Consider the following 58,386-nt stretch of genomic DNA (forward strand, 5'->3'; position numbering starts at 1 on the left):
AAAATTAAAACACAAAATATTTGTTTTATTCATTGAAATTACTTTCAGTTTTATTTATTTCTTTTCAGAATTAGGGTTATTTTGTATACACGTATAAGACTTAGTCTAAGCCAATAAACTCAAGGTCTCAAATCTAAAACTCGACTGAATCGAATAGTTCGAACTTTACGAATGAATCGTAATATAAGTGCATTACATTCTCATAATCTGTCAAGCTTTAGATGCTACCTTATTGTATCGCAATATCTAGATTTCATTTATATTCAATTTTTTGGGGAATTAAATATAAATACTAATGTTTGTTTTATTATTTTCATTTACACTTAAACACAAATGATTACAAATACATACAGAAACATATATTTTTTTTGTGGGGAGTCAAATTTATATGGTTTTATTGTACAAGTATTTATGTATTAGTGGTGCGGACAAAAGTACTTGCAGCATTAATGACCGTCGTATGTTGTTTATTATTTTTAGTTTTTTTTCATTATTATTATTTTACATATTTATATTGTATTTAGTTAGATATACTAACGAGTATGTATTATGAATAATTCATTATTCTATGGAATAGAGTACAATATTATTTTAGTATTATCTAATATGTTATAACACATGTATGTGGTATTATATAATTGTACATATTATTAATTAAATTCTTTAATATTTTTTTTTTTCGCTTGTCATATAAGAAATTACATATTCTATATATTTAGAATAATTATTTATTTTATAAGCATAAAGCGTCATGGAAATAATAAACGTACTTATTGACATATTTAAATGTAATTGTGTTTGCTATTACAAATTACAATTGCAAGCGAATTCAATTCAATAAAAATCAATATTTTATATTGAACACTTGTAATTGTTGCAAAGCAGCAAAATATTGTGGAATAACATCACTAATCTAAAAATTCTAAACATATTGAACATTTCAATACGATGAAATTCGAAAATTTCATTCATTAATAATTGAAAATTATCGGATATTGAATAAATAAAATACGATGAAGTTAGTTTTGAAAATTGGAATTCCATTCGTCATCGTAGTGTGAAGGATAATGATAAATAATCATTTAAGTTCGTCCGGGCAGAAATCGTGTTAACCCTCCAGCATGTGGTGAATATTCATACCTGATGTATCGCCCAAAAGTCATCGATACTCGATACAAACTTTTAATGTTCATTCAAATTAATATAAAATCTGAGGTTCCAAAATATAGTTTAAAAGCCCAGTAAGGACAGTTCAAACAGGGCCGACTATATGATACCCTTCACCACTTTGGGTACATACAAAAGATGCTCATATGTACAATATCCTTTAGATAGAATAGACACAGTATATTTTATGGAATCGGACGAAATTAACTGCGTAAATACCTAGATATTTGAACTAAATTAACGCAACCCATACATCTAAATCTGTAGAAGATCTATATATACAAATGGATGTATTTGAGCAACCGTGGCATCCACCATTTGGTATGCTGGAACACAGTGCGCTATACAAAATTTGTCTCGATACAAAATCCAATACACGTCGTTCTAGGTTTAATTTGGTACGTTGTACAGTTATTTGTCCTAAGCGGACGAACTTTAGATATTTGGTACATCATTTTGATGAAATAAGATAAAAATATATATGGAAGCTATATCCATAAAATATATATGGAAGCTATCCATAAAATATATATGGAAGCTATATCCATATATATTAAACGTGAAACGTCTTCAATCCAATATGCTATGCAATATTTCATAACCACGAACAGGCATAGGCTCCTCCATTTGTGTAGGTCAAATATTGGCAGTACGGCGCTCGATTTACATAAAATCGAACGATAAGATATATGGAAGCTATATCTAAATCTGAACCGATTTCAACAAAACTTCAACATGTAGAAACTTCAATACGCTATGCTAAATTTTGTCTCAATCGGACAAAAGTTGACAGTATGGTGCACCATTTACATAAAATCAGAGGAATCTATATATGTGGGAGCTGTATCATAATCTGAACCGATTCCAACAAAACATCACATACATAAATTTGGACTTAATTCAGTACGCTGTGCCAATCAGCCTAAATTTGACTATTTGGTGTTCTATTGCTCAATGGGAGCGATATTTAAATATGGACCGATTTCTATAAAACTTGACATATATCAATCTAGACCTAATTCAATACTCTGTGCCAAATTGTCATACAATAATCTAATCTGCAATTACGGCGTTGAGAAGCCCCAATGTCAACGGTCTACACTAAAATTTATTACTGCCATGAAAATGTAATAAGCGGACATCGGGTTAACAGCCAGCCACCAGTTGTTGTTGTGGAGTCAAGTGGGATTGAAAAACGAGCCCTTGGCTGGGGAATAAGGAAATAGTTGTAGTCGTTGTCTAGTCGAATGGGGTTGGAAAACGAGCCCTCGGCTATAAGTGAAGTATTTACTGAATAGGGCTGTCGCTGTGCCTAGCTGCCGCAAACCTCCGTCAGCGCTCATTGGACTGCTGCCATGCCAAACTGACGGGACGTCACCGCTCATCGGATTGTTGCTGTGCCAAGCTGCCGCTACACCAACAACTTTCTGTGTGCCGTCACCGTTCATCGGGGTGGCGCTGTGCCAATATGCTGCCAACCGGTTGCCGTCAACGTTCTTTCAACTGAATCTAGCTAAAAATTAAGCGCAATATATGTTGCTGAATCTATCTCAGCTTCAATGTCACACTCACTTAAAGTTTAAATCGATTTTTGGCTATTGGTAAAATATTATTGTAATTTTTTTAATAGGAAAATTCGACAACCAATGACAACTCAAATTGGAACCAATGCGGTTGAAAAAGGATTACAAAAGCTGTACCAAATAATGAGGCTACCATTATATAGGACTTACCATGAAACATGATTCAATATAAATTTTGGTATGGAGTTTTTCTACCCTTTGAGCAGTGGTGGGCATAGCAAATCATTAAAAATGACTGACGCAAAGACAATGCGTATTTAATCATCGACGCTCAGTTGCGATAGCATATATGGCTACGGATACCTGCCTTTAAGAGGACCCTCCCCATTCACGGGGTCAAATTTTTCTTCTCTTTTAAATTTTCAAATAAATATGTGCAACGTTACAAACCTTAACAAGCATTGGTATAGATTTACCAGCCCATTGAAAATCTTGAAAAATTAAAATCGAGAATGGGTGGGGTTCCTTTAAGGATACAAAATACAAAAAAAAAGTTTGTTCGCGAACTTTTATTAGTTCCAATATTCAAGCGTGCATTCGAAATGTCCAAAATCGGTCGAACTCCTTTTATGGAGGCTCTGTAAAAAAATAAATCGACATTTAAAGTTTTTTAAGACATATTATTTTATAAATACGGCTATGATCTTCAAAATGCCAAAAAATTGTTATAATTTTACTTGGGTGCTATGTCAAAACTTCAACATTTATTGAAAAATGACTTTAAATTAATTTTTACCCACCAAGCTATGTTACAGCCATTTCGATTTAAAAAATGCGCCTACGGCAATAAAGGTACCTAAAATGGCCTGTAAATAAATATGGGGAAATGAGACGGTACCATTATATGAGGCGCAGGGTAAAACCATTAACTTATATTAAACATTTACTGTATAGATTTTGTTTACCCTCTAAGAATCCGAAATTAAAGCCATTTTGATTTAAAAAGATTTCCAAAACAACTAAAAGGGGAGGCGCGACAAATAAAAAAAATTCAGCTTAGTACTTCAATTGACGTGATTTCGCTCCTATATAAAAATATGAACTTATATTGAAAATCCTTTTCAGGTGAACATCTTTGAGAAATCGCAATACGATATAGCAGAAACGTGAACTCGTTTGAATGCGTGGAAATCGCAATTGTCGGCTGATAAGGTCATTACACAAACATTTTTTCTCAAAAACGAGTTTCTATGACTAGAGCTTTACTCATAATCGGATTCAGATTTTGATACGTTATTCATCAAATCACGACTACCGAAATCGTTCTATATATGCGTGGGCCTGTCCATTATAAGTTGTTGACAAGTTGAGGCGACAGTTTTGGAAAAATCATTTTGGATTAGAGTCCGTTTATAGCTAATGATGACCATTATCGAACAAGAAGGCGCAAATGTAGCAAAATTTTAACCAGATTAGATCTGCAGAAATTTAAAACAAAATTGTAGTTGTATAGCATTTCAAATGATCGGTAGTTGTATGGGGTATCACAGCTACAGATTTTTAAATTAATTTGCGGAATATTAAAAAAACAAATCGTCAAAAATTTAATCATTCTAATTCCGTTGGTATTCTTGTTTTGAAGATTTTCCAGTTAGCGGAATGTAATGTAAGGAAGCAAAATAATTTATTTTTTAATTTACCGACACACTGAATTCCTAGAATTCCGTTTATCCATCTCTACAAAATGTTCAAAATAAACCATTTATTTAACAAATTAAAAAAAACAACAAATCAATTTGTTGTGAAAATTAACGTACAATTGTGTATCGTGTAATTAGTCTGTGTACACACTTAATTATTTATTTATTCATGTATTGTTATTGTTTCTTTTATTTTAACTATTTTATTTTTATTTGCAGTTGTTGTTGTTGTAATTGTATATATGTTAATTATTAGTGTAAATTTTACTTATGGTAGAACAACAAAACAAATATTATTATGCATTACGCCTCCTTATGTATGTATATGTAAATAACGGCAACCTAATTTACAACAATATGCAACATAGTAGTACAGTCAAAGCCGGAAGCCATAACGAACGGGAAATCATGTCGGAAACGAAAGCATAAAATGAAATGTTCAAAATTTCAAACTACACTCACAGCATCATTGCGCCCGCTTTGCAATCAGGCTGGCTCATGGATTAGCAAAATTTAATTAGAAATGCTCAAAGCACGAGAGCAGGTGGTTTCCGTCCGATTCCCTACACGAGCTCGGTTGGGCGTTCATTTGCCACTTGACCCACATACGATGACTTAACAATATATGACCATATCTTATGTGGGATATATGCAGATTCTTCTGGCTGCCGGCGAATGCAGTGATTCTGAAGATATTGTCAAGACTAGATGCGTTTGTGTTGGGACACAGTATAATAAATCTACTTGTATCCTCCTCTGTGGTGGTGAGCAGTGACTGAAATGTATTCTTATGCAGCTTGACAGTGCTCCTCTTGGCTTTATTAAAAATCAATAGATGTTTCTCGTGTATGTCCTTGCTTTTGTAGAGTTGGAGTGACCTGTCACTGTTGCATAAACAATTGGTGTCACGTCTGTAATTACAGTTTTGAACTTTGCCAAAATGGTGATGTGTTTCAAATGCCCTCATCGGCTTCTGTTGCATGCAAGAATTTCCACAGCTATGTTCGCTACCAGCCATCGACCCAACGGACACATTTCCCCTGTGTTCATTGTGATTGTGGTTATTCGTATTGTTGTAGTGATTGACATGGGTGATGGGCTTTGTTCTCAGTAAATTTGATTTCTCTGTGTTTATAAATTGGTTAAAATATAAATGTTTCTGACATTGTTGTTGACATGCAATTATTAGGCCAGTCATTGTCTGTAAAATATTTAATATCAGCTGCAAATTTATCACAGCAAATATAGAGAGCAACGTCAAGGGGATAATTCCGCTGAGTTGTTTTAAATTATCGGCACCCGAACGTAGAGCACTCTGTTCCTTTTCCAGACATTGGCGAAATTCTTTGTAATCGACACGGGTGATAGCACAATAATGGTTAAGCATACACACACTGTCGCATGGATCGGTTTGGTAGCGTACCGAATTGGCACGATAATATCTGAAAAGAAAGGGAGAAACACAGAAAAGTTTTAAATATTTTCGAATATATGTTGGAATAATAAGTGTGAATGAAATTACAATAAACAATAAGGTAACAAACTTGAATTTCATATATTTCAGGACTTATGAAGGACTTCCCCTTACGCTTTTATGTATAAAGATCAATAGGTATGCAGAGTGACAACAGGTTTATATAAATTACAATTGTTCTGTATTGAGACCGATTGAAAGTGTCTGCAGAGAGACCATAGATTTGTATAGAAACCACAGGTGTGTATAAAGATTAATTGATCAGTGTATACAATACATGGGTATATATAGTCGAATTGGTGTGTAGAAAGACCACAGGCCACTAGGTATGTAAACTGGCCGATTGTAAGTGTATATATATCACAGATAGCCTCAGAGTCCATAGGCGTGTAAAAAAAATATTAGTCTATATTTAGAAAAATATTTTTTATAATTACCCATGTGTCTTTCTAGCTTCATTTACATGAAATAGGATAATCAGTACTATATATGTAAATCATGGTCTATTAAGGCCAAAGCTCACACTATGCGAAATTTCAATGTGCCAATTGACTCAAAATGTCTTAATTAGTGAAACATTTAATTGAAATCGGCCTAAAGACCCTCTGGGTGTTCAAAGACCAAGCTAATTTAACGAAAATTATTTGGAGAGAGATCTATCATCAGTCTACCGGAGCTGCAGCAACTGGTGAGGAAATAATAGAGTAGAGGTAACTACACACCACATTAAGTAGGGTGCGACTAATACCCCAAAAAGCGGTCAGATCCTCATAGATTTCATCAATACTTACGGCCTAATAATATCCCTTAATATCACTACGTTATTAGAATTAGAGAGGTGGTTTTAGACATAACTAAATGTTCAATTAACTTAAGGGACGCCCCCCCCAAATTCACGATTTTAATTTTTCAAGATTTTCAATGGTCTGGTAAATCAATACCAATGCTTGTTATGGTTTGTAACTTTGCACAAATATATTTGAAGATTTAAGAGAGAAGAAAAATAATTTACAACAAATTTTGTTATTGTTTGGTTGTTGTTTTTTGTAATTAAAGAAAAGTACTTATTTTTGATGGCGGGCATGATAACTCCTCACTGGAACATCGGAATCCGAAAATTTCAACGGTGTTAGAAAGAGCATATGTCTGGCTCTCGTATGAACTAGGATTATTGACTTCGCTCTAAAATTAACAAGATAATGGACCTTTGAAAAAATATTTTTGGAAAATCGCCGATTTTTGACCAAAAACCAAGTTAAAAAATAAGGAAGATCTTCACCGATTGACTTTATCCCAGTTCATACGATAGCTATACACTCACTGAGAAACGTGTAAAAATTTGGAATCGATTGGGTTATTAGTTTTTTAGTTATCGTGCCCGCCATTCGCAAAAAAGAAAAACGCGTTTAAAGTTTGAGAAGCCCTCCGGCCGTCACTCGATGCTAACACAATAAATCGTCTATATCTTCAAGAGTTCTTGAGATATTCACTTGAAATTTTGTAGGGACATTCTGGAATTAGTGTAGATTCTAATAAAATCGAAATAATTTGATCCCGAGAATGGGGGGTCCCCTTAATAGACGTGGTACAAGAATGGAGAGTCCCACAAGAATACTCATTCTCTTACCATAAATATATTAGGTTTAAACACTTCGAGAAAGGAAATCTGCCTTCGACAGACCCTGGATGACTGGAGACATTTGAAACAAAGGAAAATAGTTCCGAAGAGCTCGCCGCAAGAAATCTGCAGTATACCGAGAAAGAATACAACAAAATGACAAGAGCCTCTGGAAAATGTTCTGTGAACAGGAATATAGAATAAACGACGTCTCAAAAATAGAGAAGTTTCCAATAAAAACCAACACTCATATCGAAAACAATGATATATAGATAGATAGAGGGAAAACCAGAATAGAGACAATAGATGAAGCAAAAAGGCTCCTCACGAAAGCTTACTTCCCGCCGAACACATCGACATCTGATGAAGTAACGCTGCACCTATGATTAATGGGCAAATGGTGAACGATTCATTGAAGACTTCTGGCCATTCGAAGCAGTTGGACAGACTCCCGCATTTCGTAACACATGTTTACGAAATGCGTACACTCCGAACGCCTGATATGAGCCAAAGCCCGGCAAGACACACTACGCAACACCAAAATCTTGTGATGCCAAATGTCCAAACCTTGACACGGTTGAATTTAATTCGTAGATTCATTTTCGCAACAATGGTCGACATAAATACCACTTATCAAGTAAAGACATCTGTAAGCAGCATTGCCCAATATGCCTGACGAGCCGCTTAACCAACGGCGAAACGCATCGCATAATGGTGGGAATGTAGTATCTATCTGGCGATCATGTAGCTCATCTCGAAAGAGAAATTAATAAAAAAATACACTTTATTTATTCATTTCGGATTCTACTCATGAATCTGACTCTTCGGAAAATAAGTTTAAAGTCAGAGTCAACGCAAAATTATGGCGACAGCGTTGTTTGCATTATATTGGATTCGGAGTCTATTCAAAATCATCTCGACGACATTGTTTGCATTACATTATTTCCATATACAAACTGTCGGTTTCGATTTAGATGTAGCTAGATGTTATCCGCCATGTTTTTGTGGTTTGCTTGCTATTTATTTTCCACCTTTTTCTACTGATATTTTCTTCTAAGACATAAATATGGGGGATGTTTATCTTAATTTTATGATTATGTGGCGACAATAATTTGCATATTGTTTATTTTCTTTTTAAACCTAAATGCATGTAAATTAGAATATATTAAATATTCTCTAATTAATCCTGAGGTATAAATAGTACATGTGATAATGTTTCGAAGTCAGTACCTAAAAGTATATTGAACGCCTAACAGTTACCTGAACCTGAAGCAGAATTATTCCCTTAAAAATGAAAGCCCTAAGTGTTGTTTTGATGATTGTTTTTGTTTGTGATATAAATGCCCTCTATACACGAGTCTGTGGTCCTCATTTAACGCAGTTGTTAGAAGCCGTATGTGTTAACGGCTACAATGGAATGCAGATGGCCAAGAAATCTACATATAAGCCATGTAAGTTGTTTACTATTTATAATGAAGATAAGTTATGTTTTAGCTTTCGTATTTTCTTTTATCAGTGACTTCAAACATTGACGCTTTAGATATATACAATGAGATCGATGATGATATATCTCCCTTTAAATCGGATTCCTTGTTGAAGGATATGTTGTACGGGGAACGTCTTAACACCTTGGCCAAAACCCGTAGGCAACGACATTTGTCTGGTGTTTATGATGAATGCTGTCGTAAACCCTGCAACATGGATGAATTACTAAGTTATTGTTTGTAATGTGTTGTTAATGGAAATTGTTGCAAGAATGAAATGATTATATTGTAAATATACACACATATATTAAATGTCCTTACACTTAACGATTTTATATGTGACAATTTGACATACGATAAATTCGAAAGTGTTTGTGTTGTCTTTTAAGTCCTGATTTATATTAGGCGAGTATACTTGCGGCAATTATTATCGTTCCCTTTTGAACTTGCTCCATGCGTCTATACAAGGCAATTCGGTTTTGAAAATATTTCTTTTTCATTTGATGTCAATAGTTTTTTCACATTTAGATAAATATAAAATGTCAACAAATACGAAATACACAAAACGAATTACCAGAAAATTGTCGGTACGAGCAATTTTTTTCCATTTCTATTCCCCTTGCCCTTCTCTCCTACAGTCAAAGACTTGCCGCAAGTAAACTCGCCTAATATAAATTGGGACTAAGTAAATTACAACAAGAAAACATGGTGGTTATTGTCGTTTTTTTATTATTATCGATATCTGTGAATCGATTTTTATACCCTTCACCACACTGTGCCACAGGGTATTATGTCTTTGTGCATATGTTTGTAACAGGAAAAAGAAAAAGAGATAGACATAGTCCCTGTATAGCATAACGTACTAAATTAAGTCAATAATGATGTGGTGTCCCAAAAATATTCTAATCTTAATGAATTTGGACAAGTTTTTCGTTGGAATTGTCTTTAATTGGGAATGTTGGGTTGTAATTGCGTGCAAAATAGGCCTGCTAATAAGTATCAATAGATTTTTGGGTCGGTTTTTAAACGAATTCGCTGTAATTTGGTATTTTGGTTTCGTATTTGTGTAACAACTCTCCCTACTAAATTTTATTATTATTATTATTATTATGTATATCTTCTACCTATACCTATAAAACTTCCGCCCGTTTTTCCTTACATACCAGGTTTTAGGCACACTTGCCAACCTGTATTACAGTTCCACGTGTTGATGGATCCTTAATTACACGAAACAACCAGTATACCCATTGCCCGGCCGAACTTATTGCCTTTTTCACTTTCTATTTTATAGAATAAGAATTTTATTGTAGAAGAACCGCAAAGGAAGTTGGTAAATAAAGTTTGACACCATTAAAGTTGTTCCGTCATACACCATAAGAAACAGATATTGAATATATAATATAAGAAAAGGACTGTTTCTAGAATGAAGACAAATATTGAACCTTGATAAATTTGAATTTATTTCGCATATGCTATTTCGCATCAGGGCGAAATAAATACATGTTATCAACATATGACTTTTGTAATGCCACATAGCCCAATATGCTTGATGAGCCGCTTAACCAACGGCGAAACGCTTCGCATAATAGTGGGTACGTAGGTTCTTCGCCTGGGTTACCTTTCCATTGCAAAACTTAGATCATTAAACTCGACTCGAAAAAGTATAAATAACTCACTTAAAATTTAATTCAAATAACAAATAAGTGAAAAAGCGTTAATGAAAATATAGGGAATATACCAAAAAGTGGACCTATACCGACATTTGTTAAAAGGAATTATGTAAACCATAATACAAATTTCAGAAATTTTTAGTGGATAATTATACCCTCAGCCTTTTGGCTAATGCGGATGTATACAAATTAACACGGTGAAAATGTGCCTCATCGAAATATTGGTTCTAGACCCCATGTTTCTTTGAACCAAATCCGTTTCAGAAAACTAAAATTTCATCCAAACTTTGCCCATCTTATTATTTTTTCCAAACTTAGTTCAAATTCAAAGATGGGGAATATCGGTCCACTCCTTCTGGAACCTCCCCACAGGGGCTAGGTCTAAATGCGGCTATAGTTCATTATCGAACCTTACGTTATAATTTTGTATCTCGCTATCCTCCGCTGGAAAAATGATTACAACAGAGTCTTAGAACCAAACTCAAAACGCGGAACAAATCAGATAACTATTTTAATATAGAAAAGAGGGTTATATGGGGACTACCGCAAAAAGGGGGCGAATATTAATAATTGTTGGTAGGGAGATTTGTTACCATATACGACTACAAAATACCAAATTGCAACAACTTCGGTTAAAAACGCGCTCAAGAACCCCAAAATACCGAAAATTGGGGATACTCTAATATGGGGGCTATCCGAAAAAATGAACCTATATTCATAATTTTCTGTGGGGAGATTTGGTACCTATTAAGAACTCAAAATACTAAATTACAGCTAATTCGGCGGAAAAATACGCTAAAACCCCCCAAAATACTGAAAATTAGAAGGTACCGTTATATGGGGACTACCTTAAAAAGTTTTTTGTGGAGACATTTAGTACCCAATAAGAACCCAATGTAGCAAATTTTTAGCGAATTCGGTTGAAAAACGCCCTCAAGAACCCCAAAACACCAAAAATTGAGGGGTACCATTATATGGGGGGTACCAGAAAAATTTACCTATATTTATAATTTTTAGTAGGGACATTTGCTATCCAATAAGAACTCAAAGTACAAAATTTCAGCGAATTCGGTTGAAAAACACGCTCAATAACTTCAAAATACCGAAAATTGGGGGTACTCTTATATGGGAGCTATGCCTAAACTTGGCTAGATCGTCTTAGAATTTTACCTTAATTTTACTTTATAGGGTCGGAAATGAATATTTCGATTTGTTACAAACGGAATGGCAAAATTAATATACCCTCCATACTATGGTGGAGGGTACAAAAAAACTGTTTATTTTCTATAAAATGACTATAGATGACTTTTAAAACATTTAACTCATTGTAACAAGTTTATGACACTCGAACCATCCTTGGTAAAGAACAAACATCAAATAATCGAAAACTTCAGTTTTGTACAATACTGTATTTTTTTTCGAAACAATTAGTGTCAATATTATTATGTGAACATCCAGTTCAACAAGTGTAACGTTCATAAAAATTTACACATTGTTAATAATGTTGACAGCGATAAAGGTGGTGTTAGTTAATGAATGGCAAAAGTTCAGTAGATAACGTTAACACACACACACACTCAAACATGTCGGGTACTATATTATTAAAATATCATATGTCACGTGATACAGAAACACTACTATACAATTGATATATGTACGTGCAATGGTCTTTCACTGATATACACATATACACGATAGACATCTATATATAATTACGGAGCTAACAGCTTGTTTTAACAAAGCGCGATCTGTTTTTATGTACTAATTACATATAGTAAATTTGTAATTTGAAATGTTTTGTTTTGTGTAATTTGAAATTCCGAGTTTTTTGAAGACCATAGCAAAAAAGGGTCTATGTCAAAACAATGAACTAGTTTTGATATAGACCCTCCTTCAAAGCTCAGCCACATTATCTATATATTGAAACAAAATTTTACTGCATTTGTTTTTATAGTCCCCATATATGATGTGTGCCAAAATTGCCTTCAATCGGCTCAGATTTATTTATTTCCCATTTGTATACCCTCCACCATAGTATGGAGGGTATATTAATTTTGTTTTTCCGTTTATAACTCATCGAAATAATCATTTCCGACCCTATAAAGTATACATATTCTTGATCAGCGTAAAATTCTATGACGATATAGTCATGTCCGTCTGTCTGTTGTAATCACTCTAGCCTCTAAACGAATTGAGATAGATCGCCGAAAAATTAAGCATAGAGTTTTTTGTCTGCAAGCAGCTCAGGTTCGAAAATGGGCTATATCGGTCAACGTTTAGGCATAGCTGTCATATAAGCGTACACACCAATTTTCGGGTTCGGGTTATTTTGGGGTTCTTTAGCGCGTTTTCAACTGAATTCGCTGAAATTTGGCACGTTGTGTTCTTATTGGGTTCCAAATTTCTCCACTAAAAATTATAAATATAGGTCCACTTTTTATGGCAGCCCCCATATAACGGTACCCCCAATTTTTGGTATTTTGAGCGTGTTCTTCAAGCGAATTCGCTGTCATTTGGTAGTTTGTAGTCGTATATGGTATATGGTATCTCCCTACCATGAATTATTAATATTCGCCCCTTTTAGGGTTAGTGCCATACAACCCTCTTTTTAGATTAAAATAGTTAACTGATTTATTCCACGTTTTGGGATTGTATCCGTATAGCCGCATTCCATAGTATGGGGGATATTCTGCACTCGAACTTGAGCTATATCGGTGCTCATTTAGGCATAGCCCCTCGTATAATGATAACTCCAAATGTTCGGTAATTCCAACACGATGTAATCAATATTGATCACCGTTAGGGATAGCCCATAACTTTGCCCTGTAAATTGCCTCATTTTGAGGATTTTATATACATTATCTACCTCATGTTTTATCTACCATGTTTTTGGGTTTTGAGATTTTATGAAAAATCATCATTAGAAATTGGTGAAATTTGTATTTGGTGGTTTACAAAAATCGATAGGTAGAATTGTCGTTAATGTCCACAATTTGATATATTCCCTGTATTTTCATTTCACGTAACTACCAGTAGTGGAGGGTATCTAAAGTTCACTTGTTATTTTTCGTCCGATTTCATGGCAACATGTATAACAGTATAAAAATTTCGCTTTACAACAAACATAAAAAACGCATTACAAACACCCGGACTTAGCACTACACCCCAAAATCTAGCTTCAAAATTATGGGTTGGAACTACAAAAACGCGTCTGGTGACACCCCTTCATTCCACCGAAATTCTATTCATAATTTTTTTTTATTTTTAGTTTTTTTTTGCTTTCGTTAATGTAATTGGCAAATTGCCTCCGTACAAATAGTTACAGTGCAATATCTATTTTAAATTCGATTGTAAGAAAATTAGCATAAACAAACATTTGGCAGCGGATGGCAAACCTGATGCAGCAACAAAAAACTAAAAACTGAAATTGTTACAAATATTATTCGGTTTCTTTTTCGTTACTCCAAACTCTTGCCATTCAGCCCGCCCATTCATACCATTCACCTTTGTTGGGACTGTTTTGGTTTTTTTTCCAACAGTCTGTTCTCATTATAGCCCAGAGGGACGATGTGAAATGGCTTTTGTATGTGGGGCATGAACGCAGGGACGCATGGGGCGAAATATGTTTGCAATTCAAATTGTATAAAAAAGAAATGGATGAAAGTGTATATACACAGAGAGATAAACAAAAGGATACAACCCAAACGAATGCACTTACTTGGCAAACCAGGATCCATCGTTGCTGGTAAAACGATCCACAAAATTGTGCAAGGAAATCGCTGATATATCACTTAGGGCATAGTAATGTGTAAGGTTGTATTCTGGCACCCAATTCGGTTCTCCCAGCAGATTGGCACTCTGCAAATCCATATAGTACTGGGTGTAGTCCAAAACCTATAATTATGCATAGAAGAAAAAAGAAAATAAGTTTGGAACGATGAAGAAGAAGAAGTAGCTCCACATAAAAACTGTAACATTTCATTATGCTTCAAATGTTTTTTCCTGATTGTAAGGAGGTTTGTGTTTAAGTTTCGATTTTTTGTTTGTAGTTGTAATTTTCGTCCCAATGGATGGCCTGCTGTTAACGTCATTTGTTATGGTCAAGTGTTGAGTTTTTATTTGTTTTCTTTTCTTTTCATTTCGTTTTTTTGTTTCTTCTTGTTCTATAAATATGGCTTTGTTGGTTTAAGCTTTTTGTGAATGAATTGAAAGAAATATGCAAACAATAGCAAAAATTATCGAAAGTAGAAAAACCCGTGTTGTTCTCCTTTGTAAAAATAAATGCAATGGTAAAAAAATACAACACAATGTGTATTTTCACAATACACTCCATACATACATACATACATTTTCATGTGACACATTTACATTTTTATCTTTTTGTTTTTGTATGACCTAAAAAACAATTGCGAGAGGAGAGGAATTATGTCATGCATAGCCGAATATGCACAAAGTCCTACATTACTTACAGTATATGGAAAATATTCCATGTGGTGTACATTAGAGACTACTGCCTTAATTGGGAGTGTGTATCAAGATATATACATAAAGGGTTGTGCATTTCGTGGTTCCAACAGTAAATGTAAATAAAACGCATGTAAAATATTTGTTCATGATATATCTAGTTGTGTAGGGTATACCTTACACAACTATGTTGTCAGGGTATTATAGCTTTGTGACCCACCTTTTAGTATACCGATCGTCATGTCTCAACCAGTTGAGTTGATTTAGACAAATCGCTCATTTGCTGCAGGAGAGGCATGACTCAAAAAAACGTGTTTTTCGAGTTAATGATGTACGATTGTTCGCTATAATAGAACTCATGTTGTGTAAAAAATGCATATGAATGAGAAGCTGTAGAAGTTCTTCAGTCCCATATAAAGTGCGAGTAAATTGAAAACTTAAAACGCATTTTCTGCAAAAGCGGGTCTTTTGAGTTATGCCTGTCTTGCAGCAAATGAACGATATGTGTCTGTCCATATGTCCATTATAATTTGTAAACACAATACATGCCACAGTTATAGGCCAATCATTATGCAGTTTTGCATGTAGGGCGGGTTCGGGTCAAGGAAGACTCCTATAGCTTTTTGGTAATGATCGGTTATATATAGGGGATGAAATGGGCCAAAAACTTTATACAATTTTTGGAATGTTCCCTATATTTACACTTCAAGTAACTATCTGTAAACTTATGGTGGGGGTAACCAAAGTTCGGCACGGCCGAATTTAATGCCTTTTTGTCAAGGGGCTGAAGGGAGGAATTTACCAACATTGGTACCTTTTTGCTCACCACTATACGTTTTTATACCCTCCACCACACTGTGGTACAGGGTATTATGTCTTTGTGCATATGTTTGTAACAGGCAAAAGGAAACGAGATAGACACAGGGTTCGCTTTGAGAATATGCATAGAATCACTTTCTGAGTCAATTTATGCATGTCCGTCTATCCGTCCGTCCGGTCGTCCGTCCGTCTATCCGTCCATGTATTTTTGTGAGCAAAGTACAGGTCGCATTTATGATCCGAATTGAATGAAATTTGGCACAGCCTATTTGTTTGGTCCAAGGACGAACCCTATTGAAATTGGAGAAAATCGGTTCAGATTTAGATATAGCTCCCATATATACTTTCGTCCGATGTCATCTAAATGGTGGGCCAAACTTCCAATATTTATCCGATTGAAATAAATTAGCACTGCGTACTGAATTACGTCCAGTTTGATGTCTGCGAAGTTTTGTAAAATTCGGTTCAGATTTAGATATAGCTCCCATATATACTATCGTCCGATGTCACCTAAATGGTGGGCCAAACTTCCAATATTTATCCGATTGAAATAAAATTTTGCACTGCGTACTGAATTAAGTCCAGTTTGATGTCTGCGAAGTTCAGATTTAGATATAGCTCTTACATATAGGTTCGTCCGATTTTATGTGAATGGTGCACCCAACTCCCATTTAGGATAGAGTGTGTTAAGTTTCATTCAAATCGGATCAGATATAGATGTAGTTTCGTCCAATTGTATGTAAATGGAGCACCAACCTCGAAATTTTTGTCCGATTGAAACAAAATTTCAGTAGGATAGAGTGTGCTGAGTTTCATTGAAATCGCGTCAGATTCAGATATAGATATATATAGTTTCTTCCGATTTTAAGTAAATAGTGAACCAAACTCCCAAGATTTGTTCGATTGAAACACAATATTTTCGTCCATTTTCATGCAAATGATGCACCGAGGAGCTTACGTTTGGTGGCGTTACATGAAATATTGCAAAGAGACCAAATAACTAAAGTTTTTTTTTTTTCGATTGGAAAGAATTTCTGCACAACGTATAATATTGGAGCTACGATAACGCGTATTGGAGTTTGTAAAATATATTCATATCTAAATATAACCCCTATATATTTTCTTCTGAGTTCATGCAATTTGTGTACCAAATAATAAACATTTCTTGGTTGTCCAATGATTCTAAGTCTGTCAGGCTTTTGTATACATTAGCATCTCTTGTATGTACCCAAAGTGGTGAAGGTTATCATATAGTCGACCCCGTCCGACTTTTGAACATTCCTTACTGGTTATTGTATGAAAAACTTCCTGGCAATAAAGAGATTCTTGTATATATATATATATATATATATCATTTGCCGCAAGGCCGGTAAAAATCAATCAGAAAAATCGTTTTAATTTCCAATTGAATCACATCTTATACGGAACAGAGGAACTTCTATTGAAGAGTGTGTAAGATATATTCACCTGAATTTATTACACAAAATCAGGTCAGAGGTAGCGATTAATTGTGCATCAATAATAAAAAATCACGATTTTTTTTTGTGCCGGTTTCGCAGTTGCGATATAGTATTATTTTCGATTGCAACACCTTTCAAATTTTTTACATCACTTTTTTGTATTGAATAACTCATATTCATGCATGATGTATGCATATTCAGGATGTGCACCCATTTTATGTTTGCTACACTGAAAATTGCATAATGATTTATTCTACTTTTTGTTATTTTGCATATTGCTATTTTATGGATGTATCTTCAGATGTTCATGTAGTTGAACGATTTTAATAAAAGTGTGGCATAAATTTAAAAAAAGGTGTTGAGAAAGTGATTTCTTCAGTATTTATATGCCGTTGTGAATAACAGCCATATAAGTAGTTAGTAATTGATATACTGATAGAGTCTAAGTGCGACCTAAGTAGCATCATAAATATGTTAATTATTAATTATCATTTAGGAATAGTATAAACTAAAGTATAAAAGAATTTTATTAGGGTCGATTTGGAACGTTGAGCTCAATTTCGTTTCAATCGAACATAAGTAGAATAATTGGCATGAAATTTCACGAAATTCAAAAGTGTTCTTCCTTGGACAAAATATCATACCATTTGGATCATAAGAGTAACGTTTAAATTGTTTTAAATAATACAAATTAATTATGGGTTTAATTCGATTCATTTTATACGTAATAATTTTGGTATTTTTTTTATAGATTAAGATTTTGTAAATTTTTCGTTTTTTTAATACTGCAAGTCAAAAATATTTTATATATATTTTTTACAATGAATAAAAAATTATTAAAAATAATTGGAAAGTGCTCATGAAAAAAGTTACAACAAAAAGTATTAAAACAATGCTTAAATCTACAACCGAGAAAAACGTAGTTGATTTATGCTTTTTTTATAATTTTCATTTCATGTTTCGTAGGTAATGTCCTAGTTTGATATGTGGTAAGGACTGCTCAACAGGGAACAATGTTCATTCAATGTGAATTTGTTCGTCCCCTTTGTAAAATTTTTTAGTTTGATTTTTGGCACAGCACTGAAAAAAACACTATGTGATCACTAGCTTTGCCTGAAAACGTTATTGGTTACTATGAAGAAAGACAAATACTTCATTGTAATCGAAACCCGTTTGGTTATATCACGCAAAATTTAATCAAAATTTAATGGAAATTGATATATTACAAGCACTGTACATTTATATATACCGAACCATGAAGAAAAACTAAAGCTGAAAAATTATAAGTAAGAAAAGTGTTAAGTTCGGCCAGGCCGAAATTTGGATACCCTCCACCATAGGTAGGTACTGATAGTTACTTGAAGTGAAAATATGGGGAACATACCAAAAAGTGGACCTATACCGACAATTCTACAAACCGATTTATGTAAACCATTATGTTCACCAAATAAAAATTTCAGCGATTTTTAATGGGGATTTCTCCTAAAATTTGAAAGCACCGAAACGTGGACCGATATTGATAACGAATGGTAGAGTGTATAAATTTACAGAGCAAAGTTATGTGAGACTATGTCCAAAGGAGGACAAATATTGATTACATAGTTAGGAATAAGCGAATATTTTGGGTTGTCATTATAGGAGGGGCTTTGCCTAATTAATGACCGATAAAGCCCAATTTCGTTTTGTGTCTCAATACTTTCCCTCATGAGGTGTCATTATATGCCTAATAGCTGAACGATATATTAAATCGACGTCAGGTTCGAGTTTTTATACCCTTCACCACACTGTGGTACAGGGTATTATGTCTTTGTGCATATGTTTGTAACAGGCAAAAATAATCGAGATAGACCCATGGTTCCTTTTGAGAATATGCATAGAATCACTTTCTGAGTCGATTTATGCATGTCCGTCTGTCCGACTGTCCGTCCGTCCGTCCATGTGTTTTTGTTAACAGAGTACAGGTCGCATTTATGATCCGATCTGGATGAAATTTGGCACAGATCACTTAATTGGCCCAAGGACGAACCCTTTTGAAATTGGAGAAAATCGGTCCACGTTTAGGCATAGCTCCCATATAAGGGTACCCCCCAATTTTCGGTATTATGGGGTTCTTGAGCGCGTTTTTCAACCGAATACGCTGAAATTTTGTACATTGGGTTCTTATTGGGTACCAAATTATTCCACTAAAAATTATAAATATAGTTCCAGTTTTTCTGGTAGTCCCCATATAACGGTACTCCCAAATTTTTGGTATTTTGGGGGTTCTGATCGTATTTTTCGACCGGATTGACTTTAATTTAGTACATCGAGTTCTTATTAGGTAGCAAATATCTCCACTAAAAATAATAAATATAGGTCCACTTTTTCGGGTAGCCCCCATATAAGGGTACCCCCCAATTTTCGGTATTTTGGGGTTCTTGAGCGCGTTTTTCAACCAAATACTTTGTAATTTGGTTTTTTGTAGTCGTATATGGTAACAAACCTCCCTCCTAAAAATTACTAATATTCGCCTCCTTTTAGGGGTGGTCCCCTTATAACCACCTTTTTATACCCTTCACCGCACTGTGGTACAGGGTATTGTGTCGTTGTGCATATGTATGTAACAGGCAAAAATAATCGAGATAGACCCATGGTTCCTTTTGTGAATATGCATAGAATCACTTTCTGAGTCGATATATGCATGTCCGTCCGTCCATGTATTTTTGTTAACAAAGTACAGATCGCATTTATGATCCGATTTGTATGAAATTTGGCATAGTTTCGTCCGATTTCATGTAAATAGTGCACCAAACTCCCAATAGTGGTCCGACTAAAGCAATATTTTGCACAGAGTACTGAATTAGGTCCCGACTGATGTATGAGAAATTTTGTTGGAATCGGTTCAGATTTATATCTAAATATGCTATATATAGTTTCGTCCGATTTTATGTAAATGGAGCAACATACTGCCAATATTTACCCGATTGAGACAAAATTTTGCACCGCGTACTAAATTAGGTCATTGATGAATGCGAAGTTTTGTTGAAATCGGTTCAGATTTAGATATAGCTCCCATATATAGTTTCGTCCGATTTAAGGTAAATTGTGCACCAAACTCCCAATATTGGTCCGATTGAAGCAAAATTTTACACAGAGTACTGAATTAGGTCCCGACTGATGTATGCGAAATGTCTATATCTACAGGATATTGTAGATATTAACATGTCTTGCATGTACCCATAGTGGTGAAGGGTATCATATAGTCGGCCCCGTCCGACTTTTGAACTTTCCTTACTGGTTTTAATTCCGATATCCTAAAAAGAGGAATGATTAGAATTTCACACTTTGTTGGGTAAAAACTGACAATTTCGAGTGTCGAATAGCCTCCATACTATGGTAGAATACGCCTTTATTCAACCCTTTCAGTGTTTTTGTCGAATATATTCGACTCTCTTTCTATTGATGTTTTCTGAAAGACAGACGAAACTGTCCGAGGGTTAAAATGAAAATTGATATTTTTTCGAAATTCTATGCCATTATAAGATTTTAAATACAAAACTTTAGATTTTTATTTCGACAAACAATTTTTTTGACACTGAAAGGGTTAATATAAAAAGTAGGTTATATGGGGACTACCCCTAAAAGAGCGCGAATATTAATAATGTTTGGTAGGGAAATTTGTTACCATATACGACTCCATTAAACAAAATTGCAGCGAATTCGGTTGAAGGAGGATCCCCTTATATGGAGGTTACCCGAAAAAATTTACCTATATTTATAATTTTTAAAAAATTTACCTATATTTATAATTTTGCTATCCAATAAGAACTCAAAGTACTAAATTACAGCCAATTCGCTCAAAAACTACGATCAAAACCACTAAAATACTGAAATTTTTGGGGGGTACCGTTATATGGGAGCTACCAGAAAATGTGGACCTTTATTTATCATTTTTGGTGGAGAATTTTTGCACCCATTAAGAACATAATTTACCGAATTTCAGAGAATTCAGTTAAAAAACACACTCAAGAACTCCAATATCTGAATATTGGGGGCTACCCTTATATGGGAGCTATGCCTAAATGGGGACCATCTTTGAACTTGATCTGCTTGCCGACAAAACACAAATCTATGCAAAATGTTTTGCGATCAATCTGAATTCGTGTAGAGGCTAGAGTGATTACAACAGGCGGACTAACATGTTTAAATCGTCATCGAATTTTACGCTGGTCATAGGGTCGGAACTTGGTATTTCATAGGATCGGAAATTATTACTTGGATGCGTTATAAACGGAAAAAACAAAATTAATATACCCTCCGTATTATATTGGATGGCATATAAATCCTAACAGGAGTATAGACATAGAATTTAATTCCGAAGAATATATTACAAAAGAGTTCAAATTTTTAACAAATGCCATTTCATCGCAAGGGTCGGCTATTTTTTTTTTAATTTAGCTGCACACATAGTCCATACAATTACTACTACATACCGTCCATGACCTCTTAATGGATATTAGAAATACTGTTGAAAATCACAATACAAGTGCAGAAACAAACAGCAAAAAACACACACACGAACATATAGTCCCACTTGGGGACTCAACACAAAATCCACATTCGATTTAAGTAAAAAAGTCGAATCCCGCACTGCTATGTGTACTTGTTTATGGTTTAATACCCATACGGGCTAGAATTGTGTTGAGAAGTTTAAATGAATGCATTGGACAAGCACACCATTCAAAGAATTTCAACAAAAGATTCAATAAATCAAATGAGAATTGTTTCGAACATCAGAACACTTGAATGTGGAACACCATAGTCGCATGTGACTACATTTTTAGACACATGCATACATATGTAGAGAGTTGGTAGTACATTTCAACGAGATAGCCCAATATCGAATGTAGAATTTTTTCAAATAAAATAGTACGAAGTAATTAGAAGGAGGCTTCAAACAAGATGTGTTAGATATGAAATTATTCGGTATTTCGATAACTAATACGTTTGAAGCATTTATTTCATGACATTTGACGGAACAACGGAATACATTTCATAAATCTAAAAAAAAAATAAACACAGTTCAGAATATAGCTGGTGCAACCAAAGGTGTTGAAGAAAACCAAAGCATGTCAATTCCTCGTTCTTCTTTAAAATTGATCACTCCGAAAACGTCATTGAATTAAGGTTTCGCTGTTACGACACATATTTTTTTTAAATTAATACAAGAACTCAAGCCGGTTGATAATCAAATCGGTAAGTGGATCTTTCATAAAATTGAATTGATGAGGTCTTTTTAAGCCCTGGTGGCAACGTATACAAAGAAAATTGTTGCAGCAGGGGAGGTCGCTTATTGCAACCAATTTCATTATAAATGATTTCGACTGATAAAATATATAGTTGATCAGAATAAAGTTCTATGCCGATTTTGTTTCTGTCCGTGTGTTCGAATCACAACCGTATCCCCATATAACGGTATCTCAAAATATTCCATATTTTGGGGATGTCGGACGCGTTGTTTTTCATCTGAATTGGCTGTAATTTGGTATTTAGTGTTCTTAATGTATAGGGAACCACCCCACTAAAATATTAACATTGGCTTGTTCCAATGTAACGGTACTCCCCCTCCCTCAATATTCGGTATTTTGGGGATGTTGGGCATGTTTTTCAATGGCTGAAAGTATATATTTTGGATTCTTACCGAGTGTAAACTATCACAACTAAAAATTATTACGTCGATGGTACGACTGTCACCTGTCAATTCGGAACTGATAAAGTACACAGTAATTCTCATTCACTTCGTAGTACCATATGGATATATGTTACACGAGTGACGAAGATGTGTGGTTCGTCCGCAGTCTCGTATACTCTTTGCCAGCTCCTCGCTCTTTGTCAGCTCATAGCCCTGTAGCATCGAGCCGACTGTAGCCGATATTCAGCGAGTCGACATCAGCTAGCCCAGAGCCGATTGTAACCGGCCGATCACCAACGAGCCGACATTCGCTAACCGAGCATCTTCGAGCCGACTGTAACCAGTCGAATCCATTCGAGCCAACCACAACAAACCCGAATACCAACCATGCCATTATTATCGAGCCGACATCACTTAGCCGAGTACTTAGCTTACCTCACATCCAAACTATTATTAATATTATAAACATCAGAGTTTTTAATAAATATTGAAATTGTCACCCTGGCAGCGACTGATCATTCTTCGGACTTAGTTTAAAAAAATCTTAGTTAAAACCAGTGAGCGGAGCAGTATAGTCGGACGGGGCCGACTATAGGATACCCTACACAACTACCATAGAATTATTATTTTCTGCGGATGTTTATTCCGAGCCTGGGCAATATTTCGTGATATTCGCATATTCTTGCCCAATTAGAGGTCAGCAGCAGCTGTTTCTTACACTGACATATTTTCTGAATATTCCCAATATTCAGTATAGCTCTTCTTATTATTTGTCGAGATTCCCTTCACCGTGGGTTTTGTTGTGATGTTCGGATTCTGGTCTATAGATCGACTCCAAAAAATACAAAAACTTAAGTTTTCGGTCCACTTCATCCCAAAATTATTATCTGATCATCACCGAAAATTATAGGTGTTGTCCTTGACCATAACTTGATCCTCATGGAAAATTGCAAAGGTATCAGCGCTATATTTCCGTCCTCTAGTGTGGCATCGTGTTTGCAAATTATAATGGACAGACGGACGGACACACATGTCTATATCGAATCAGCTAGTCGAGATATGACGATCGGTATAATTAAAGGTGGGTCTAGGACCAATATTTTGCGGCGTTACAAACGCTTGGGGTTGCACAAAGCTATAATACCCTGACAACATAGTTGTGTAGGGTATAAAAATCAACAATCGTCAAGTTGTGTCAAATAATTGTCATTTATTTAGGTTTACTTTTAAAACCACGAAATTGATAACTGTATATTCAATTTGGGGTAACGTACCCTATAGTCTATACGTAAAGTATACATGTGTTTATGTATATTCTTACCTGTCCAGAGTCTGTATCGAATTTATATAATCGCATAGCCGGATTGTTAGAGCCCACACTCATTTTCCTTGGCGTTACCGATGGTGACATCATCATCCAGGAAACAGGTGTACCTTTAAAACAAATATTAAAAAAACATATTAGAAGTTTATATTGATTAAATTAAAAAAAAATATTTTAAAATTAAATGTTTACAAACATTTTATCTACGAATGCTGTTTTAATTCAATGCAACATTGGATACTTGATGCACCATTTACATAAAATCGGAAATATATATGGGAGCTTTATAAAAATTTGAACCGTTTCTATCCAAATTTACTAGTAGTTATTTCTTGTCCCATATCGATACGTTGTTCAAAATCTTGTGTCAATCAGACAAACTTAGATAAAATCGCACGAAAATATATATTGCACCTAATTCGGAATTGATTTTTTCAAAACTTTTCAGAACCATTTTGTAGACCCATTTAGATACTTTGTGCAAACATTTGTGGCAATCGAAAAAAAAACTTTGCACCATTCACTTAAAATCGCACGAAAATGTGTATGGAAAATATATCCAAATTTTAACCATTTTCACCAAAACCTGACACACCTCTGTGACAATCGGTCCAACTTAGCGTCTTTGATGCACCATTATACCTAAAATCGGACGAACAATCGGACGATAAAATCGCACGAAAATATATATTGCAGCTAATTCGGAATTGATTTTTTCAAAACTTTTCAGAACCATTTTGTAGACCCATTTAGATACTTTGTGCAAACATTTGTGGCAATCGAAAAAAAAACTTTGCACCTTTCACTTAAAATCGCACGAAAATGTGTATGGAAAATATATCCAAATTTTAACCATTTTCACCAAAACCTGACACACCTCTGTGACAATCGGTCCAACTTAGCGTCTTTGGTGCACCATTATACCTAAAATCGGACGAACACATACGGGGGAGCCACATCTAAATCTGAAACGATTTCACCAAAACTTGATACACAGGAAAGTAGTAAAGTCGGACGGGGCCGACTATATAATACCCTTTACCATTTTGGGTATATTCAAAAGATGAATCCTAAGAGACGTCGCATTTTTAAAGGACCAGTAAAATGAAATTGGATCCATAAACATCTCATTCTGCCAAATTTCGTGCAAGCCGAAAGATATTAAGGGACTTTGGTACACCATTTACCTTAAATCGGACGAAAATATGGGAGCTATATCTAAATCTGAACCGATTTTCGGGAAACTTAATACACATCATTATATACCTAATTCATTACGCTGTGCCAAATTTTGTGCAAATCGAAAGATATATTGAGACTTTGGTACATCATTTACCTTAAATCGGATGAAAATATGTATGGGAACTATATCTAAATCTGAACCGATTTTCAGGAAACTTAAAACACATCATTGTGGACTTAATTTAGTACGCTATGCCAAATTTCGTGCAAATCGAAAGTTATATAGGGACTTTGGTGCACCATTTACATTAAATCGGACGAAGACATATATGGGAGATATATCTAAATTTGAACCGATTTTAAGGAAACTTAACACACATCATTCTTGACCTATTTCATTACTCTGTGCCAAATATAGGGGCTTTGGTGCACCATTTACATTAAATCTGACGAATATATATATGGGAGCTATATCTAAATCTGAACCGATTTTTCCCAATTTCAATAGGGTTCGTCCTTGGGCCAAATAAGTGATCTATGCCTAATTTCATCAAAATCGGATCATAAGTGCAACCTGTACGTTGTTCACAAAAATACATGGACGGACGGACAGACAGACGGACATGCGTAAATCGAATCAGAAAGTGAGTCTATGCATATTCTCAAAAGGAACCATGTGTCTATCTTGTTTCCATTTGCCTGTTACAAACATATGCACAAAGACATAATACCCTGTACCACAGTGTGGTGAAGAGTATAAAAATCGGACGAATCTATATGTGTAAGCTATAACTTAATCTGAATCGATTTCAATAAAACTTGACAGAACTTAGGTTATACTAACTTCGATGGTGTGCAAAATTTCGTGTCAATCGGCCTAAATTTGACTCTTTGCTGCACCATTTACTAAAAATCGGTCGAAAATATATATGTGAGGTATATCTAAATTTGAACCGATTTTCATCAATTTCAATAGGGTTCGTCTTTGAGGCAAATAAATGATCTGTTCCAAATTTCATCGTATTCGGATAAATCGACTCTGAAAGTGATTCTATGGATATTCTCAAAAGGAACCATTTGTCTATCTCCTCTTTTTCCTTTTGCCTATTACAAACATATGCACAAAGACATAATACCCTGTACCACAGTCAGTGTGGTAAAGGGTAGAATGAGTTCTATTTATAATAATAATTATAATTTCTTTGTGCATGTTTTTGTCGATATGCAAAGGACCAGAAGATATGACCACATATACATTGCGGTATATACGTAGAGTCACTTTTTCAGTTGATTTCTCCATGTTTTATTAGGTTAATTAAAAAGTAAAATTTGTAGAAGAACTAATATTTGTGTAATATGCTTTCAATTTCTGCACCTTTAATAATTGCATTGCATTAATGCAATAGATAAAATACAGTGTCGAACAAAACTACAAAGAAAATGGAAACACAATTGAAAATTCAAATTTAATTAAAAAGTTAAACGTTAAAACTAACAGACAAATTTTAATATACATTCCACCTTACGTTGGGCTGTATATTATATATGTTGGACTGTCATTCCATCAACAATCTTGTCATTAGGAGAAACCTGATATTCTGAGATTCAGTAACAGACATAATTTCCTCAGAGTTCTTGCAATTAATGTTCCAGATATTTTAGTGTCCGATTGACACGACATTTCAAATTTTTGAGACATCTATTAAAAACTTGATTTAAAAAATAGTATTTAAGGTCTATATTTACTATTAATTTTGGATGATATTTTATAGCAATTCTCGATTTATGTAGGATTCGACTTCACTTATCATAGTTTATAAAATAAAACGTTGCTTGATTTTGGTATTTTGTTTAATACAATAATAATGTTTTATTTTATAAGTAAAAAACGCAATACAATTAATTTTCATTTTGCACCCAACTGTAAATGAATGTTTGCATTAAATTTACACATTTCAGTTTATTTAACAAACTGTTGAAATTAAAATTCAATTCGTGCATTCCCATTAACAGCTTTAGCTTCCTCACTCCCTCTCTGTTCAAAAGTTCATATCCGCTTCAACTTTTGCCACATCCTCAATTTTTTGTGTGGCATCTCTTTTGGTCTGAGTATGTGTGTGAGTGTTACCAAATAACAGTTTTTTTATTTTGCATCGCAAACAATGTAAATTTGCCGACATGCAAAAACTTTGCCATAACATTTGCCTAACCAGACACACCCACATCCTTTTCCTTGAAATTTACCATGATGGGCTGCTAGTCGATTGGTTCCCTATATTTGAATGTTGGATGGCTGGCACTCACAGTATGTGGTAACTAAGCCCAAACAAATTGAATTATGGCTTCTAAGTTGGTTTGGTTGGTTTGTCATATTATGGCGCCTATGGAATACGTGACGAATGGCCAGAAAAACAAGAGGCTAACGAATTGCTGAGTAATCTCAACATCGGAAGCGACCAGGATGGGAAGGAAACATAGTTCTTCACAGAGCAGACGACACGCCAAGGAAAATAGATATTATTTGTTGAACCCTTAGAGGTGGTATTCCAACCTTTGCTCTGAGTCTTCAATTGCCACAAACACACACACCGACACAAACACGGACACAGGCGTTTCCTTGCAAAAATATTGTAAACGTGGACAATGATTGTTGCTAGACAAATAACAAAATGTCCTGCCATTATGTGACCAACAACGTACAACAACTGTCAGGCACGGGTCAATGCCATGATAGCCCAGGGTTATAAATATATATATATATTCGGTACGGATGGTACGATTATGGCATCTGGCAATCTGCAACAAGCCATCAAAATGATAGGTCATGCACAGTAGAAGATTTATGAAATTTTCTAATCACTGTTAATTATTGATGAAGTGAATATCTGGAGGATTTATTTGATTATAATTAAATTGGTATTGAGGAGTGGGAATATTAGGCTTTAATATACTTTATAGATTAAGAATAAAAAAAGTGAATAAATATTGCCATTTTATGTTGGGAAATAGCCCTTGTACCTAGTGTACCAGGGTTTCTTAAATACAAATTAAAAACTTATTTTTCTCGATTTTTTTAAATATTTTGAATAATTTCTTAGAAGCGAAATGTTATTCGTTTTTAAAAGCAACAAGAGATAAATTTAATTAAAAATGTTTATGTTATTTAATTTGTTAAATTAATTAAATAAATATTTAATTTTAATATTTCATTATTAAAAATATGTAAATAGTATAATAAATATATATTCATACATAGTTATTATTAGCAAAAGTGTTATATTTTTTTAAAATTTGAATAATCGTACTGAATTAAGTCTAGAATGATGTCTGCCAAGTTTCGCGAAAATCGGTCCAGTTTTAGATATAGCTCCCATATATAGTTTCGTCCGATTTAATGTAAATGGTGCCCCAAAGTCCCTATATATCTTTCGATTTGCACGATATTTGGCATAACGTACTGAATTGAGCCTAGAATGATGTCTGCCAAGTTTCGTGAAAATCGGTCCTGATTTAGATATAGCTCCCATATATAGTTTCGTCCGATTTCATATAAATGGTGCACCAAAGTCCCTATATATCCTGCGATTTGCACGCAATTTGGCATAACGTACTGAATTGAGCCTAGAGTGATTTCTGCCTTGTTTCGTGAAAATCGGTCCAGATTTAGATATAGCTCCATTTTATTATAGATTTATTTTAAGTAATTGACGCACCAAGGAACCAATATGCTGATAGGAACAAAACGTTCTGAAGTTAGTATAACCTAACCTGTGACAAGTTTGTTTGAGATCGCTTAATATTTGGATAGAGTTTCTATATATATTTTCGCCATATTTCAAGTAAATTGGGCATCAAACTCCTCATGTTAGTCAGATTGACATCAAATTTTGCACAACGCACAAAATTGAGCATAGAATTATGTAGTTGCGTTTTCTGGAAGTACAGAAATAGTCCAACGGATGACCTATTTATTTCAAATGAAATGAAGTCGATTTACATACTTTATGAATAGATCTAGGTAGATTCACATTTAAATAAATATCACATATTTTATTTCATCCAATTTCATGTTAATAGTCCTGTTTAATATACCCATAGTGGTGAAGGGTATCATATAGTCGGCCCCGTCCGACTTTATTACTTTCCTTACTGGTCAATATAAGTCAATGAGCCTAGTTTAATTATGCCCTTCACCACACTGCCGTACAGTGTATTATGTCTTTGTACGTATGTTTGTAGCAGGCAAAAGGAAGCGAAATAGACATATGGTTTCTTTTGAGAATAAGCACGCAATCACTTTCTGAGTCAATTTATGCATGTCCGTCCGTCTGTCTGTCCATGTTAAATTATAACCAAAGTACAGATTGAATTTATGATCCGATTTGGATGAAATTTGACACAAGATACTTATTTGGCCCAAGAACGAACCCTATTGAAATTGAAGAAAATCGGATCAGATTTAGATATAGCTCCCATATATATTTTCATCCCTTTAAATATAAATGGTGCACGAAAGTCCCTATATATCTATTCACGAAATTTGGCACAGCATACTAAATTCGGTCCATAAAGATGTGTGTTAAGTTTAGCGAAAATCAGTTCAAATTTTGATATAGCCCCCTTATATATTTTCGATGGATTTTATGTAAAATTTATATATCGTTCGATTTGCACGAAATTTGGCATAGCCTACTGATCTGATTCTAAACTGAGATGTGCTAAGTTTCGTGAAAATAGATTACGATTTAGATATAGCTCCCATATATATTTTCCTCCGATTTTTCGTAAATGGTACACCAAAGTCCCTATATATATATATATATATATATCGATTTGCACAAAATTTGGCATAGTGTAATGAAATGAATTTAGATTGATATGTGGTACCCAAAGTTTGTACGATTGACACACAATTTTGTACAATGTTCTGAAGTTAATATAAATGAATCTCTTGTATAGTGGTGAAGGGTATCATATTGTTGGCCCAGTACGACTTTAGTACCTTCCTTACTGGTTTTATGTTAAAGTTCTTTCTACCATATTGATCCACGTTTAATATGGTATTAAATATTTTGAGAATTTCAATAATATTTATCGGTATGCTCAAGGTCCTGTCATAAAATGAGTTTTCTCCTAGAAGCCCCCACTAATTTTAAATATTTTTATTTGATTTTAATTAAAACCACTTTTAATGAATTCAAATCGGTTCAACCCCCGATACACCTTTCAATCATACGTTAGTTCCCTAAATTAAATTTCTTGGAATAGAATTTACTGAAAATATTTTCCCCACTTTAAATACCAACCATTAAATTCCCAAGGCCATACTTTCTATTCTTTACTTAAAAAAGTAAAAAAATAACACTTTTCTTTTGTTTACAAATTTTTTGTGAACTCCCACTGTTTCGGAATAATGAAAAAAGAAAAAAAACACAGTATTATGAATTGCTTCGATTGCTATTCTTAAACAAACCTAAGATTATTAAATTTATTGATTGCAATTTTTTTGAGTGGTAAATGAATGTTCGTTCTTAATTTAATCAGTTGTCGGTACATCACGGAATTCGACAATCAAATCGAAGTTACTTTAGAAAATAGAATTTGTAATCAAAACATTTTGAGTAATGACAATGAAATGTGATTTGGGGAATAACAGTGTAACATTTCGGTACACCACCCAAACGACAGAGTGTTTCCTATATGCAGTCAATATTAATTTTATCGTGTCCTTTGCATCAATCTATTTTGGGTTAGCTTTCTGTTTTGAAGTTTGGCATATAAAAAGTATGTCTCACGTTTGTGTAAATACATAGAATGTCAAATTTAAGCCAAAAACTTCAAAAAATAAGATGTTTATACTCCCAGAAAATTAAATATCACATAACGGATACTAAGGTTGGAAACTGTAACACCAAAGAAACATTATTTTTTTCTCTTTCCGTCAGTAATTTTTGATTATGATCTCTCAGTTACACTTTTACGGAATTCCCCATTTACTTCGGTTCAACACTGACAAAGCGTGACAAAAGTCACAAACATATAGCATCACCTACGATCGCTCCATCTACCATAGCAACGAATGACGTCCCCATGAGTATCAACAACGAAAGCATTGACATTTAGCCGCGTCTTCTAATTCTCATTCATGTTGTTACACAGCAATGATAAGCATTTCAGTTTCATCACTAAGGGCGGTTTGTCATTGCATCGGCTTGCTATTTTGTGTTGTGATGTTCATTGCACATACGATCGTTCGCAATTCTTTTTGGTGGCTTCCCATTGTGGCGCCTACATTAATACATATGCACAGATGCTTCGGATTACTGTTCCTCATAATGTTTTCGATTTCCTGTTACACACAGAGGATTCGGGATACTGTTTGTAGTTATATATCCGACCGACCCGACAATCACCAATCCGAACAGCATTAAATCAACTTTGCCGATCGACGCAGCGTATAAAGCAACCCTGCAGATAGTAGCAAAACGTTATGCGAAAAAGAATTATCAGGAGGAAAGGAGACAGGAGAGACGTATTTTCAGCAAAAAAGCGGGAGAAAATCGAGATGTACAGAAGCCAGAAGGAAATGCGGAAATGTTTCCAACGAGTAAAACACCTAACCGAAGGCTTTGGTGCAGGCACATCCTCCTGTAGCGAAGAAGATGGAAACCTCTTGACAGTTGCAAATAACGTGCTAAGGATCTAGAAGGAGCATTTTGCAAAACTTCTGGTATCAAATAGTGGTGGTGAAACATTAAGAGATGACGGTATAGATTGCATACCACCTAACCAAGGTACAATGAGAATAACAATATAACGACTGAAGATTAATAAATCAGCAGGTGTCGATTGGTTGTAGCTGCCGAAATAAGAGGAATTTGACTAGAGGAATGCATATCCAATGATTTTAACCTCAGCATCCTGTGTCTCGTGCACAAAAAGTAGACAAGACGATATGTTCCAACTATAGAGGAATAAGTCTCCCAACAATCCCATATAAAGTGCTACACACCATGTTGTATGAACGACTGATGACATTATTGGACAATACCAATGTAGCTTCGGACCTGAAAACTCGACTTTAGTCCAAATGTTCACACTGCTCTTGGAAAAGACCAACAAAAAATAATCGACACATTCCACCTATTTGTCGGCAGTCCAATTCACTTAGAGGTGCTTGAAGCCAAGAGTGCGTCCGGAATTTCTACTAATACGGCTATGCTGCATAACTTTAACCGGCACAAGGTCAGCAGTTAAAGTCATAGACGACCTTCAATACCGAACGCTTCAGACAATGTGACAGTTTGTCGTGTGACCTTTTTAACATCCTGCTGGAAAAGGTCATATGACGGGTAAATGTGAACAGAAATTGAACTCTCTATACGGAAAAACACATGTTACTTGCCTACGCCGATGACATCTACGCGACGGGTCGAACATTGCGAGCCGTAACATCCACCTTGGCAGTAAATGAAGAGAAGGACAAGCGGATGGTATCAACACTCAAGCGTCCAGTAGACTCGAACCAACTGTGGAACTTGAAAACTACCGCTTCGAGGCTGTCAGAGATTGTATGTACCTCGGTACCGCCATAAAAAACTAATGACATCATTCGGAGAAAAATAGTGTTGGCCAACAGGTACTATGGTCTAAGTAAGCAATTTAGAAACAAAGCCAACTATCGCCATTCCAAACTCACACGCTACAAGACTCTGCATAGGCTACGCAAGCAGATGAGGCAGCTCTTGGAGTGTTTAAGAGAAAGATTCTCCGGAAGATCTACGTCACGATCTGCGTCGAAGGAGGATATAGGCGTCGAATGAACAACGAGTCGTACCATCGACATAGTCAGATGGCTAGGCGAATGGTGTATGACGGGGCAAAAGGTCGTATAAAAGCGAGCATACTGATGGTTCCCGCAGAAAGGGAAGGCCACGAATTCCATGGAAAAGTCAAGTGAAGGATGACATATCAAAGCATGATCTTTCAATTTTGAAAAACTGTGCACAAAATTGACGTGTTTGGAAATATTTTTATACCCTACACAACAATGTTGTCAGGGTATTATAGCTTTGTGCAGCCCCAAGAGTTTGTAACGCCGCGAAATATTGGTCCTAGCCTACCTTTAAGTATACCGATCGTCATATCTCGACTAGCTGAGTCGATCTAGACATGTGTGTCCGTCCGTCCGTCTGTCCATTATAATTTGTAAACACGATACAGGACACAGTTATGGACCAATCTTCACGAAATTTTGCATGTAGGAAGGGTTCAGTCCAACGAAGACCCCTATTGGGGATGAATTGGACCAAATACATAATTTTTGTCGGTTTTGTGGTTGCTCTAGAGGCCGCAATTAAGGCCCAAACTTCGCGAATTTTTAAATGGAGAAGGGGATCGGGCCAAAGAATAAGCATACCTGTTTTTAAAGATCGCAATATTTTAAACTTTTGTGTTTACAAAATTTGTAAGTATATATTTGACCAGACCTTTAAATTGATACCAATTATATGGTCAAGGACTTAAATAACGCATTTATAACCAATTACCACACTAGAGGGCGGAAATATAGCGCTGATCGCTTTGAAATTTTCCATGAAGTTCCAGTTATGGTCAAGGACAACGCCTATAACTTTCGGTGATGATCAGATTATAATTATGGAATGAAGTGGACCGAATACTATTTTTTTTTGTTTTTTTTTTCGAGTCAATGCCAATAATAGCCCGAAAATCGCAACACAACCCACGGTGAACGGAATCTGTACTAAATATGAATAGTAATATTCGGAAAATATGTCAGATGCTGTTGACATCTAATCGGGCTAGAGGGAGCAAATAGCACGAAATATTGTCCAGGTTCGAAATAAACATCCACAGAATGATAGAGTTCCGTGGTAGTTGTGTAGGGTATCGTATGGTCGGCCCCGTCCGACTATACTGTTCCGCTCACTGGTTTTAATATTTTTTGGTGTATTTAAAGTCCTATCCATGAGTTTTCTCTGGGATGCCCCGATCTCTTGTGGGTATTTTGGGTATCCAACTCACGGTGGAGGGTATAAAATGTTCTGACCGGCTGAATGAAGTTTATTTGGAATCAGTTTTTGAATACTTCAATTGTGTTGAATACTTCAATAGCAAACATAGGATCTTTGTTGGTTCGTTCTTCCAAATCATTAGCTCTGCTACTATAAATTTTGCTGTAATTTTAAGACTAATAAAAAATATGTGGTAATTATAGTTTATGGAGAAATATTCTATGGTGTAAATCTTGCTTAAAGGAAATATGAAATTTCATAAGCCTTTCTTTATTTGAAGATATTTAGCAGATTCTCTTTAGAAGACTACTATAAATAGAAAATATGTAATGTAGAAAAAATTATCATTTTAAGAAAGAATAACCCAAACATGCCGCCGTTAGGTATCAAAAATAAATAGTTTGAAATTAATTGTGGACAGAATATGCCGAACACTTCAGTATAACCTTTTAACTTGACAAAATATATGATAGGCGACAACGATAATAATATTCCGATAATATCACATTAATTCTACAAACAAATGAGTTTTCTATTCTTATACGTGCTTCAGAACAATATTCTGTATTCAAGAAGCCATCATAGCGTGTTGATAGCACATTCATATAATTTTGTATGATCCGAATAGCATATTGGCATGAACAATGCTGTTTGTTTAGCTTCATTGAAGATAACTACTTTATGATGTTATTAAATTCATTTTATTTCATATGAAGTGTTTAAAGAACTTGTTTGTGTAATTTGCTGAAGAATAAGGAAGCAACGTTCAATATGATTAATTCCATAAGACTAGCGAGATTTTAGATTTAAAATGATATGCATATAAGGTTAATCGGTTGATTAAAATTGATATAAAAAACGACATAAGATTTGGAGGCAAAAAATCTCTCTTATGATATTTAGTGTACGGCGTGAGAAAATAAGGACGAAAAGCTGGACCAGGACTCGGCCTAGACGTTAATACTAAATCACAAAATATATAGATTTTAGCTTCTGCCGTTTCGATGATTATTGGTTAGCCAGTATTTCTCATAACTTACATGGGCATATTGTTCAAATCATTTACACTATTATGCACCTGAATATAAATCTGATAGTTTTAATTTCCTTATTTTTTACATCAAACGTGATACATAACCTAGATATGACTATGATAAATTTTGTTTTAAATCGGATTAGTGTTTAAATGTTGTATTTGTAGTTTCCGGAGAAAATCTCGTATTGAGTATCCAAAATTTGCCTTTGAATTACTAATTGTGTATGGATTATTCCGATCTGAATGTATACCAGTTCGTCCAAGTCATAAATTCAATCCGACAGGAATTCATTTATTTCGTACTGTTGATTATTGTCAACGCAACGTCTAATTGTTCGTTATTTACATTTGTTCAGCTTCCCAATTCAGTCATGGGCACATATTTCGATTTGACTACATTTCCATATAAATAGTGTGCAAACACAGATTGGAAAATTTATAGGATTCAATAGACGGACGCACACATACTCCAACAATCGACTACAATGAGAAGTAGTCAGCTAGAGATTAGTTCCTCTCCTTTTCCCACTAACTGACCATCTAAGCGTCGATGAATTTGTTCGTGAGGTTTTTCCAATATAATAATTGCCATTCCGTAACAACACATTGTGTAATGCTCGCACTCGACCAACTACAGCAATGATGATGCAAAAAACACAGCATAACAACCACAGTAATGCAAAGTACCCAGCACAACATCAATAAGAATCACTTTGTGCATACGAAACACATCCTAATGGACAATCGCACATATTCATTTACATATTTACTCGCCCGCAATATCAATTTTTGCCCTCCACAGCTTCAATGGATAAATGAATGAATGAATCGCTTCTCCATTGTGTAAATGTTGCATTCATTACTTAACACACTGAAAGAAGTCAGTGTAAAATACAATTCTGTTGTACATTTTTGTTGTATATTCACAAGAAGTATACACAGGCTAGTATAAATACACACACACACACCCAAATATTTATGGTCAATCCGGTCCACCAGTTCAGAGTCAATGCCCAAACAAACATACAGAATAATTTCGAATAAATGATGTTGATTGCCCAACACCGGGGGGATACCATGTTGAACGATATGACGTTGGCGTCTTCATGGAGCAATTTGTGACGTGGTTAACCATGGAACAGGAAAAATGAGAAACGGAAATTCCCTAACCGAGGGTATAATATATACTACCGTATTTATTCATTTATATAAGTATGCTAGTCTGAATGGAATTGAATGATGTAACATAATAACGATAATAAATATAAATTATATATGTTGGCATAACCAAGAGGCGAAACTTATGGAGAAATGGATTAACTAGAAACCTATTGGAGGACGACCATATTATAGACCAGGAGTGCCTGATTATAAAAAAACGAGAGAGTCTTCTAATAGAAGACCCAAAAGTCTCACTATAGACACACAGAAGGGTTTAAAAAATATAAACAAATTTTATAATAGAAGATAAGAATGTCTTCTAATAGAAGACTTCTGACTTCTATTAAAACTTTAGAAGGTTACCTTACATAAGACCTGAAAGTCTTTTTATAGACTACCAGAACACCTTCTTATAGAACATTACAGGGGGTTCTTTTAAAATATCAAAAAGTATTTTTTAAAGAAAACAAGATGGTCTTATTATAGAAGACCAGAGAAATACATAGTTTTCTTATTTGACGATTAGAAGGTACTTTTTATTTGAAAACCAGAAGGTCTTCTTATTTGAATATCAGAAACTTATCTTTTATATTACTAGAAAGATATTTTATGGAATACAAAAACGTCCAGAACCAGAAAGATTTCATATTCATAGTATATCAAAACATCATCTGATCTAAAGACCAGAAGGTCTTTTAGATATAGCTCTTCATATATAGAAGACCAGATTTTATGTAAAAGGTCTTCTTTTATGCCAAAGTCTTCTTATATATTTTCCAGAATTTGCTTATTTGAAATTTTTATATGATAACCGGAATTGTATCTAGAATGATGTGTGTGAATGTTCTTGAAAATCAGAAGGTTTTCTTATTTGAAGATTCGGGAGCCATCTTTTAGATAACTATAAAGCTATTTTATGAAATACAGGAACATCTTCGTACAAAAGAAAGACTTCTTACTGAATATCAATACATTTTCCTATAGAGTACCATAATCTATTTATACCCTTCACCACACTGTGGTACAGGGTATTATGAAATTTGGCACAAGTCACTTATTTGGCCCAAGGACGAAGCCTATTAAAATTGGTGAACATCGGTTCAGATTTAGATATAGCTCCCATATATATTTTCGTCCGATATAGGCACCAAAGTACCTATACATCTTTCGATTTGCACGAAATTAGGCATAGCGTACTGAATTAGGTCCAGAATGATGTTTGCTAAGTTTCGTGAAAATCGGTTCAGATTTAAATATAGCTCCCATATATATTTTCGTCTGATTTAAGTTAACCGGGCACCAAAGTACCTATATATCTTTCGATTTGCACGAAATTTGGCTTAGGGTACTGAATTAGGTCCAGAATGATATGTGCCTAGTTTCGTGAAAATCGGTTCAGATTTAGATATAGCTCCCATATATAGTTTTGGCCGATTTTAAGTAAATGGTGCACCAAAGTCCCTGAAAATGGTTTGATTTGCACGAAATTTGGTATAGCCTACTGAATTAGGTCTAGAATGATGTGTGCTAAGTTTCGTGAAAATCGGATCAGATTTTGATATAGCGCCCATATGTAGTTTCGCCCGATTTAAGGTAAATGGTGTACCAAAGTCCCTATATATCTTTCGATTTGCACGAAATTTGGTATATCCCACTGAATTAGGTCTAGAATGATGTGTGCTAAGTTTCGTGAAAATCGGTTCAGATTTATATACATTTTCCATATATAGTTTCGCCCGATTTCAGGTAAATGGTGCACCAATGTCCCTGCAAGTCTTTTGATTGGCAAGAATTTTGGCATAGCGTACTACATTAAGTCTAGAATGATGTGATGGTTTTAAGTAAATTGTGCACTAAAGATCCATAGCTAGGCCGATTGACACAGCGTACTGAAGTTAATAAAAATTAATCTCTGGCAGGTTTGCTTGAAATCGGTTCAGATATAGATATAACCCAGTATACCCAAAGTTGTGGAGGGTATCATATAGTCGGCCCAGCCCGACTTTACTACTTTCTTTACTGGTTTTAATATGGACCATTTAGGAAGCGGATTTCCAACCGAGTTGGCCATAATTCTCATTTGAGTGATCTGTCAGGTTATGTTTATACACTGGAAAATATCAATGTACGGACATTGAAGTTGAAAATTTTGAAGATCCTTTTTTTAATAATTTGTTTATACCACAAGGAACCCGGAATGACAAATTACAATCCCTGTTGAAATCACGATAGAGATCGCAATATTTAGGATAGAGCTATGAAATTTTGCACAGCCAATATTCGGTACCCCTCAATATTCGGTACCCATCAATATTCGGTATTTTGAGTATTTTGGACACGTTTTTCAACCGACTTTGCTGTAATGTGGTATTTTGGGATCTCACTGCATACCACATGCCCGTCCGTCAAATTACAGCTGACATTTTTTGTAAAAGTATTAGGTACATTTGTAGCAAGTTCGTTATAACCAAATTAAAATATATGAAAACTGAATGTTGGAACCGAATAAATGGTTCGTTATAAACATAGTTCGTTGTATCCGTAGTTCGCTATAAGAGTATGGATTTATATGAAAAATACTTCTTAAGACTTTGGGACCTGGAAAAGTGTTTATTTACAATATGAATGAAATCATCAAAATACCGAAAATGAGGAGATGTCGTTATATGTGGCCTATACCAAATCCATTTTCAATATAAACCGATCCATTTTAAATGTAAAACATTAAAACGATTGAAAATACTTATATATATTTCATGTCGTCTGTGATGAATATTTTGAGGTAAAATGTTTTCTTTTCTATTTGATGTGTGTACACCCTAATAACGAGAATTTTATTTCAATGAATGATGGAAGCATATCCATGGAAGAGAATACCACGAAAACGATTGTATAAATATGACCACAGGTTACAATATCTGGACTGTTCAATATTTATGATAATTTTAGCAACGTACATGCGAACAACTATACATGAATTCATATATTTATATTTGTATACAAACACTACAATGCCAACCCAAATGAAGATAAATATCTATTCGTACTGGGGGCAAGGAGCACAAATATACTTCCCCATATGCATATTTGTGGAGGATTTTGCCATTGTTAGCCACCCCAATGTAACCTTTGTGCCTCGGGTGAGGTTAAACCATTTTAAATAAATATTTGTCATTTTCAATAAATATTTGCATACATATTGGCAATAGTTGTTGATGTGGTTAGTACACTGGCGTGAAGAGAGTCAATAAATTGATTTCATATTCATTACCATTCATTCAAAACTATTATATTTTATAACAGCCACAAATTACGCACACACGCACGCATATATACAAACATACAATCAGATGACATTAAGAAGAAACAAACTGGCGTTCAACACACATACATACCTTTGTCATCGTATATTATTCGAAATGAGTCGGAATGTAAGTGGCCGAAAAATTGGCCCTGAATAATTGATGAATATTTCCTTACTAATTCCAGATAACGTTTGTTGTTGCTCTCGGTGAATGTGGTATGACCATTTTGCTGTAGGCCAATATGACGTTCATCAGAACCAGGTGGTATATGTCCGACAATGTAGACCTGTAAGAATAATAAATAGAGAAAATTAATTAATTATTAATGTAATGCGTTTTTAATATGCCCAGATCAGGTTAACATCAATTCGTGGTATCAATAACCGAAAAACGGCAAGACTTTTGAGAATTCCAGTCATTTTCGATTTCTCTAATTTCTACAAAAATGTAAATGTAATATTCAGTGGTAAAATTAATTAATCGATTCACGTGACATCACAATAGAACTGATGTTACTCCCAAGAATCATGGTAATAAAGAGAGACATATCTAAAAATTGTTTGGTACATTGTTCATATTATGTTAAAGTACGATTTTTTGTAACTTTTACCAATTTACAGATATTTATTGATGAGCAGTTTTTGGTAAAAAAATTGGCGATATATCTGCATAGAGTTTCAATTCTTTAGAAAGTTTGATTTAATTGTAACAAGTGAAAAATCCAGACAGAACTTTTAATACCCTACACCATATTTATTCGGAAACTGGGAAATTGTAATTTTTCCCATATTTTACATGTACATCGCTTTGAACACAAGCAAAAAATTTTATAATCATGAGAAATCCACCATTAAACAATTTAAACATTTCATTAATATTAAAACTATTCTCCTACTTTACTACTTGCGTTTATTTTCCCTCTCTCTCTCTCTCTCTCTCTCTTTGACAAAAAAAATTGTATCCTCCTAAGAAAATTACAAAATTCCCATATGTATTTTCCAAATTATTTCGATATAAATGCTAAATACAAGCAAGTGTCGATACGAACAACAAGCCCAAACGAATTTTTAACATTGTATACGGTTGTCCTATGATACGAGACAAGACGTAACGAAGAAGAAAAAATAAAACCTGTAAGGAAACTTTAAAAGTCGGACGGGGCCGACTATACGACACACAATGTCGCGAGTTCATATTTACAACGGCCAAAAATAGAACGTAGTTATCGTAGGTTGATGAAATTTGGTACAAGTGCTTATTATTGGCCTAAAGATCAACAGACAAAAAAAAGATCAACAGGCAAACAGATCGGACCAAGATTTGATATACCACCCATATGGTGGGACTTGAGAATTTTACCCTTTTTGGCCTATAAAATCTTTAATTTTCAACCAAATTCAATGTAAATTGGCAATTTTTATCTACTTATGTCTGGAAAGCAAATAACAAAAAACTGGATAGATCGGACCAAGATTTGGTATACCTCCCATATAGTGGGTCTTGAGAATTTTACCCTTTTTGGCATAAAAATCTTTAAATTTCAATTAAATTCAACAAAAATTGACAATTTATATGAACTAAGTACTAAAGGCGTGGATAGCTATAAACTTCATATTGTCTCTATTTATATAAAAACAACAGTTAATCCTAGCTTTTAACAACCCAAGCAACCAAAATAAACACTTCTATAATAACCGTTAACTTAAATATTCAAAGATTTAGCTTCCGAAAAATGTACCCATTTTTATACCCTTCACCGCAAGGTGGTACAGGGTATTATGTCTTTGTGCATATGTTTGCAACAGGCACAAGGAAACGAGATAGACCCATAGTTCCTTTTGAGAATATGCATAGAATCACTTTATGAGTCGATTTATGCAAATTGTAAACAATAATCCGATTTGGATGAAATTTGGCACAGCTAACTTGATTGGCCCAAGGACGAACCCTATTGAAATTGGGAAAAATCGGTTCAGACTTAGATATAGCTCCCATATAGATATATTCGTCCGATTTAAGGTAAATGGTCCACCAAAGACCCTATATATCTGTCGATTTGCACGAAATTTAGTATAACGTACTGAATTGAATGATGTCTGCCAAGTTTTGTGAAAATCGGTCCAGATTTAGATATAGCTCCCATATATAGTTTCGTCCGATATCATGTAAATGGTGCACCAAAGTCCCTATATATCATTCGAAAAAATGTGAAGAAAGTATTTTGCCAACAATTATCTGATTTTAACCATTGTATAGACAAAAATACTTGACGTATCAATAACAAATTTCATATTTATTCTACTTGGGAGTGTTTTATATCAATTTTCATCAATAAATTTGTCCTCCGAGGAAGTTGGTTTTGACAATTTTTGGCCGCGGTCGTGACACTGTGCGACACCATTTACCACTTTTGATACATACAAGAGATGCTATATATTAGCAATATCCTGTAGACAGAATAGAAATGTACATATTAGAGGACCACCAAATGGAACTGCATGTCAATCGGATTCCTTTGTGTACCATTGGTATAAAATCGAACAAAATAATGTATGTGAAAATATGTATATAGAAAATACCTAGGCTGTTCGGTGCACCATTTAAATCAAATCGGACGAAAATATGTATGGGAACGATATATAAATCTTAATCGATTTCAATCGGAAAGCTATTGGGAGTTTTGTGCAGCATTTACCAAAAATTGGACGAAACTATATATGGGTGCTATATCTAAATCTGAACCGATTTGCACAGAACTTTGAATACATTAATGTGTACCTATTTCAATACGCTATGCAAAATTTTGTATCAATCGGATAATCCTTGTGAGTTTAGTGCACAATTTACATTAAATCGGAGGAAACTATATATGGGAGCTATACTTAAAATTAAACCAATTTCAACAAAACTTCATGTACATCAAACTTGACTTGAGTCATTTTCACTCTCTGAGACGAAAAAACAGTATTTAACGTTCTATGGATTGCATTCATAAAATACAGAAACATTTTCCGAACACTATGCATATTCCCAGAAGTGTCTGAAATCAAAAATACCTAACTAATCGATAATTTTTGTTGGTAACTTAGGACTTCAAGATACTTTTTGAATGATCCTCGTAAAAATACTGAACCATGTTAATTTAATTTTTAAGTGTATATACATATCTGATATTTTGGACGCTCTAACCTAATGCATTCACATTGCATGTAAATTCGCTACACATTGAGTTTACATTCCACTTGAACTGAAATTATTTCCATCTAAATACTAAACATAAATAGATTTCACTCAAAACAACATAAATTCAATTTACAGATAAATTTATGTTTTTCAGATTAAAGAGTAAGAAGACTTCTGCTAGATGATAATAACTATGGCATCATTGGTGATGATGGTAATGATTATGATTATTAAATCAAGTCATGTGAACTTGTTTAACAACTAAGTACTAAGTCTTCAAACAAAGTTGTAAATTTTATTAAGGAGCTTCCTTATATGGTATACATCAATCATGGTATGCACAGAGTGTGTATGTGTGTGTGTGTGTCTGCTCCATTATCATTATCCTCATCACCATGGGGAGTAGTTTGTATACCTAAAACACATTGACTATTTATTTTCAATTTACTGACTTTGTCTATGTAATTTTGTTTCGTTGTTGTTGTTTTTTTATACGGAAAAACTTGGAGCACACAGATACTATCACGTCCTCCATTACCACTTAACTATTTTTTTCGGTAACCAAAATGAAACTAACTCGAAGACGACTCCAACCATGTTGATGATGATGATGAGTCTACTTATCGTTTAGAAAGTTTCATTTGTTGTAGTTTCTTTTGCTTCGCTTTCTTGGCCCACTTTTCTAAACTCATCTTCCGGTTGAATAGGCTCAAATTCTGCATTTAAACAACTTTAGAAAGTAAACTTACAACATTGCGGCCGAAGAAAGAAACCATGTAGAAAAGAATGAAGAAAAAATGTCTATAGGACTTGGTGCAAAAGAGACGTGAATTTCCCTAAACTACTCAAGTTGTTTAAAGTTCTTCATCTTCTTCGTCTTGCCAAGTACTCGACAGTTTGTTTTGGTTGTTCTACAGGCTCAGGCTCCTTAGCAGAATTTATTCTAATAGTTGTGTACAAAGCGTACAAATACACTACCACATGTGTGCCTTTCACGTATGTCTTTATGGACAGTTTGTATAAAATTTTGACTAGCAATTTATTTTAAACAAACGAAAATGAGATTACAATGTGACTACAGTGGGATGTTTTTTCTATAAACGTCTAATAAATCGTTGAGTGTAGTAAACTCGTAATTTACTAATAGGGAACTAGCAGGAACAAGTAGAAGCGATATTAAGTTAGACCGGTTCGAAATTTGTATACCCTCCACCATGAGGGGGACATTCAAACTATTTAAAATCGATAGGATCATCAAGGAGAAAACAAAATACCAAACTAAGTACAGCCACTCATGTTGGGCTAGTAACTCGAATATACTAAAAATGGAGCGTGATGTTGGAAAATTCCGAATTGTAGGGTTAATGTTACATGGGGGCTTTATCAAAAAGGAAGCCGATATTGATAATTGTTGGTTGTGCGATTAAACACCCGATAAGAATCCAAAATATATTCCAATTCCGTTGCAAAACGTCTCCATTACTCCCAAAGTTCCGAATATTGGGGATACCTGTTATGAGGGTTACCCCGAAACTTGGGTCAATATTAATAATTTTCAGTAATGAGGTTCGCTATACATTTAGACCCCAAAACACCAAATTATAGCCAATTCGTTTGAAAAGCGTGCCTAACATTATCAAAATATCGAATATTAGGGGGTACCCTTTAATTGGGGCTATCGCGAAACTTGGCCAATATTAAACCAGTAAGGAAAGCAGTAAAGTCGGACGGGGCCGACTATATTATACCTTCACCACTATGGGTATATTAAACAGAACAATTAACATGGAATTGGATGAACTAAAATATGTGATATTTATCGAAATGTGAAAATCGGACGAAACTATATATGGGAGCTATATCTAAATCTGGACCGATTTTCACGAAACTTGGCAGACATCACTCTAGGCTCAATTCAGTACGTTATGCCAAATTTCGTGCAAATCGAAAGATATTTAGGGACTTTGGTGCACCATTTACATAAAATCGGACGAAAATATACGTTATGTCAAGTTTCGGGCAAATCGAAAGATATATAGGGACTTTGGTGCACCATTTACATAAAATCGGACGAAACTATATATGGGAGCTATATCTAAATATGGACCGATTTTCACGAAACTTGGCAGACATCACTCTAAGCTCAATTAGTACGTTATGCCAAATTTCGTGCAAATCGAAAGATATTTAGGGACTTTGGTGGACCATTTACATAAAATCGGACGAAAATATATATGGGAGCTATATCTAAATCTGGACCGATTTTTCCCAATTTCAATAGGGTTCGTCCTTGGGCCAATAAGCGATATATCCCATTTACAATACATCTAGATATCCTAAATGTACAAACAATGTCTGTGCAAAAATGTACAGCTCTTCCGTAATTATTGCGATGTCTATCACGAATGAAGTATGAATTATATGTTTAAAAATCTGTCAGAATAATTCAAAATATAGAGATTTTTTGTGACTAAATCTTCCACTGTTACCTAAAAATTGACGAATTTCATAAGAAATTCCAAATTAGTAAAACCAAATATTCTTTATATTGTCTTAAACAAATCTTGAATGTGTGTGGGAGTCCACAGACACACTAAGTGGATATCACTTAATTCCTTAATAACATTAAAAGTTTTAAAATATTTAGTACTTGAATGTTTGAACAAGGTGGTTGGTTTTCTTTTAAAATATGAGGTTGTGTATTTGGTCAAGTACGAGTATAACTGGCTTTTGTGGATAATGTTATTGGAAAAGTTATTTCAGCTGTACTCAATTGCAAAGCTTCTGGTATCATATAATAGCCGCGAAGAAGATACCCTAGAACAAATGAGAGATGATGGTATAAATTGTATACCACCTGGCCAAGATGTAGCAATTAATCGGACCTCAATAATGAATAATGATGAACTATTCAAAACCGTTGGTCAGATGTTGATCAGAAGCATGCACCAACTGATTTGGCGACAGGAATGCATGCCCAATGATTTCAACCACAGCATACTGTGTCCCGTGCTATTGTATAGGTTGTGTGAACGACTGGAACCAATGGTCGATGACATAATTGGACCATACCAATACGGCTGCAGACCTGGCAAATCCACCATAGACCAGATTTTCACACTACGCCAAATCCTGGACACATTCCACCTATTTGTCGACTATTATGCCGCATTCGACAGCCCAGTGGACTTGGAGGTACACTAGAGCCCTGACTTGCGTCGTTACTGGGGACCGGAGAATCGCGACGCAATTCAAAACCGCGCAAATCGGATCACCCTTTTCTATACATATACAAAATGCACTGAAATTTTATTTACTGGGGAAAATATTCAAAAACAAAGCAAACAACGTGTTATTACGACCAATTTTAATTCCAAAGTTAAATTTCCTTTATTTTGCCTCATTTTTTACGTCCTTAATGTATTCTGGCGCAGCACAAACTAAATTCTTACCACAACCAGACAGTTATTCTTAGCACCACAAAGAATAGGGAATTCCCCTTATTTCACGCAATTTGAAACGTACAGGTGACGATCAGTGTTGCCAGAAGTTGAAAAATTCAAATGATGGAAAAGATGCTAACTAAGGCATTGCAAATGCCAAAAAAAAGTAATCCACAATGTAGCTCGGACCGACGCATCTTGAAATTGCAACGACGCAAATCGAATTTTCGGGTTTTTGAAAAGTGACGCAACTCGAAACGACGCAAGTCGGGGCTCTAGTGTATTTAAATCCATGTCTATGTTCGGACATGGAACTGGTACAAGGTCAGCCATTAAAGCCGGAAAGGACCTCACGATGCCCTTCTATACGGAAAGAGGATTCCGACAAGGTAACAGTCAAATTTGAACGAATTGAGAGGGAGTTGACCAAAGTAGGTCTGGCAGTAAATGCCGAGACGACAAATCTGGTGGTATCAACGCGCAAGACATCCAGTAGACTTGGGCCAACTGTGAAACTTGAAAACTACGACTTTGAGGTAGCCGGAGATTTCATCTTACTCGGTACCGCCATACACCAAACAAATAACATCAGTTTTTAGATACGGACATTTAACATGGACATAGAGATGGGCAGGCAATCGGGTATGCATAAATCGAATGATTGATTCTATGCATACTCTCAAAAGGAACCATAGGTCTATCTCGTCTTCTTTTGCCTGTTACAAACATTTGCACAAAAACATAGCACCTTGTACCTTAGTGTGGTAAAGGGCATAACATCTAATATAGCCCATACTTTGATGAGGATTGTTCAACAATAAAGAAATTTTAAATAAACGAGTTAGGAATGCAGCTTAGTAGTTGATTACAAAAAACATAGACAGTTGGGCAGACTTATGACAAGTGGCTATTCGAACTCCTTGTCCCAAGGCTGAAGAACAGCTTATCGTTTATTTTGTTGTAGTTTAACCTAAAACAAACTGAAACAATAAGCGCATTTTCTGTACTTCTGCATTCGCTCGAATTGACAGATTTGAATGATTCTTGTAATTTGATATGTGAGTTTAAGTACTTTAACTTTTTGCCCAAGTGTATACAGTGGCAAGTGGCAAATGTCAGAATATGAGGTCTAATCTTTTGTATTTGCAATCTATTTAAACGAATAGGGGGGGGGGGGGGGGGTCATTGGTATACGAGCAGGGATGGTCCGTGTGACGAATTTTTAGGTTTTCGACCGTCAAAAAGGTGTAAACGTCGATAACGTCATATACCTGTATAAAATGTAATAAATGTAGTAAACGTCGTTTATTTCAATATTATCAGCAAATAAGGTTATTTTCAAGAATATATATTATTTTTACATATATCTGACTATTCCTTGCTAGAACTGATAAAAATTTCTAAATTTTTTTGAGAAGAAAATTTTCAATTTTTTATGGATTTGAGTAAAGCATGCGTAATTTCCAAATTGATTAAAGGAAATAGCTATTTTGTCAAAAACCTAATGAATTTGGGTAGGTTTCCGACGTTTCTGACGTATGTATTATACGTCGGAAATGTATGTCATTTACGTCACTGTTTCTGACAGGCCATCTCTGTATACGAGTAAATAGTAAGTAATACTAATCCAAAGAAAAACCTGTGCGAATGGACTTGATTTCATTGACTGTTATTGTTCTTTGTTCTGTTTATCAAATGGCAACACTATTTGTAATAACATAATCTGATTTAAGGGAACCCCACCCATTCCCGATTTTAATTTTTCAAGATTTTCAATGGGCTGGTAAATCAATACCAATGCTTGTTAAGGTTTGTAACTTTGCACATATATATTTGAAGATTTAAAAGAGAAGAGGAATAATTTACAAAAAATTTTTGTTTTTGTTTTGTTGTTGTTTTTTGTAATTAAAGAAAAGTCCTTATTTTTGATGGCGGGCATGATAACTCCTCACTGGAACATCGGAATCCGAAAATTCCAACGGTGTTAGAAAGAGTACATGTCTGGCTCTCGTATGAACTAGGATTATTGACTTCGCTCTAAAATTAACAAAATGGTGGACCTTTGAAAAAATATTTTTGGAAAATCGCCGATTTTTTACCAAAAACCAAGTTAAAAAATAAGGAAGATCTTCACCGATTGGCTTTATCCTAGTTCATACGAGAGCTATACACTCCCAGAGAAACGTTGCAAAATTTGGAACCGATTGGATTATTAGTTTTTGAGTTATCGTGCCCGCCATTCGCGAAAAAATGTTTAGAGAAAAACGCGTTTAAAGTTTGAAAAGCCCTTCAGCCGTCACTTGATGCTGACACAATAAATCGGATATATCTTCAAGAGTTCTTGAGATTTTCACTTGAAATTTTGTAGAGACATTCTTTAATCAGTGTAGATTCGAATTATATCAACAAAAATTTTGACCCCGAAAATGGGGGGGGGTCCCCTTAAGTGAATTCTACTTCTTCAACTATCACATCCAAAAACGGAATGGAATTAAAAGATTAATGGGATATATATTTTGTTTTTTTCCATTTTCCTATTTGTCTATGTTCTATTATATGTATTGAGGTGGGGTAAATAATTTAATTGTGGAAAAAATTGTTAACATCGCCAACACCTTGAAAATACCTTAAATAGGGGTCCAATATATGGCTACTATGTACAAAACATAGACTTGCAATGCTCTTTTCATACTCTTTACCACACGTGGTACAGGGTATTATGTCTTTGTGCATATGTTTGTAACAGAAAAAAGAAAACGAGTTAAACACATGGATCCTTTTAATCATATGCATAGAATTACTTTCTGAGGCGATTTATGCATGCCCTTCCGTCCGTCCGTCTGTTCATCTTAAATTATAAACAAAGTACAGGTCGCATTTATTATCCAAATTAAGTAAAATTTAGCACAGCTCATCCAAAGGTAGTTGGTTGTATCGAATATTAAATCCGTTAAAAATCCCCAGATCACCACACCAAAAATCTAATCCCATAATACACTGTGGTACTGGTATTATGTCTTTGTGCATATGTGTGTAACAGGCAAAAGGAAACGAGATAGACACATGGTTGCTTTTGAGAATATGCATAGAAACACCTTTTAAGTCCATTTATTTATCTCGGTCTGTCCGTCCGTCCATGTGTTTTTGTAAACAAAGTACAGGTCGCATTTGTGATCCGATTTGGATGAAATTTGGCACAGTTCACTTATTGAAATTGGGAAAAATCGGTTCAGATTTAGATATAGCTCCCATATATATTTTCGTCCGATTTTAGGTAAATAGTGCACCAAAGTCCTATATATCATTCGATTTGCACGAAATTTGGCACAGCGTACTGACTGAAGCCTAGAACGATGTGTGTTAAATTTCGTGAAAATCGGTTCAATTTAGATAACTCTATATCTGACCAAAATTTAGTATAGGTTGCAGAATTACATGTGGAATTTCATGTTAATGGTCCTTCAAAAATGCGACGTTTGTTAGGATTCCATCTGTTGGATATACCCAAAGTGGTGAAGGGTATCATATAGTCGGCCCCGTCCGACTTTACTACTTTCCTTACTGGTTAAAGACTGCATTTGAATTAGTGAAACAAAATTCAGTCCAAAATTCTTCATATTTTCGCTTGCGGTACATATACGTTGCATGTCCACCTATTATTTGTCGAAATCGCCCCATTTTTACAATCAACCAAACGACAAAGCGATGTTACATATATGTATATGCACCATAAATTTATTTTGAATTCCATAATCCTTGTTTAAGCTCTTCAAAAATATTGTATAACATGTGCCGGTGTCTGTTAGCTGTTCTAAGCAAAGTCTGTGTTCGTACATACAGACTCGAAAAAAACCAAGTAAATAGTACGGTTGGAACTAGTCATATTATAGTAGTATGTGGGTAAATATAAAAACAACAAAAACAAACAATACTTCAAAGCTCTACACTATGTTACAATGCAGTTCCATTCGAAACTACACTATACTATGAAATATTTTTATTTCAAAACAAGTAAGAACTAAACACAGGTTTTCTATTATTTGGGAAGGCGAGATACCGGATTCGTGAAAACGGTTTTGTAAAATACGGCCACTACCATTAATATTTAAGAGAGCTTTGTTTGGTATTGAAAATGAGATGTATTGCTAACCGAATTTATAAAGATACCATATAACGGAACAATTTTTCTTTTCCGTTTTGACATTTCGCGTTCTTGAACGTCGATAAACATCTATGCAGGAAATTGTCAAGGACCTAACCCATTTTCGATATTATGTACACTTTAGGCACACTTTCCAACCGAAGTGGCTGTAAATAGGCCTTCTAAGTTCTTGGTAGTTAAACAAATAATATCTTCGTCAATATAGGACCATGTTTTGATTTGGAACATATGTGTATATAGGTATTTATAATGTCGCTTCCATTATTGCTTCGCTTCTTGTACCGCATTTAACTTTTAAATTGTATGTTTATGAATTTTTAAGCAACAACTCAGTGTGTGTGAGTTAAAAAAAAACAGTAAGGAAAGTAGTAAAGTCGGACGGGGTCGACTATATGATACCCTTCACCACTATGGGTATATTAAACAGGACTATTAAAATGAAATTGTATGAAATAAAATATGTGATATTTATCTAAATGTGAATCTACCTAGATCTATCCATAAACATGTCATTCGTTTGTTGCAATGGGACAAAAGTATGTAAATCGACTTCAAACAAATATAAATATGCTCAATTTGGTAAGTTGTGCAAAATTTGATGACAATCTGACAAACATGAGCAGTTTGATGCCCAATTTACTTGAAATCGGGCGAAAATATATATGGAAGCTTTATCAAAATATTAAGCGATTTCAAACAAACTTGTCACAGGTTAGGTTATACTAATTTCAGAACGTTTTGTTCCTATTGGTTCCTTGGTGCGTCAATTACTTAAAATCAATCTATAATAAAAGGGAGCTATATCTAAATCTAGGCCGATTTTCACGAAACAAGGCAGACATCACTCTAGGCTCAATTCAGTTATGCCAAATTTCGTGCAAATCGAAGGATATATAGGGACGCTGGTGCACCATTTACATGAAATCGGACGAAACTATATATGGGAGCTTTATCTAAATCAGGACCGATTTTCTCAAAACTTGGTAGACATCACTCTAGGCTCAATTCAGTACGTCATGCCAAATTTCCTGCAAATGGAAGGATATATAGGGACTTTGGTGCACCATTTACATAAAATCTGACGAAACTATATATGGAGCTATATCTAAATAAGGACCGATATTCTCGAAACTTGGCAGACATCACTCTAGGCTCACTTCAGTACGTTATGCCAAATTTCCTGCAAATCGATGGATATATATGGACTTTGGTGCACCATTTACATGAAATCGGACGAAACTATATATGGGAGTTATATCTTAATCAGAACCGGTTTTCACGAAACAAGACAGACATCACTCTAGGCTCAATTCAGTACGTTATGCCGAATTTCGTGCAAATCGAAAGATATATAGGGATTTTGGTGCACCATTTACATAAAATCGAACGAAACTATATATGGGAGCCATATCTAAATTAGGACCGATTTTCTCGAAACTTGGCAGACATCACTCTAGGCGCACTTCAGTGCTTTATGCTAAATTTCGTGCAAATCGAAGGATATATAGGGACTTTGGTGCACCATTTACATGAAATCGGGCGAAACTATATATGGGAGCTATATCTAAATCTGGACCGATATTCTCGAAACTTGGCAGACATCACTCTAGGCTTAATTTAATACGTTGTGCCAAATTTCGTGCAAATCGAAAGATATATAGGGACTTTGGGGCACCATTTACATGAAATCGGACGAAACTATATATGGGAGCTATATCTAAATCTTGACCGATTTTCACGAAACTTAACAGTCCGTACGCTGTGCCAAATTTCGTGCAAATCGAAAGATATATAGGGATCGTTTACATTAAATCGGTTAAATATATATATGGGAGCTATATCTAAATCTGAACTGATTTTTCCCAATTTCAATAGGGTTCGTCCTTGGGCCAAACAAATGAGCTGTGCCAAATTTCATCCAATTCGGATCATAAATGCGACCTGTACTTTGTTTACAATTTAACATGGACAGACAGACGGACGGACGGACGGACATGCATAAATCGACTTAGAAAGTGATTCTATGTATATTCTCAAAAGGAACCATGTATCTATCTCGTTTCCTTTTGCCTGTTACAAACATATGCACAAAGACATAATACCCTGTACCACAGTGTGGTGAAGGGTATAAAAACACTCTGAAACAGAAAAATGATATACTCAGCATGTTTTTTACTTTATGATCATTTTTATGCTTGAAACATTTTGGTCAATGCGCGATTATGGGCGACTGTGTCTATTCCTTACAAAATCCGCCTACATAACCCTTTGAAAACTAGGCAGTCCTGGCAGCATTCGATAACTAAGCAATAGATTTGGTATGGAAGCAGGAGCGGAATATAGGTCATTTAAGAAAACAATTTAAGTAATTGGGGTACTTAAAAGGAAACTCGTCGTAAGCCAAAGAAAGGCAACGAAGCAGTTTGAGGCAAAAAAAGATTTTAACATTTGTTCAATGATTTCCTAGTTTGTTTGATATTTTTTATGAATATGTACTTATTAATGACAATTGCCGAACTTGTGGCTTAACAATAAATCTTAATTAAATTAAAATCTTCAATGTTTATGATATATTCAAAATAGTAAAATAGTTTAGGTACTTGGGTGCGAATTTCTTCCAAAATCTGATTTTATGGATTGAGTTTTGTCATTGTTAAACTGTTGCTTCAAATATTCTAATGCTTCACATTTTTTATAACCTTCACCATAGTATGGAGGGTATATTAGTTTTGTTTTTCCGTTTGTAACGCATCGAAATAATCATTTCCGACCCTATAAAGTATATATAATCTTGATCAGCGTAAAATTCTATGACGATCCAAGCATGTCCGTCTGTTTGTTTGAATCACTCTAGCGTCTAAACGAATTGAGATAGTACGCTTAAATTATGCATAGAGAGTCTTTTGTTTGCAGACAGGTCAAGATTGAAGATGGGCTATATCGGTCCACGTTTAGGCATAGCTCCCACATAAGGGTACCCCCCAATTTCGGGTATTTTAGGGTTTTTGAGCGCGTTTTTCAACCGAATTCGCTGAAATTTGGTACATGGGGTTCTTATTAGGTACCAAATTTCCCCACTAAAAATTATAAATATAGGTCCATTTTTTCTGGTAGTCCCCATATAAGGGTACCTCCCAATTTCCAGTTTTTTGGGGGTTTTGACCGGATTTTTCCACCGAATTGGCTGTAATTTAGTAATTTGAGTTCTTATTGGGTAACAAATTCTTCCACAAAAAATTATAAATATACGTCAATTTTTTCGGGTGGCCCCTATATAAGGGTACCCCCAATTTTCGATATTTTAAGGTTCTTGAGCGCGTTTTTCGACCGAATTCGCTGAAATTTGGTATTTTGTAGCCGTATATGGTAACAAATCTCCCCACCCAAAAATTATAAATATTCACCCCTTTTTAGGGGTAGTCCGCATATAACCCACTTTTTTATATTAAAATAGTTATCTGATTTGTTTCGTGTGTTGGGATTTGGTATTCGTTACGGGGAATAGTCAAATTTTATCCTACAAAGACGTTTTAGCCATCTGTTGTAGACATTCCGCCTTCTAAAGATATGGTGATAAAAAAAAACTCAATCATGACAATAATAAAATATATTGGCAGATATTTAGGCATTTCCTCAATATAGTGATACCTCCTGAAGGAAAAATTGTGATAAACAATTTAAATATTGGATTCAAAATTGCCATACACCGGTCATTAATTAGGCATAGCCCTCATATAATCATATCCCCAAATATCCACTACTTCCTACACTATATAATCAATATTTGTTCCCTTTAGGCATAGCCTCATATAATTTTGTAATCTAAATTACAGTAGTTTGAGGATTTTATACTCTACCATGCGTTATCAGTATCAGTCCAATTTTTGGAGCTTAAAGATTTTAGAAAAAATCCCCATTAAAAATTACTGAAATTTGTATTTTGTGTACATCGTGGTTTATATAAGTCGGTTTGTAGAATTATCGGTATATGCCCACTTTTTGGTATGTTCCCTCTATTTTTATTATTGCATGCATCTGTCAGTATAACTATGGTGGAGGGTATCCAAAGTTCGGCCCACCCGAACTTAATGCTTTTTCATTTGTTCTATTTGATAGCGGATTCTGGGGCTAAAAAAACACTTAGGGTATGTCATACTGAAAGTTATATATATATATATATATATATATATCCTGGATATAACATTCCAAAGTTGAGACTGGGACACAAATATCAGACCGGGAACCGTCGTCCATTTTCTCAAAAAATTTCTAAGTTGTAGCTGCTTCTCCGGTAGTGTTTTCGTAATAACGTCCGGCCAGAAAACAAAAATAATAATTCAATACCCAGGTAGGGGTTTCTTCTACCATAATTGGCTTTCAGATTTTGGAGGTCCCCATTGGTTTAAGATTTTAGTTCTGCACCGTGTAATCGATTAAATTAGTTAATTTTTAACATGTTGGGAGATTTTGAATTATACGCCCTTTTTCCGTTGACTTGTTTCATTTTATTCTAAATAGGTTTCATGAATTAAATACTAAGTTTAACCGACATTTGGTGGCCGTAGATGGATTACAATTAGCAACATTTTACGTTTTTTTTGTCATTTTACATTTTGCCAGTTTCAGATTTACAAATTCAGGACAGCAGTGTATGTACGAGAAGAGTATTACGCAGATGTGCTGGTACGTAAATAGGCAAACATGGAAATGTCCCAGTGTATGCTTTTATGTGTGTTTAAGGGGAAAGCGACAACATCATCATCTCAAGCCGACCCAAAACCCAGTATGCTATTCACTTTATATCTACGAATAAAATTTCATTTAAACAGTTAAACGCGTTGAGCAAATACCACAATAATGCCAACAGTTGTAGGATGGCAAGCAGCGTTGCTGGCATGAAATGAAATAAACACTCGGATGTTAAGCTGTGTGTTGTAGGTAGTAGCGGGCCACCACACAGCACCAGAGCGAACAGAAAAAAGACAGCAATCTTGAAAGTGGAACATAGATCCACAATGACAATACCCCAAATGAAAAAAGGCGCAAAAACAGAATAAATTAGAGCGCAAAGAAAACGATTAAGCTTAATACACAACAACATTGCATTAAAAGTGTTCCTGGATTTTCTAGGACAAGTGATGGAATTTCATTATTGCGGTCCTGTGGTCTCTACGCTCGAATCATTACGAATTATTTTCATTGGGTTTAAGTTCAACTTAAATTTTGGTTTGTTTCTGTTGTTGTTATTGTTGAGGCATAAACTCATTAAAGGAATTCAAATTTAAATATCATTCAGAAGAAGAGAGTTTACAAGAATAAGTTTGTTTTGAGCAACAAACCGAAACATGTTGTCTTGTGCCAACACAATGGTTTATGTTGAGAATTTCTTAAGGTTGCCAAAAATTGGTTCTTATAACCTCAATCTAAGGAAAAATGATGGTTTATAAACTTCGTCGTGATAAAAAATATTTCGTAAAATTAAATAATAATATATCCGTTTAGAAAATTGCAATATGTACTGGAGTTGAGTATTTGTAATGTATAAAAATATTCTTTCTTAAATGTTTGTATTTTGTAAATATGTTGATGGTTTTTGCGATTTTGAATAGTTTTATCGATTTTCGTGAAGTAAAATAAAAAATTATGAAATTGTTAGAGGAACTATTAATATTTGATTGATTTAGACAACTCTAGTTTTATGTCATGCAAAAAGTGTCTGTTAAGGACTACCATTAATATTTTTGCACAAAAACTCAGGATCAAAAATTACATAAAAAGAAGATTTCCATACGAAAAACCTTCACCACTATGAGTATATTAAACAGGACTATTATCATGAAATTGTATGAAATAAAATATGTGATATTTATCTACATGTGAAACGAGCTAGATCTATCCATAAAAATGTAATTCGTTTGTTTCAATGGAACAAACGTATGTAAATCGACTTCAAACAAATATCTAAAGGTCATCCGTTGGGCTAGGTCTGCACTTCTAGAAAACCCAACTACGTTATTCTATACTCAATTTTGTACGTTGTGCAAAATTTGATGTCAATCTAACAAATATGAGGAGTTTGATGCACAATTTACTTATATATGGATGCTATATCCAAATATGAACCGATTTCAACGAAACTTGTCACAGGTTAGGTTATACAGATTTCAGTACGTTTTGTTCCTGTCAGCCATATATTGGTTCCTTGGTGCGTCAATTACTTAAAATCAATCTATAATATAAGGGAGCTACATCTAAATCTCAACCGATTTTCACTAAACTTGGCACAAATTATCCTGGATTAAATTCAAAACGCTATGCAACGTAAGAACTTGGTACATTATTTAGATTAAATCGGACGAAAATATATATATCAAAACCTGAATCGATTTTCACGAAACTCAGCACACACCATTCCAGCATCAATTCAGTATGTTTTGCAAAATTTCGTGCAAATCGAAAGATATATGGGACTTTGGTGCACCATTTACATGAAATCAGACGAAACTATATATGGGAGCTATATCTAAATCTGGACCGATTTTCACGAAACATACCAGACATCATTCTAGGCTCAATTCAGTACGTTATACCAAATTTCGTGGAAATCGAAAGATATATAGGGACTTTGGTATACGGGAGCTATATCGAAATCACGAAACTTGGCAGACATCACTCTAGGCTCAATTCAGCACGTTGTGCAAAATTTCGTGCAAATCGAAAGATATATAGGGATTTTGGTGCAAAATTTACATGAAATCGTACGAAACTATATATGGGAGCTATATCTAAATCTGGACCGATTTTCACGAAATTTGGCAGACATCACTCTAGGCCCAATTCAGTACGTTATGTCAAATTTCGTGCATATCGAAAGATATATAGGGACTTTGGTGCACCATTTATATGAAATCGGACGAAACTATATATGGGAGCTATATCTAAATCTGGACCGATTTTCACGAAATTTGGCAGACATCACTCTACGCCCAATTCAGTACGTTATACCAAATTTCGTCCAAATCGAAAGATATATAGGGACTTTGGTACACCATTTACATTAAATCGGACGAAAATATATATGGGAGCTATATCTAAATCTGATCCGATTTTCCCAAAGGGAACCTTGGGCCAAACAAATGAGCTGTGCCAAATTTCATCCAATTCGGATCATAAATGCGACCTGTACTTTGCTTACAAAAATACATGGACAGACAGACGGACGGACAAGCTTAAATCGACTTAAAAAGTGATTCTATGCAAATTCTCAAAGGGAACCATGGGTCTATCTCGTTTCCTTTTGCCTGTTACAAACATATACACAAAGACATAATACCCTGTACCACAGTGTGGTGAAGGGTATAAAGACCCTATATATCTTTAGATTTGCACGACATTTGGCACAGCGTACTAAATGAAGTTTAGAATAATGTGTGTTAAGTTTCATAAAAATCGGTTCAGATTAGATATAGCTCCATTATATATTTCCTTCTGATTTAAAGTAAATT

General features: G+C 34.7%; 1 protein-coding gene across 1 annotated transcript; it reads right to left on the bottom strand.

Moving 5' to 3' along the window:
* Window positions 1–5,134: 5,134 nt before the first annotated feature.
* Window positions 5,135–40,379, bottom strand: LOC133331776 (acid sphingomyelinase-like phosphodiesterase 3b; the record flags this gene model as incomplete). The annotated part of the gene is made up of 4 exons (XM_061540150.1): window positions 5,135–5,832; window positions 14,355–14,530; window positions 24,372–24,484; window positions 40,184–40,379. Coding segments are annotated over 4 exons (1,183 nt in total), but the record flags the coding sequence as incomplete, so codon positions are not given.
* Between the last annotated feature and the right edge of the window lie 18,007 nt (window positions 40,380–58,386).

Source organism: Musca vetustissima, unplaced genomic scaffold (assembly GCF_032173495.1).
Source record: "Musca vetustissima isolate MV318-11 ecotype Yass unplaced genomic scaffold, APGP_CSIRO_Mvet_v1 utg41211, whole genome shotgun sequence".
Classification (NCBI taxonomy): domain Eukaryota; kingdom Metazoa; phylum Arthropoda; class Insecta; order Diptera; family Muscidae; genus Musca; species Musca vetustissima.